At 44.2% G+C, this 60,948-nt stretch overlaps 2 protein-coding genes across 5 annotated transcripts; both read left to right on the top strand.

The window, feature by feature from the left end:
• Positions 1-10,657: 10,657 nt before the first annotated feature.
• On the top strand, positions 10,658-45,372 carry LOC115152232 (dual specificity tyrosine-phosphorylation-regulated kinase 4). Of its 4 annotated transcripts, XM_029696872.1 has the most exons (14): positions 10,658-10,779; positions 11,487-11,559; positions 35,686-35,760; positions 37,680-37,829; positions 38,259-38,573; positions 39,208-39,344; positions 39,948-40,088; positions 41,601-41,739; positions 41,917-41,998; positions 42,146-42,318; positions 42,453-42,513; positions 42,843-42,972; positions 43,102-43,283; positions 43,415-45,372. In XM_029696872.1, the coding sequence occupies exons 1-14, from the start codon at positions 10,748-10,750 to the stop codon at positions 43,681-43,683; spliced, it is 1,959 nt and encodes a 652-aa protein (XP_029552732.1). In that variant the 5' UTR covers positions 10,658-10,747; the 3' UTR covers positions 43,684-45,372. The 4 variants fall into 4 exon arrangements, with proteins under 4 accessions (XP_029552732.1, XP_029552733.1, XP_029552734.1 ...); XM_029696873.1 differs by lacking the exon at positions 35,686-35,760; XM_029696874.1 differs by lacking the exons at positions 10,658-10,779; positions 11,487-11,559 and adding an exon at positions 28,685-29,269.
• Positions 45,373-53,707: 8,335 nt separating this feature from the next.
• Positions 53,708-58,382, top strand: LOC115152231 (NADH dehydrogenase [ubiquinone] 1 alpha subcomplex subunit 9, mitochondrial). The gene is made up of 11 exons (XM_029696871.1): positions 53,708-53,791; positions 55,267-55,437; positions 55,660-55,757; positions 55,908-55,999; positions 56,288-56,429; positions 56,614-56,716; positions 57,050-57,120; positions 57,192-57,268; positions 57,625-57,720; positions 57,931-57,997; positions 58,094-58,382. Exons 1-11 carry the CDS (start codon positions 53,737-53,739, stop codon positions 58,262-58,264), a joined length of 1,143 nt encoding a protein of 380 aa, XP_029552731.1. The 5' UTR covers positions 53,708-53,736; the 3' UTR covers positions 58,265-58,382.
• The last annotated feature ends 2,566 nt before the right edge of the window (positions 58,383-60,948 follow it).

Genomic DNA, 60,948 nt, shown 5'->3' with positions numbered 1-60,948 from the left:
TCCTAAGCCAGCCCCACGCATCAGGCCTTCAGTGCGCAGTCCCCATCCAGAGCTTCCGACGACAGTGCCTCGTCCAGAGCTTCCGACGACAGTGCCTCGTCCAGAGCTTCCGACGACAGTGCCTCGTCCAGAGCTTCCGACGACAGTGCCTCGTCCAGAGCTTCCGACGACAGTGCCTCGTCCAGAGCTTCCGGCCACAGTGCCTTGTCCAGAGCTTCCGGCCACAGTGCCTCGTCCAGAGCTTCCGGCGACAGTGCCTCGTCCAGAGCGTCCGACGACAGTGCCCCGTCCAGAGTGTCCGGCGACAGTGCCCCGTCCAGAGCTTCCGGCGACAGTGCCCCGTAGAGAGACGGCCCACAGTCCGGAGCCAGCAGAGACGGCCCACAGTCCGGAGCCGAGAGAGAAGGCCCACAGTCCGGAGCCGAGAGAGACGGCCCACAGTCCGGAGCCGAGAGAGACGGCCCACAGTCCGGAGCCGGGAGAGACGGCCCACAGTCCGGAGCCGCGAGAGACGGCCCACAGTCCGGAGCCGAGAGAGACGGCCCACAGTCCGGAGCCGAGAGAGACGGCCCACAGTCCGGAGCCGAGAGAGACGCCCTACAGTCCGGAATCGGTGCAGCCAGAGTCGCCCTTCAGCCTGAGGTCTCCAGCGACACGCATCAGCCTGAGGTCTCCAGCAACACACATCAGCCCGAGGTCTTCAGCGATGCTCCATAGCCCAGAGACTTCGGGAAGTGTAACATTTAATACTTATTTAGCGGGGGTGGACAGGTTAGGTGGGGGAGCCTGAGCCACCTCCATAGTAGGTGGGTTGGGGAGGGGGGGTTGTAAGCACAAGAACCGTCGGTGACGGTGGCCACCCTCCCTTCCCTCCCTTTAGTTTGGTATTATTTTTGTTTTGGGGTTATTTTTGTGTTTTTTGTGTGAGGTGCATCTGGGGTCTGCACCTTTGGGGGGGGGGGGGGGGTACTGTCACGTCCTGACCAGTAAATGGGTTATTTGTTATTGTAGTTTGGTCAGGACGTGGCAGGGGATGTTTGTTTTATGTGGTTCGGGGTTTGTTGGGATATGTACTTATGTAAGAGGGGTGTTTGTTTTATGTGTTCCGGGGTTTTTGGGTATTGTTCTGGTTTTGTATTTCTATGATTTTCAAGGTTGTGTATTTCTTTGTTGGCCTGGTATGGCTCTCAATCAGGAACAGCTGTACATCGTTGTTGCTGATTGGGAGTCATACTTAGGTAGCCCTTTTGTCACCTGTGGTTTGTGGGAAGTTGTTTTTGCACTGCTGTGTTTAGCCTGCAGTACTGTGGGTTTGTTCGTTTTCTTGTTTTGTTATTTAAGTGTTCAATAAAAATTCAGAAAGGTGGGGCAAAGGTGCAGGCAGGCTCAGGGCAGGCAGAATGGTCCACACCGGGGAAACAGGAACAATCGAGAGACAGGAGCAGAGGGAAAATCTGCTGGTAGGCTTGACAAAACAAAACGAACTGGCAACAGACAAACAGAGAACACAGGTATAAATACATAGGGGATAATGGGGAAGATGGGCGGCACCTAGAGGGGGGTGGAGACAATCACAAAGACAGGTGAAACAGATCAGGGTGTGACAGACAGATGAGCTGGGGGACTTGTTGACCGGGATCATTGATAGCCAGTAACCCCTGGAAGGTATCCCAGTTGATGACCATTTGGACAGTTCTGATTGGGGACCATTCCAATCCTCATTTAGTAGGACACATTCATTCAACATATGCCATCCCCGGACAGCAGGGAATATGTGATGTTGTCAGTCATCTCTTGCACTCCCATAATAAAAATGATGTAATGAACGCAACTCTTGAAGACATAATGCTCTCTAATGCAGCAATGTAATAATTTTCTAGAGGCAGATGATCACCATAGCTTGGAATGGACTAAGCTTGGAGGGGTCAGCACGCGAACATGTCACTAACCTGGGCCAGAGGACAAAAACAGAGGCTGAGCATGCATGAGAAACTGGCCATGGCATTTAATGAGCGCAAACTAATGTATTTAAAAGAGGAGCATGATATGAATAGCTGACGCTTCAAGGAGCTGGATCCTAACGCGGACGCTTATAAGAAATCCCGCTATGCCCTTCAACAAACCATCAAACAGGCAAAGCGTCAATACAAGACTAAGATTGAATCATACTATACTGGCTCCGAAGCTTGTCGGATGTGGCAGGGCTTGCAAACTATTAAACACTACAAAGGGAAGCACAGCCGCGATCTGCCCAGTGACACGAGCCTACCAGACGAGCTAAATAACTTCTATGCTTGCTTCGAGGCAAGCAACACTGAAGCATACATGAGAGGATCAGCTGTTCCGGATGACTGTGTGATCACGCTCTCAGTAGCCGATGTGAGTAAGACCTTTAAACAGTTCAACATTCACAAGGCCGCAGGGCCAGGCGGATTATCAGGACGTGTACTCTGAGCATGCGCTGACCAACTGGCAAGTGTCTTCACTGACATTGTCAACCTGTCCCTGACCGAGTCTGTAATACCAACATGTTTCAAGCAGACCACCATAGTCCCTGTGCCCAAGTACACCAAGGTAACCTGCCTAAATGGCAACCGACCCCTAGAACTCATGTCTGTAGCCACGAAGTGCTTTGAAAGGCTAGTCATGGCTCACATCAACACCATTATCCCAGAAACCCTAGACCCACTCCAATTTGCATTCCGCCCCAACAGATCCACATATGATGCAATCTCTATTGACTCCACACTGCCCTTTCACACCTGGGCAAAAGGAACACCTATGTGAGAATGCTATTCATTGACTACAGCTCAGCGTTCAACACCATAGTGCCCTCAAAGCTCATCACTAAGCTAAGGACCCTGGGACTAAACACCTCCCTCTGCAACTGGATCCTGGACTTCCATACGGGCCACCCCAAGGTGGTAACAACACATCTGCCACGCTGATCCTCAACACAGGGCGCCCTCAGGCGTGCGTGTTCAGTCCCTTCCTGTACTTGCTGTTCACCCATGACTGCATGGCAAAGCACGACTCCAACACCATCATTAAGTTTGCCGACGACACAACAGCCTGATCACCGACAACAATGAGACAACCTATAGGTAGGTCAGAGACCTGGCAGTGTGGTGCCATGATAACAACCTCTCCCTCAACATGATCAAAACAAAGGAGATGATTGTGGACTACAGGAAAAGGGGGGCTTTGCATGCCCACATTCACATTGACAGGGCTGTAGTGGAGCAGGTTGAGAGCTTCAAGTTCCTTGATATCCACATCACCAACAAAACTATCATGGAAACAAGGACACACCAAGACAGTCGTGAAGAGGGCACGACAACGCCTATTCCCCCCTCAGGAAACTGAAAAGATTTGGCATGGGTCCTCAGATCCTCAAAAAGTTCTTAAGCTGCACCATCGAGAGCATCCTGACTGGTTGCATCCCCGCCTGGTATGGCAACTGCTCGGCCTCCGACCACAAGGCACTACAGAGAGTAGTGCGTACGGCCCAGTACATCACTGGGGCCAAGCTTCCTGCCATCCAGGACCTCTATACCAGGCGGTGCCAGAGGAAGGCCCACAAATTTCCAAAGACTCCAGCCACCCTAGTCATAGACTGTTCTCTCTGCTACTGCATGGCAAGCAGTACCGGAGCTCCAAGTCTAGGTCCAAAAGGCTTCTTAACAGCTTCTACCCCCAATCCATAAGACTCCTGAACATCTAATCAAATGGCTACACAGACTATTTGCATTGCCCCCCCTCACCCCCATTTTTACAGTGCTGCAACTCTCTGTTTATTATCCATGCACAGTCACTTTACCTCTACCTACATGTACATATTACCTCAATTACCTCGACTAAACGGTGCCTCCGCACATTGACTCTGTACCGGCCCCTGTATATAGCCTCGCTCATTCATAATTTTTTATTTAAAAAAATATATTTTTTACTTCAGTTTATTTTAGTAAATACTTTCTTAACACTTTTTTTTCTTCACTGCATTGTTGGTTAAGGGCTTGTAAATAAGCATTTCACTGAATACACCTGTTGTATTTGGCGCATGTGACAAATGAAATTTGATTTGAAGATGCAAATCCTCCATGTTGAATAGGCTATGACGGAGGAGGAGTGAAACATGAAGCAGCAGCAGTGCTAATGTTCTTCATGTTGAGTTGGCTATGACGGAGGAGGAGTGAAACATGAAGCAGCAGCAGTACCAATGTTCTTCATGTTGAGTTGGCTATGATGGAGGAGGAGAGAAACACGAAGCAGCAGTAGTGCTAATGTTCTTCATGTTGAGTTGGCTATGACGGAGGAGGAGTGAAACATGAAGCAGCAGCAGTACCAATGTTCTTCATGTTGAGTTGGCTATGATGGAGGAGGAGAGAAACACGAAGCAGCAGTAGTGCTAATGTTCTTCATGTTGAGTTGGCTATGACGGAGGAGGAGAGAAACACGAAGCAGCAGTAGTGCTAATGTTCTTCATGTTGAGTTGGCTATGATGGAGGAGGAGAGAAACACGAAGCAGCAGTAGTGCTAATGTTCTTCATGTTGAGTTGGCTATGACGGAGGAGGAGAGAAACACGAAGCAGCAGCAGTGCCAATGTTCTTCATGTTGAGTTGGCTATGACGGAGGAGGAGAGAAACACGAAGCAGCAGTAGTGCTAATGTTCTTCATGTTGAGTTGGCTATGATGGAGGAGGAGAGAAACACGAAGCAGCAGTAGTGCTAATGTTCTTCATGTTGAGTTGGCTATGACGGAGGAGGAGAGAAACACGAAGCAGCAGCAGTGCTAATGTTCTTCATGTTGAGTTGGCTATGACGGAGGAGGAGAGAAAGACGAAGCAGCAGTAGTGCTAATGTTCTTCATGTTGAGTTGGCTATGACGGAGGAGGAGAGAAACACGAAGCAGCAGTAGTGCTAATGTTCTTCATGTTGAGTTGGCTATGACGGAGGAGGAGAGAAAGACGAAGCAGCAGTAGTGCTAATGTTCTTCATGTTGAGTTGGCTATGACGGAGGAGGAGAGAAACACGAAGCAGCAGCAGTACCAATGTTCTTCATGTTGAGTTGGCTATGACGGAGGAGGAGAGAAAGACGAAGCAGCAGCAGTACCAATGTTCTTCATGTTGAGTTGGCTATGACGGAGGAGGAGAGAAACACGAAGCAGCAGTAGTGCTAATGTTCTTCTCAAACCAGCACCAGTTTGGGGTCCTGACATTTCCATTTGTGAATTAAAAACCTTTTTGTTACCAATCCATGGCTACAGTTTGCTTCAATCACTTTTTAGTTAAAACATTCTATTTAACTAGGCAAGAACAAATTCTTAATTACAATGACAGCCTACCAGGGAACAGTGGGTTAACTGCCTTGTTCAGGGGTAGAACGACAGATTTTTACCTTGTCATCTCGGGGATTCGATCCAACAAACTGTCGGTTAACTGGCCAAACGCTCTAACCACTAGGCTACCTGCCGCCCTACTGTCTGCTACCCCACTTGGGCTATCTTTGTTGTGAGACGTGCTGCGTAGCGAAAGCATCTCTGCAGTCTTGTACGTTTCTGTCATTGTCTGCCTCAGTGTAGCACTGCTGTTGCAATTATGAGAATGCAACATTTTGGTTGAAAGCGCTATGTGTTTCTGAGACACTGGAAATACTCTTCCACACACAAACACACACAAACATCTTATCTATACAGTCAATGACTCCAGGGAAGTTCCCATATTCATAGAACTCTTCCTCGTAGTTGTCTTGAGCAGCAGCATCAGGGAACTTGATGTAACTGTCTTTCAGTTCACACATAGCATTGCAGACTTTGTGGACTATTGTGGTCCCATGTGGCTCAGTTGGTAGAGCGTGGTGTTTGCAACGCTCAGGGTTGTGGGTTTGATTCCCACGGGGGACCAGTGTGGAGAAAAAAAATGTATGAAATGTATGCATTTACTACTACTGTAAGTTGCTCTGGATAAGAATGACTAAAATGTAAATGTTGGTTCACTTACAGCACAAAAATCTAGATGCCAAAAACCTCAAGGTGATCAGTACTTGTAGGGAAGGAGAGATGGACCTCCCATGAAGAGAGTCAGCTAAAAGCCTTGGCTCAAGCAAACAAGTAATGTCAGTTGCAATTTCTTTGTACATACAGAAATTGATTTAATCAAAATCCTTCTGTGGGTTACTCCTGTCTATAACCACCCTTCTGTCTGGCCTTGGTGGTGCTCTTTGATCATCATTGAAATAGTCCAGGTAATCCATTTTCCTCCATTGCCAAGGTCAACCTGGGGGCCAACATCGATTAATCTGAAGTTAAGCCTGCCTCTGGCCAGGTTTCATTTAAGCCTTCACTTAGATCTAGATTAACTCTAATCGTCCTTCTGGAAATCAGACTTTTTAAATCTAGACTGGGGCAAGCCTGAGACTATTTTAAACCATGTCTGAGAAATGCAATTTCAGTTAGACCAGTTTAAAAGTGCAATTTAGCCTAGGATTAGGCAAAATCTGTTTCCACAAAACCACCCATCAGAGCGTGACCAGATTTTTGATGAGGAGGATTAGAGCAATGAGGAGTTCACTGCAAAGAAAGTGGGAAAGGGGAAATGGGGAAGAAAACCAAAACAGCTCAGCCTCTAAGAAAGCAGATGAAAAGAGGCCTAAAAACACTGAAGAATAAAGAAAGGGATATTTCAAAATCTTCAAAAATGTTTTTAGTAAAACAGTGTATTAGTACCTATAGATGTGTTTGGCTGTGGCTTCTGTGCATTTTCCAAAGCCTCAAACTTGCAGTGCTTTCATGCACAGAAGAAGGACTAGAGATGTCAGTGGTAAGGTTTCATAAATGAGCTCTTCAGTGATTCATTTTACAATTGAGTTATCTATCTATTTTTAGCTTTACACGTACCTTATTTAGTGACAAAAATAACAAAAGTCACTTTCAGTGAATGGAAGTCTTATTTTTCTCAGTTGACATTTGTAACTCTTGTCATGGCAGTCAAACGTACAGCATGTGTTGTTGTAGCCTAGGCTTACTATACTCTCAATATACAGTATCTATGGAAACCTGAACTGTGTTCTGATGTCCCTTTGGCTTAGAGGGATAAACTTGTTTAACGGCCCTGTTTGTGAGCCAGTTGTTTGTGTCTGTAGTAGAACTCTACAAGCATTGGGCACCTTAGAGGGGCTCTGTTTGGAGTTATAGGGACTAAAGCATGTTTTGATTTCACAATCCATAGACAAGACCCATATTAAAGATGCATGCTGTGTCCATTACAGGTATTTAACTGATTTTCTTACACGTCTCTCCATCCTGGATGACAACTTTTCAGCCACAAATCGCACATAGACTGAACTTAATAACTATCTCAGATAGCCTAGCCCCTATTATTGGGATGTATAGCCACTACTGTATTATTGTCATACTTAATTTATTGTAGTGACTGCATGATAAGCATGACAGGTGTTTCACTGAATTGAATCAGGAATTATCTTGATGGGGTATACTGCATCTGGTGGCAACTGCAAGGATATTGATTTCTTCAGTGGAATTGTTCAAGTAGCTTATTGGACTGTTGGTTGATGATGAGTAAACACATCAGTGACTATCAGATCATTTCCTAATAACAACAGACGTGAAGATGTATGAAGAAAAAAGTCACAGCAGGCATAGCCTACCATTGTAGATATGATCTTGTAGGCTACAGTTACTGTACATGCAGAGTGACATGGGTCATTCTTTATAATACGTTTATGACCTTGGGGCCTCGGGGAAGGACACTACCTGGTCCAAACCCAATACAGTTGAAGTCGGAAGTTTACATACACCTTAGCCAAATACATTTAAACTCAGTTTTTCACAATTGTAGTAAAAAGTCCTTGTCTTAGGTCAGTTAGGATCACCACTTTATTTTAAGAATGTGAAATGTCAGAATAATAGTAGAGAGAATTATTTATTTCATCTTTTATTTCTTTAATCACATTCCCAGTGGGTCAGAAGTTTACATACACTCAATTAGTATTTGGTAGCATTGCCTTTAAATAGTTTAACTTGGGTCAAACGTTTTGGGTAGCCTTCCACAAGCGTCCCACAATAAGTTGGGTGAATTTTGGCCCGTTCCTCCTGACAGAGCTGGTGTAACTGAGTCAGGTTTGTAGGCCTCCTTGCTCGCACACGCTTTTTCAGTTCTGCGCATATATTTTCTATGGGATTGAGGTCAGGGCTTTGTGATGGCCACTCCAATACCTTGACTTTGTTGTCCTTAAGCCATTTTGCCACAACTTTGGAAGTATGCTTGGGGTCATTGCCCATTTGGAAGACCCATTTGCGTCCAAGCTTTAACTTCCTGACTGATGTCTTGAGATGTTGCTTCAATATATCCACATAATTTTCCTTCCTCATGAGGCCATCTATTTTGTGAAGTGCACCAGTCCCTCCTGCAGCAAAGCACCCCCACAACATGATGTTGCCACCCCCGTGGGTCACGGTTGGGATGGTGTTCTTCGGCTTGCAGGCTTCCCCCTTTTTCCTCCAAACATAACGATGGTCATTATGACCAAACAGTTCTATTTTTGTTTCGTTAGACTAGAATACATTTCTCCAAAAAGTACAATCTTTGTCCCCATGTGCAGTTGCAAACCGTAGTCTGGCTTTTTTATGGCGGTTTTGGAGCAGTGGATTCTTCCTGGTTGAGCGGCATTTCAGGTTATGTTGATATGTGAAGGTGAACGGAAAGGCTGGAGCAACGAACCGCCCTTGCTGTCTCTGCCTTGTCGGTTCCCCTCTTCCCACTGGGATTCTCTGCCTCTAACCCTTTTACAGGGGCTGAGTCACTGACTTACTGGTGTTCTTCCATGCCGTCCATGGGAGGGGTGCGTCACTTGAGTAGGTTGAGCCACTGACGTGGCCTTCCTGTCTGGGTTGGCGCCCCCCCCTTGGGTTGTGCCGTGGCGGACATCTTTGTGGGCTATACTCGGCCTTGTCTTCGGACGGTAAGTTGGTGGTTGTAGATATCCCTCTAGTGGTGTGGGGGCTGTGCTTTGGCAAAGTGGGTGGGGTTATATCCTGCCTGTTTGGCCCTGTCCGGGGGTATCATCGGATGGGGCCACAGTGTCTTCTGATCCCTCCTGTCTCAGCCTCCAGTATTTATGCTGCAGTAGTTTATGTGTCGGGGGGCTAGGGTCAGTCTGTTACATCTGGAGTATTCTCTTGTCTTATCCAGTGTCCTGTGTGAATGTAAATATGCTCTCTCTAATTCTCTCTTTCTTTCTTTCTTTCTCTCGGAGGACCTGAGCCCTAGGACTACCTGGCATGATGACTCCTTGCTGTCCCCAGTCCACCTGGCCATGCTGCTGCTCCAGTTTCAACTGTTCTGCCTGCGGCTACGGAACCCTGACCTGTTCACCGGACGTGCTTGTTGCACCCTCGACAATTACTATGATTATTATTATTTGACCATGCTGGTCATTTACGAACATTTTAACATCTTGACCATGTTCTGTTATAATATCCACCCGGCACAGCCAGAAGAGGACTGGCCACCCCTCATAGCCTGGTTCCTCTCTAGGTTTCTTCCTAGGTTTTTGGCCTTTCTCAGGAGTTTTTCCTAGGGAGTTTTTCCCAGCCACCGTGCTTCTTTCACATGCATTGCTTGCTGTTTGGGGTTTTAGGCTGGGTTTCTGTACAGCACTTTGAGATTTCAGCTGATGTACGAAGGGCTATATAAATAAATTTGATTTGATTTGATTTGATAGGACTCGTTGTACTGTGGATATAGATACTTTTGTACCTGTTTCCTCCAGCATCTTCACAAGGTCCTTTGCTGTTGTTCTGGGATTGATTTGCACTTTTTGCACCAAACTACGTTCATCTCTAGGAGACAGAACGCATCTCCTTCCTGAGCGGTATGACGGCTGCGTGGTCCCATGGTGTTTATACTTGTGTACTATTGTTTGTACAGATGAACGTGGTACCTTCAGGTGTTTGGAAATTGCCCCCAAGGATGAACCAGACTTTTTTCTGAGGTCTTGGCTGATTTCTTTTGATTTTCCCATGATGTCAAGCAAAGAGGCACTGAGTTTGAAGGTAGGCCTTGAAATACATCCACAGGTACACCTCCAATTGACTCAAATGATGTCAATTAGCCAGTCAGAAGCTTCTAAAGCCATGATATCATTTTCTGGAAATTTCCAAGCTGATTAAAGGCACAGTCAATTCAGTCTATGTAAACTTCTGACCCACTGGAATTGTGATACAGTGAATTATAAGTGAAATAATTGTCTGTAAACAATTGTTGGAAATGTACTTGTGTCATGCACAAAGTAGATGTCATAACCAACTTGCCAAAACTATAGTTTGTTAACAAGAAATGTGTGGAGTGGTTGAAAAACGAGTTTTAATGACTCCAACCTAAGTGTATGTAAACTTCCGACTTGAACTGTAACACCAAAATGATTCATGACATCGACCGGAATTAGAACAAATAGACGCTAGGGAACTAATGTCACTGTGACGCCATCAGATCCGTCGTGTTTGGAGTAATGAGACATCCCCCTGGTTACGGAGAGAGCGCCATAGAACGCAACGGTTGAAGCGAGGGAGGCACGCCCCCTCTCCACAGTTCAGCTCCATTGACGCAGCGGGACCCGTCCTCACGTTATCATCATTGTTTAGGAAGTACTCGGGAGGTCAACCATGACCGTCACAGCACAGTAATATGTTAGATTTTTACCATAAGAGTAGATAGACTATGATAAACCATGAGTGCGACTAATAGATCCACGGAGAAGAGGTTAGTAGGCTAGTTGTAGCAGATGGGGACAAAATGTTTTTACATGTTATGTGATTGACTATAATTACATGTCAGATTTTTACATGACACATTTGTAACAGCGATGTGAAATTGCAATAATATCCAAATAGTCTAGCCTTGGCCTACTGTATTGTAGCAGTGGTGGCAGGTGTTGGAAAAATATGATTATAGCCAAAACAATACGTGTAATAGAAGTTGTGGACAAGAATGAGCCCATTTAGAAAGGAATGGAGAAAGGTGGGTAATGTTTTTATTTTGAAGCAGGTCTTTACCAGTGGGGGTCAGTAGTTTGCCATTGGTTTACAACAGATCCAGGCTCCCTGCTCGTAGGAGCTGTAGAGATTAGGCTATTATATACCTCAGCCTACACAAACCAAGAAAAGGGAAACCTTTCTAAAATTAAAATAAAACGAATTGGAAAACCTTTAGTTTCTCTGAGGTAAACGAGGCTGTTAAAACACCTAACATAAATATGTTATATCACAGGACATTATGTATTTCTGCCCTCACCCCCAATGGACATTTATCATTGTTACCATTGTAAATATGTATATATTATTATTTGTATTATTGTTTCATCCACTTCTCTTTAACCTGCACTGTTGGAGCTCGGAGTTTAAGATTTTCACGTTACTCTGCTATTACATCTGTGACTAATAAACTCTAATCTAATTAGTTTTTTACAGGAATGCAATGACGAAGAAGCTGGAAAATCTGATAAAGGAGAGGAATAATGTCTCCCTACCACTGATAAAAAAGGTAGGACATAAACACTGTCAGAAATGCACAGGGGAGTTTTCCAGATATTTGGCCTGTGAGTCTGCCATTACTCTTTTCAACACAGTAGGTCCTTATGTCTGCTCAAAGGACCCTAAAGCAATGGTGTTATTTCCAAAGCTTCCATTAGCTACGTTTACTTAGACTGAGCCACTGTAAAAAAAAAAACGTGGCTTGATTTTGATAGAGAAATGAGAAGGAGCTAATAGGGCTTATCTGTTCTTATTCACCCCCTTTCCATGAGCAGCTCTTTAGATCAGGAGGTTAGGAGAGGGAGGGAGGCGCAGTGGTGTGTGCAGCAGTCAATTTGGCCCACGCTCATTTAGTAGCCATTAAACAAGTGTTTAGGCTCATTGTGTGGGCTCAGCGGGCTGATTTATTCATGAACACATTCTTCCCTTGTGCCTGCGGAGTCTTGGCCCCTTGGGCTGGAAGACAAGGTGCTCGACCGTTGTGAACTCCACACTCATTGAGCATGTACTATTAGAAATGCCTACTGCCCACCAGCTGATTCTCACCTCTGCCCTCTCTACAACCTGTTTACTGTCGACAGAAAGCAGAGTAAACCTGACCCGTGTCACAAACCCGGTTAATTACATGGTCATAGAACTCTTACAAAAAAAAAATCACATTGATCTAAAGGAAAATGTGAGGTGTACCCTGCGTGCATCCATACACCTGTACGACTAAACTGAGACTTGTTATAAAGTAAGGAACATTGGGATCATTCAACTCTGGGCCACATTATTGGTGCAGCATAGCGTTCTACAGTGTTCCAATAGAGGGCTCTCTTGGCTTTCTTAGTGTGGAGAGCCCCAGCAGCGCAGGTAGGACCCTGACCTGACTCCCCTACTGACCCATTCACCTGGGCCTCAGGGAGATTCATGCGGGCCATACATCGCATCTCAACACCAGGCCAAGTTCCACTCTGGTTCCACTCTCTGCTGATTAAGTTTTTGTACAGGCCACCACTGCAATGGGAATTGACAGTCACGTGCAGGCAGGAATGACTCATTCTCTTTGAAGTGAGACAGAACAGAAAGTGTCTTCCATGCTACCTGGGACTGGGTCTATTAATAACTACCTCAACAGGATGTCAGTGTGAAACGAGGCTAAAAACAAGGAATTGAAGAACGAAGGAGAAAAATGGCTTAAGACAAGGTAGCTTATGAAGTATGAAGGGGCTCTTTTTAGATGAAGAAAAATGGTTAGAAGTGGTTAAGAATTCCTTGTTGGTCGTTTCAATCAGCCCAGAAATTACATGTAGTCAGATTGTGATAATGTGGAAAAACATTGCATATGTTCTCGGAAATGACATGAGCACCCACAAACAAATATAAATCACCCAGTCCAAAGGCACAACAGAAATATGGAAACTTCAATATGCTACTACAGTCAAGTCCTTTAACATTGTCAATCATGAATATTCATTTTAGTCATGTAAATCTAATTGTAGCACGGTGGCAGTGATACCGTTCCCTGACCTTTTTACCAGGGTAGTGCTTTGAACTTAACATTACAGCCTCAGGCTAGGATGTTTTATTAGTTGGCATTGACACTGTCAGCGTTTGTCTGAAGAACGTTTAACTTCATACTGAGAGAGACACAGTTTTTTTTTAATAAGAACCTCTTGTACATAATGAGAAATGTTCAAAAAGAACTGTTGCAAAGAAAACAGTTGTATCTTTTGAGCTTTTTAGCAGAGGCTGGTTGACTTTCAGGCTCTTTTATCGACTGGTGATGTTGTTGTTGCTGGTCTCTGTCGGCAGCCTTGGAAACCCGCTGCGGCATCACAAGACACAGGGGCATGAAGTGCCTCACTGCAGGATTTGAAATGTCAATGGTATTTTGCTGCAAAGACATACTTTCCACTGAATTATTCGATACACAGAGAAGTGCTATTACATGAAAAGACACTTTCAACACCCCAACTGCTTCATACTTAGTTTTTTTTAGTGGGTACCTTTCTACCCTGTTCTGTTTTGCAGTGGTAAAACATTTAGTGAGGGGGACCGGGTGCACATTCATAAGACTGGCTCCAGTGGATTGTGTGGCCTGGGCCATGTTGTGTGTTCCAGCACTAACGCTCAGCTCCTACTCCTAGTTAGCCCAACTCAGCCCTCCACCCCCCTGGGGACGGGCCTCCGTATGCACTGCACTACCGCCTGTCCCTGATATGGTTTCTCATCGCAGCTTTGTCCTCGGCTGACACTGGATGCTCTGAATTAAAGCAGGTCATTTAGAGAGACCTCACCTCCAGTGGATTACAGGGCTGTTTCTGGGTCAGAAAGCAGGGGGTTCACACTGTCACTTTACTCGCATGGCAGGAGCCCAGAGGGTGGAGATATAGTCAGCCGTTCTGGGTGTTGGCCTAACTTGAGGCTAAAAGGAGTTACACTCATGAATTACTTGATATCCATAAGTGAGAAACCTATACATTCCCTATCCCCACACAGGTCAGAATCACACACGTATGTATACCCACCCACCACTCATCCAAACCACTTTTTTCTCATTCAACCCACTCTCTTGCTAAAAAATGTCCTGACTATTTTCTTTCCACTTCATTTGTGGCTTAGTCAGTGTTAAGATGGAGGTGAAATGTGTCAGTTAAAGGGTCGCTGAGGCTTGTATGCTGGGTCACAGTGCCCAGCGAGCACAAAGGCTGTCAGGCTTTTTGTCACAGCTTGTCACATGGTCGAGGCCACAAACGTGTGGAGCTCCGCTGCCACCACAATGAAGCCAGTGAGCCAAGAGGTGTCCCCTCTGCAAGGGGCGACTGTTATCTGTCCCATTGTTCCACAGGGCTGTTGTCCTGGACGCTGTTTCCATGGCATGGTCACTGTGGCATCGCTGAAAGAGGACAGCTGGGTGGCTGCCCAAGTCTAATGAACATTCATATGATTTGCAGTGAATGCTGGGTAAACAGCAACCCAGGAGGGTTGTTAATTAGTGACTGGCTTTGTCGCATTAAACTCTGTTGTTCCTCAACACTGAGTCATGGTAGAGTATGCATGGTTGGATGGTAGTGCCAAAACACAACCCAGCTCCTCGATGGGGACCGGACCATCATTGTGTAATGTGTGAAGACCTGCCTGCTCAGAACGATATTAAGAATGTTGTATTTCACCTCCCTCTATTTTAGTGATTTCTGAAGAATGAAGTGAGATCTGAGATATCTGAGTTGATATCAAGAACATTATCAGACACTTTATAGCAACAACAAAAAAGCACTCCGGCAAACATAATGAGACAGAAAATAAAATAATGATTCCAAGGGCAATGTTAAAATAGCAGTGTGTTAGTCAGAAAAGGCCTTTGAGGCCATAGTGTGTCAGTATAGAGTACCACAGCATGAGTCATAACCATAAAACCTAGCAGTCAAACAAGGAAATGGTTCCAATAGTTTTTTCCACCATTTTTCCAATAGGGGATTTTAGAAACACTTAAAATAAGGGCTTTGTTTTGTGTAGGCTTACCCTGGCGTGATGTTTGAATGGCGCCTTACCCCATCTCATAAAGATAGTCATGGGGTCTTTGTTTTTAATTTTTTTAATTAAACCTTTATTTAACTAGGCAAGTCAGTTAAGAACAAATTCTTATTCACAATGACAGCCTACACCGGCCAAACCTGGGACAATTGTGCGCCACCCTATGGGACTCCCAATCACGGCCAGTTGTCAGTTGTGATACAGCCTGGAATCAAACCAGGGTGTCAAGCACTGAGATGCAGTGCCTTAGAACGCTGCGCCACTCGGGAGCCCGGGAGCTCTGTGAAGGTATCTCTGTCAAAGACCCGGCTATCGATGTGATTTGATTACACGCTTTGGAACAGCCCTTGTATTTGGCGGCTTTAGGGCCTTGAGAAAACAAGTGTACATTCCCATAGTACATTGACACATGATGTCATCGGGTTAATTCCCCCATTTGCGGTAATTGTTCTGTAATTGTTCTAATTTGAAGGGAGCTTTTCGTTCGTGTCTCACTGGTTTTGGAATACACCTTTTGTGTCCAGTCTGTGACAAAAGGGGTTAAGGGGATCACCTTACGACGTTTGTTGTGGAAGGTGACAGGGTTGTGTGAGTTCTTACATGTGAAAGACGGGCTGTCGGTGACATCATGGCGCTCGTCTTACCTGGGTGACACAGTGCTCCTCTAATTGTCACCTCTCCTGGACCATGGAGAGCGGCCAAGAATGATACAGGCTGGCAGAGGAGGCTATGATGACCACTAGTCATTTACTATACACTTGGAGCAGTAACTCATCCAATTTTTTTTTTAAACTTTTATTTAACTAGGCAAGTCAGTTAAGAACAAATTCTTATTTACAATGACGGCCTACCAAAAGGCAAAAGGCCTCCTGCGGGGGCGGAGGCTGGGATTAAAAAAATAAAAAAAATAAAAAAATATAGGACAAAACACACATCACGGCAAGAGAGACACCACAACACTACATAAAGAGAGACCTAAGACGACAACATAGCATGGCAGCAACACATGACAACACAGCATGCTAGCAACACAACATGACAACAATATGGTAGCAACACAACATGACAACAACATGGTAGCAACACAACATGGCAGCAGTACAACATGGATCGCAGCACAAAACAGGGTACAAACATCGTTGGGCACAGACAAAGCACAAAGGGCAAGAAGGTAGAGACAACAATACATCACGCAAAGCAGCCACAACTGTCAGTAAGAGTGTCCATAATTGAGTCTTTGAATGAAGAGATGGAGATAAAACTGTCCAGTTTGAGTGTTTTCTGCAGTCATTCCAGTCGTTAGCTGCAGCAAACTGAAAAGAGGAGCGACCCAGGGGTGTGTGTGCTTTGGGGACCTTTAACAGAATGTGACTGGCAGAACTGGTGTTGTATGTGGAGGATGAGGGCTGCAGTAGATATCTCAGATAGGAGGGAGTTAGGCCTAAGAGGGTTTTATAAATAAGCATCAACCAGTGGGTCTTGCAACGGGTATACATTTACATTTACATTTAAGTAATTTAGCAGACGCTCTTATCCAGAGCGACTTACAAATTGGTGCATTCACCTTATGATATCCAGTGGAACAACCACTTTACAATAGTGCATCTAAATCTTTTAAGGGGGGGGGGTTAGAAGGATGACTTTATCCTATCCCAGCTATTCCTTAAAGAGGTGGGGTTTCAGGTGTCTCCGGAAGGTGGTGATTGACTCCGCTGTCCTGGCGTCGTGAGGGAGCTTGTTCCACCATTGGGGTGCCAGAGCAGCGAACAGTTTGGACTGGGCTGAGCGGGAACCGTGCTTCCTCAGAGGTAGGGGGGCCAGCAGGCCAGAGGTGGATGAACGCAGTGCCCTTGTTTGGGTGTAGGGCCTGATCAGAGCCTGAAGGTATGGAGGTGCCGTTCCCCTCACAGCTCCGTAGGCAAGCACCATGGTATACAGAGATGACCAGATTACAGAAGAGTATAGAGTGCAGCGATGTGTCCTATAAGGAGCAGTGGTGGCAAATCTGATGGCCGAATGGTAAAGAACACCTAGACGCTCGACAGCACCCTTACCTGCCGATCTATAAATTACGTCTCAGTAATCTAGCATGGGTAGGATGGTCATCCGAATCAGGGTTAGTTTGGCAGCTGGGGTGAAAGAGGAGCGATTACGATAGAGGAAACCAAGTCTAGATTTAACCTTAGCCTGCAGCTTTGATATGTGCTGAGAGAAGGACAGTGTACCGTCTAGCCATACTCCCAAGTACTGTATGAGGTGACTACCTCAAGCTCTAAACCATCAGAGGTAGTAACCACACCTGTGGAGAGAGGGGCATTCTTCTTACCAAACCATATGACCTTTGTTTTGGAGGTGTTAAGAACAAGGTTAATGGCAGAGAAAGCTTGTTGTCATCTGCATATAAATGGATGAGAGAGCTTCCTACTGCTTGAGCTATGTTGTTGATGTAAATTGAGAAGAGCGTGCGGCCTAGGATCGAGCATTGGGGTACACCCTTGGTGCCAGGCAGTGGCTGAGACAGCCGATGTTCTGACTTTATACACTGCACTCTTTGAGAGAGGTACACAGTGTACCGTGTAGCCATACTCCCAAGTACTTGTATGAGGTGACTACCTCAAGTTCTAAACCCTCAGAGGTAGTTAGCAAACCAGGCCAAAGACCCCTCAGAGACACCACTACTCCTTAGCCGGGCCACAAGAATGGAATGGTCTACCGTATCAAAAACTTTGGCCAAGTCAATAAAAATAGCAGCACAACATTGCTTAGAATCAAGGGCAATGGTGACATCATTTAGGACCTTTTAAGGTTGCAGTCACACATCCATAACCTGAGCGAAAACCAGATTGCATACCCGAGAGAATACTATAGACATCAAGAAAGCCAGTCAGTTGATTATTGACAAGTTTTTACAGCACTTTTGATAAACAGGGCAATTGTCAACAGATTCCTTATTGTCATTTTGCACATCGGACACACACAATTTCAATGTACAATAATGAACTATCTTGGTCCCTTAATATCTGTGGCACCAAAGCCCTTCAGGGCATCCATCAGAGGACTTGGTCAAGGGCCATATAGAGGGACACTAGGCCATCATCACTCACTGCTCCATCCTCAGTTTCCTGGCTCAGCTAGGTGCTCTGTCTGGGGCAGCCAGGTCACCACCAGTGGCAAGGCTCACATGATACAGTAGGTTTTATTTAGAACTATCCAGCAATGCTGCTAGTGTCTTCAACCTCCCCACCTCACTCCGCCCTGCCACCCCTCACCCCAGCCGTAGACCTCAGTCTGAGCCATTTACCTGGAGACAGGGAGCCAGTACTCCAGGGGTCCATCTTACCTGCTTTCCCCTGCCACCTCTCACTCTCTCTGGGGCAACCGGAGCTGGACATGGGGCCATGGGCTGGCTCACATGCCCAGGAGGAAGAGCAGACCCTGGGTGAGGACGGGGATGATGATGAGGTAAGACCTCCAGGGAGCTACTGACCTACTGCGGTATGTACTGCTCACGCTGCTTCGAGCAGTGTGACATTTGGCATCGAGAAGGCAACAGCATTGCAATCTGCTCCAGTTTAGGATAATACTTTACAGTAGCTGATCGGCAGGAAATAGTGCCCCTGAGCTCATTAAATAGGTTTTGTTAGAAAAAAATCCATTCCCGATGTATATTTTTACTCTGCACATCATGGCACTATTGATCCATTTTGCTTATTTGAAGGATAAGAAATTGAAAGAACATACAGTACTGTACCTACAGTACACTTGATCTTTGCCTTGTAAAATGACTGTGTGTGTGTGCGCATGTTTTGGTGGACAAAACAAGCAGTGTTGAGATTGCAGGGTTTCTTTAATGCAATACAGAACTAACAAAATACATTCTCTCTCATTAGGCTTACAGTGTAGCCTATTGCACTCCTTTTCCTATTGCACAGTCTAGTACTTACTGTAGGCCTCCTATCGTGACCACACCCGTCCACCTACCATAATCCCATCACATTAACATCCTTACCTGCATTTCCTTAATTGCGCTCAGCTGGAGGTCATTTTACCCGCACGGGGAATTGTATTCAGGTATATTTTTAGAGTGCAGTTTAGCAGGGGCATGGCAAAGACAAGCTGAATTAATGGACTAAATCTGACTAAATCAGATTTGGCCAGCACAATGTTGCTGATATTGATTGGTTCTCATTGCACTGCTGAAACTTCTCTGCTGAGGGCGAGGGTATGGAAATGATTTCGGTACCCTATCTGTCTGCTATATTCTTGATACTGTGGATTGTTTGCATTGCCCAGGGTCATCAACAGCAAGTTGGCAGGATGCAGAGTATAGTCATGATGATGACTGTAAATGACGTGGATGCTGCATTAGGAGTTACCCATTATATTTACAGTGCGATGATGAGAATGACTCTCTCCTGTTCAGGGTCAGACCATAGATAGTTTGACACACTGCTCAGTGTGATCATGTAGGGTAAGGTGGTGGCTCGTGGTAGGTTGGGGATTTGGTTTCGAGGGATTCTGCCAGGGGACGAAGGAAATAAAACAAGACAATTCTGTAATTCTAAAGTACACTCATTCCCTAAACCAGGCCAGAGAAGGTGCTCCCTATATAGTAGAATGTGTGCCATGTTGTCTATAGTTGGCATCTATCCACTCCGAGGTTCTGATCTTTCTGTCTGGGGTTAAACCAGAAATGACAACAACACCAGGCCTCGTTAGTGTGATTAGAGGTTTTCCAGACTCCATGTATTTATTGTATGAAATATAAATAGAATATGAATCCAGTATTAGCGGGAAAGTGTCAGTACTGTGGGGATATCATTTATGTGAGTTCTGTCAGTCCAGATGGCTGGCCCTGATACCACACATTATTGACGCTACAGTGAGTGACTAGGCCGCTGGTCCACTCTGCCCACCGCCATTCTGGAGCACTTAAACACCTGCAATAAGATATTATAGGCCTAAACAGCCAGAGAGAGTAATAGTATTGATTATAATATTCTCTTAAAGTTCATATTTTGATGGCTTTGTTTTTGAGATTACTTCAATTGTATTTACTAAAAAATATATATATATTTATGTGTAATCAAAAGCCCAAAGCTGCTTATGTCTCTGTTAGGTCACATACAGTATATTTATCATTTAATGCTTATCCTTTAGTACATTAGCCTACCTACCCTCCAATTTGGTCTGTCCGGGTGAAACTTGTGTTTTTGCTTGGAGGCCAGCTTTGGCTTTCCCTGCCAAGACTGTGAAAGGCCCTTCACATGGTTAATGGGATTTGGCCTGAGCCTGATTATTCTGCAGCTCTATGTCCACAGCTTCTCTGACATGGGACACTGTGACCACAGGGCCACATTGGTTTTATGGACATAAATAAGTAGAGAGGTTCTGGTGATTGAAATGACTTTGTAACATGCTGTCAGCTACTCATCTTGATAACATCGTGCCAGCTGGGTACTCTACTAAAGGTGTCAGGAGGACTCTACATAAGTTGTTATTAGATAGGCATAGTATACAACCTTGTATTGATAAATACTTGATGATAAAAATAATGGATAACATTTACATGTACACTTTTCAGTAGGTCTCAAAGTGTTTTACATGTTGATTTCATTGAGTTCCTCGACCTCATTTCTGATGTGCCTCATACAAATTCATAGTGGTGTGTATCTGGTTACTAATACTCACACTGGCGCCATAAACAATTCTGTAAAGGGGCAACCTTATCATCACCTGTAAACGTGACCCACATCTCTCCCCCCGAGCCGTGTTGTCGCCAGGTCATTACCCAGACTCCTCCTCTGCCAAGCGTCAGGAGACTGACTGCGGTTTGTTACCTGGCGGTGGCTCGCTCACTTCGCCTCAATCGCCTGGCACCTGACTCCTATTAGGGAGCCACGACAGGCTGCAGGTCAGGGTTTCTGGCTCTGAGTCTGAGGTTTGGCCAGCTAGGCCCTGCCTGCCTGCTGTTCACCATATAAATAGAATACTTTCAAAGCTGTTCACTCCCTCCCCTCCCATGAGTCTCCTCCCTGCTTGGCTAACATCCTGACTGTGAGCTCCCGTCTATAAACCCCAGCTATCTGGGGGCCCTGCGAATCCAGCAGTCTGTTCAGGTGTTCCTGTTTGGTAAAGCTGTGTGAGGCTGCGTGAGGAGGAAACAAAGACAATGGCAGCCTCGGATGACACTTCTGCACGGCTCCAGAATGCCTGATGGCGTTAGTAGGGAATAGCAGCTGTTTCATGCAACAATAGCTGTAGTTTGATTGACATAGTCACACACGTACGTTTCCACCATGAAAGACACATTACTCATTGCAAGTACAGTATGTACTGAGTACGCAGAGACAAAATGGATCAAGATAAGTCTTCTAAGGTGGGCTCCTTTGCGAGGCAAGCTGTCATGAATGTCAGCTGAGAAACCCACTGACACGACATTATGCTGAAACAACTGCAAACTAAAGTGAGGCCTGGACTATAGCCTTAGAAGTGATGTGGTAAAATATAACTCAGATATTCTGAGTGTGATGTCACAAGTTCACAGAGTTTCTTACCTGTAGGCCTATCGACCATCTTCTGTAACATTAAGGTTAGTTTAGGCCTAGTGCCTTTAGGCCTAGTGCCTTTAAAAAGCACCGCCAGTCATCCTTCTGTAACATTAAGGTTAGTTTAGGCCTAGTGCCTTTAGGCCTAGTGCCTTTAAAAAGCACCGCCAGTCATCCTTCTGTAACATTAAGGTTAGTTTAGGCCTAGTGCCTTTAAAAAGCACCGCCAGTCATCCTTCTGTAACATTAAGGTTAGTTTAGGCCTAGTGCCTTTAGGCCTAGTGCCTTTAAAAAGCACCGCCAGTCATCCTTCTGTAACATTAAGGTTAGTTTAGGCCTAGTGCCTTTAAAAAGCACCGCCAGTCATCCTTCTGTAACATTAAGGTTAGTTTAGGCCTAGTGCCTTTAAAAAGCACCGCCAGTCATCCTTCTGTAACATTAAGGTTAGTTTAGGCCTATTGCCTTTAGGCCTAGTGCCTTTAAAAAGCACCGCCAGTCATCCTCTGGGATCTGTCCTGGTGTGGACTATGGAGCCTCCAGCTGCTGCAGTGGAGGCTGGCAGCGTGGCAGGCACCAGGATAAGATTTCATCACTGCGCTGTTTGTCAGCAAGGCGGCGGCATCCCGTGGGGCTTGCAGCAGAGTAGGTGGTGGAGGGTGAAATATGACAGCTCTAGTGGCTCTGTCTCCAGGAGACCGCAGCGGGGAGAGGCGTCAGCCGGGCCACCTGGGAACCCTATTAGTGCTCTGCCTGTGCCCCTGTCTGGCTCCACAGCCCCATGAAGAGCCCACCTGCGAGGGAGATGGATCTGTCACCTGTATTCCTCTTCCCCAAGAGGCCCCTCTCACAGGAAGCCAGCGCCAGGCCCCTGCTGTGGCAACTCCGGTTCAGGATGGGTCCCTCATCGAACCCCCTCCACACATAAGCCTCCTCCTTCCTCACCAAGCACAGCAGCAGCAGCAGCCTCCTTTCCCTGTCTGCGAGCCTGCCTGCCTGCCTGCCTGCCTGCCTGCCTGCCTGCCTGCCCATCTGTCTCCTGGACCAGAGAGAATCCCAGGCTCTGCGTGGGCTGATACAGATGATACAGGGAACCACTCTGCTCAGTCCAGCTTCTGTTCCACCTGTTCCACAATGTGAATTACCAGAGGAAGCCTTATTAAGGAGTGCTAGAAAAAAATCGACATTACCAGCGTTGCGAAGACAAGGAAAAAGGTTTTGTAAAACGAGTCTTAAGGAACAGCATCCTCCCTCTGCTCTGGGGTGATCTGGCCCTAATCTCTAAAAGAACCCCCTCCAGTTGGGTGTGGTGGGGCTGAGGTGTGGCAGCATGGAGGAGCTTCATTATGGGGGGAGACGGGACCTCGCCTGCCTGCTGTGGCTTTAACTTCCTCCAGGGCTGCTGGGGCAGCCAGGGCTGCGGGAACAGGAGGGTCCAGCCTGAGGTACATGAGGTAATTCATGGCACAGAGGGAGTTACATTGGTGGGTAAACTTTAGATGGTAAACTGAGGCTCTCTTTTCCTCAATCCCTTCATCTTTATAACTCAATCTGTTTTGATATGGTGCTATTTTCAGTCGAGTCACTAGTGATCATTTGCTTAGCAACGAAAGTTAATTTAACTGTGCTGAATGATACGTTATGTTATACATTTGGCAAATTTGCGGTGACGATGACTTTGCACAGTGACTTGATCTGCTTCAGCTAGCTATGCTTCGCTAAACCAGACTTAGTCACCTGGGTGGTAGTAGACACACTGCATAATGACTGTGTCTGTCTCCCCTATGGACTCTGGCAGATCTAAAAGTGGCTTATTTACTTGGTGTTTGATAATTAACAACATTAACATCCTTTCTGTTACAGACTGAGACATTAACAGAGTCATCTGTTGTTCAGTGTATTTACCTCCCCCATCTTTCATTTTTAAACACGTTTGTATTTACATTGTTGAGCAATACATGGCACTTTTAGTTTGATTACTAGACAATTGTAACGCTTCAGCTCAAACCATTGCAAATTAACTGTAGTTAATTTGAGTTATTTTATCGACTCCATATTTCTACTTATTGTCAGGCAATGTAGATAGGGATTTTGAACTGTGCAAAGGAAGAGATTTTAGGAAGGGGCTGAGATGATGAGGTGGACAAGGGAGGGGGGGAAACGTATTGGTGGTCAGAAGTGCTTGAACAGCGGTGTTTGATTACAGGAGATAACGACCACAGTGCTGAAATAGGAGAAGACACTGCAGCATCGCTCTAGCTTATCTCATCATTATCTGCCAGTGTGGATTTTTTGTGCTGTGATTCAAGTATTGTTTTATTATTTGGCTGACACAGGGAGCTGTGCAAGGATCCTGGTCAAAGGATTATTGTCTGATGTGTAAGCTAGTTATAACCAATATAAAACTGTCTCATCATAACCAATATGTGAGATTTTGTACTTTTCAGTCCTATTGATCAGACTCCTGTGCTATTTTTATACTGATAGGAGATACAAGTTTAGTTTTAGATGTGTAGGAGGCATATTTTGACAGAACAGTGGTAATTTCTCTGGAGGACAAGATTTCTGGCACCATGCCAGCATACTCAGAGGCACGTCAGTCTTACTGCCTTAGGAATGGAGACAGCATACATTGGGATATGAATAGATGTACAGTGGGGGGGGAAAGTATTTGATCCCCTGCTGATTTTGTATGTTTGCCCACTTACAAAGAAATGATTAGTCTATAATTTTAATGGTAGGTTTATATGAACAGTGAGAGACAGAATAACAACTAAAAAATCCAGAAAAACGCATGTCCAAAATGTTACAAAATAATTTGCATTTTAATGAGGGAAATACATATTTGACCCCTCTGCAAAACATGACTTAGTACTTGGTGGCAAAACCCTTGTTGGCAATCACAGAGGTCAGACGTTTCTTGTAGTTGGCCACCAGGTTTGCACCATCTCAGGAGGGATTTTGTCCCACTCCTCTTTGCAGATCTTCTCCAAGTCATTAAGGTTTCGAGGCTGACGTTTGGCAACTCGAACCTTCAGCTCCCTCCACAGATTTTCTATGGGATTAAGGTCTGGAGTCTGGCTAGGCCACTCCAGGACCTTAATGTGCTTCTTCTTGAGCCACTCATTTGTTGCCTTGGCCGTGTGTTTTAGGTCATTGTCATGCTGGAATACCCATCCACGACCCATTTTCAATGCCCTGGCTGAGGGAAGGAGGTTCTCACCCAAAGATTTGACAGTACATGGCCCCGTCAAATGATGCGGTGAAGTTGTCCTGTCCCCTTAGCAGAAAAACATGTTTCCACCTCCATGTTTGACGGTGGAGATGGTGTTCTTGGGGTCATAGGCAGCATTCCTCCTCCTCCAAACACAGCGAGTTGAGTTGATGCCAAAGAGCTCCATTTTGGTCTCATCTGACCACAACACTTTCACCAGTTGTCCTCTGAATCATTCAGATGTTCATTGGCAAACTATAGACGGGCATGTATATGTATTCTTGAGCAGGGGGACCTTGCAGTCGCTGCAGTTTTCCAGTCCTTCACGGCGTAGTGTGTTACCAATTGTTTTCTTGGTGACTATGGTCCCAGCTGCCTTGAGATCATTGACAAGATCCTCCCATGTAGTTCTGGGCTGATTCCTCACCGTTCTCATGATCATTGCAACTCCACGAGGGGAGATCTTGCATGGAGCCCCAGGCCGAGGGATATTGACAGTTCTTTTGTGTTTCTTCCATTTGCGAATAATAGTACCAAATGTTGTCACCTTGTCACCAAGCTGCTTGGCGATGGTCTTGTAGCCCATTCCAGCCTTGTGTAGGTCTACAATCTTGTCCCTGACATCCTTGGAGAGCTCTTTGGTCTTGGCCATGGTGGAGAGTTTGGAATCTGATAGATTGATTGCTTCTGTGGACAGGTGTCTTTTATACAGGTAACAAGCTACGGTTAGGAGCACTCCCTTTAAGAGTGTGCTCCTAATCTCAGCTTGTTACCTGTATAAAAGACACCTGGAAGCCAGAAATCTTTCTGATTGAGAGGGGGTCAAATACTTATTTCCCTCATTAAAATGCAAATCAATTTATACCATTTTTGACATGCGTTTTTCTCAATATTTTTGTTGTTATTCTGTCTCTCACTGTTCAAATAAACCTACCATTAAAATTATAGACTGATCATTTCTTTGTCAGTGGGCAAACATACAAAATCAGCAGAACATCAAATACTTTTTTCCCCCACTGTACATATACAGTGCATTTGGAAAGTATTCAGACCCCTTCCCTTTTTCCACATTTTGTTACGTTACAGCCTTATTAAAACATTTATGAATTGTTTTTCCCTCATCAATCTACACACAATACCCCATAATGACAAAATGAAAACAGGTTTTTAGACATATTTGAAAATGTATTAAAAATAAAAAACAGATACCTTATTTACATAAGAATTCAGACCTTTTGCTATGAGACTCGAAATTGAGCTCAGGTCCATCCTGTTTCCATTGATCACCCTTGAGCTGTTTCTACAACTTGATTGGAGTCCACCTGTAATACATTCAATTGATTGATTGGACATGATTTGGAAAGGCACACACCTGTCTATATAAGGACCTACAGTTGACAGTTGACATTGCATGTCAGAGCAAAAATGTAGCCATGAGGTGGAAGGAATTGTCCATAGAGCTCCAAGACAGGATTTGGGGAAGGGTACTGTGATTGACATTTTTCTGTGTTCAAGCAATTGACTGACTGAACGAATCCTCACTATCAGTACCTGCAATTTGGCAGTACGCCCAAACCTTGTTTTGAGAAAGGGATATCTCAGTTTCAAGGTCCCAGCTTAAAGAGAATAAGCCTTGTGAGGTATTGGTCTGTCACATGCATGACCAAGTATTGGTCGGTCACATGAATGAAGCAAACGTTTATGACTTTAATGATTGTCTGTATATAAGAGAACTAACAGGACTGCCCCAGGTAGAGCTCCTGATCGACATGTGTACTTAGTGCATTGAGTTGGTTGGAACCTCTCCAGCGCGCTGATAATAAACAAGGATTCATTTAAGATTAACTTTGAGTGTCCCTGTGTAAAATTTCCACGACAGTACCAAAGGAATTCTGCAGCTGGAGGAAACATGGCTCCATCTCTACGGTGAAGCATGGTGGTGGCAGCATCCCGCTGTGGGGATGTTTTTCAGCGGCAGGGACTGGGATCGAGGGAAAGATGAACAGAGCAAAGTACAACCTGCTCCAGAGCGCTCAGAACCTCAGACTGGGGCAAAAGTTCACCTTCCGACAGGACAAAAATCCTAAGCAAACAGCCAAGACAACACAGGAGTGGCTTCGGGACAAGTCTCTGAATGCCCTTGAGTGGCCCAGCCAGATTCTAGACTTGAACCCGATCGAACATCTCTGGAGAGACCTGAAAATATCTGTGCAGCAATCCTCCCCATCCAACCTAACAAAGCTTGAGAGGATCTGCAGTGAAGAATGGGAAAAACTCCCCAAATACAGGTGTGCCAAGCTTATAGTGTCATACCCAAGAAGACTCTAGGCTGTAATCGCTGCTTCAACAAAGTACTGAGTAAAGGGTCTGAATACTTATGTAAATGTGATATTTCCGTGTTTTATTTAGAAGAATAAAAAATGTCTTAACCTGTTTTTGCCTTGTCATTATGGGGTATTGTGTGTAGATTGATAAGGGGGAAAAAATGTCATCCATTTTAGAATAAGGCTGTAACGTAACAAAATGTGGAAAATTCAAGGGGTCGGAATACTTTCCGAAGGCACTGTATGTTTTGAAAAGGATAGTGAAAAAGCAACCACCGACGACAACATCCCTTGATCAATCTGCATTATTTTAAGTCCACCAGTCTTCACTTAAACCTTATTTTATGGGACCAGAATTTATCATCCTTGGCTCAATCAAATGTTCTCCACTGTAAATGAAGCCTGCGTATGCCGGTTCTGGAAGTTTTCCTTCAGAAAGGACTTGAGAGCTGCCCAGTTCCAATAGGTTTGACTAAGGGTACAGGGGTAGTAGACTGAAGGAGCACTCTCCGTCATGGATATATCATCCTCCTATAGTCCTGTCTGATTACTGGAAAGCCCTTGTTGCATAATCATATTCAACTGAATCATCTGCAGCTTTACTCCAGGCTTCCTCATTTTGTAAGGGGATGGTTTTTGTTTTCATCCGCCTCACCCTGTCTGTGATTAGTCATTCGGTCTTCGTCCCATGTTACAATGGAAAATCATCTTACACTTACATCATTGATGTTCGGGTGTGAAGGACGCCTGTTGTCTCCCACTACGCCATTGAAACACGCCGTTTCTCGGGTCAGCATGAGTTGAGGTGATTTTACTGTTCACATTTTACATTTACATTTTTGTCATTTAGCAGACTCTCTTATCCAGAGCGACTGCATACATTTCATACATTTTTTTCCCCGTACTGGTCCCCCGTGGGAATCAAACCCACAACCTTGGCATTGCAAACACCATGCTCTACCAACTGAGCCACACGGGACCAACTAGTCTTTATGTGCTGGTACATAATAATCCTCTATTGCAGCATAGGACTACTCATATTGATGATTTGTATAACCTATTATAAAAGTTGTATAACCTATTATAAATCAAGCTGTGCATTACGAGAAGGCAGGTATTATATTATATAGGCTACCTTTACGTGTTGCATCAGTCTTTATTTTGTGTGTGTGCGTGCGTGCGTGTGACAGAGAGAGAGAGAGGTAAAATCCAGCACGCCTTTACCATTGTTTGTGTCTGCCAGTGCAAACCTACAATTTCAACGTTTAACACATGAGGTCGAAAGGGGACAAAACTTCACAGGGGGGAATTAATGTTTAACATATTTACAAAAAAATTGTAACTACCCCCTGAGAGGTCTTATGCCTCAATACAGAGTCTTTATTTGTCATATAGGCATAGTCCAACATATAGATTGTGCAGCAAAGGTTCTGTGGATGGTAAATAGGTTATTTTTAGGGACAGCAGCATGTCTCAACACATCACACGACCATTTCCTGCAACGTGAGGAGCTCAGTACTGCGACTCAGTTATAGGCTACCCACAGGGATACAGTGTGCGTTTTAGCCACAGTGCCTCAGCAGTAGGCTACAGTATATTGGCTACTGTATAGTAATGTGCTCAATGGCGCACACTCACCGAGCACTATTGGATTTCAGGAGTGTCGGTGGAATGTAGGGGAGGATAGGTGGCCAAAAACAAATCTATATCGGGAAGACCCAGCTGTCAGATGCAGAAACGTGAACAGGTGGCCTCTCCAGAGACTTACGCGTGAAGGTGAATAGACTAACAGCTTACCTCTTTCTCTAATCTTCTGTTGACGACAGCAATACTGACCCTACGGTCAAAATGATGTCTATCGCGGTTTGAGATTCAGGACCCGATCAATTCGTGTTGATTCAAGTGACAGTCGCTCCTCGGTTGGACTTTCGTTGCTGACGTTTTTTTCTCCAAGTGTCAGAGAACCTGAAAGTGACGTCTGGACTTTCGAAGATGTGCTGGCACCTTGCATTTACCTGGATTTCACAGTAGTTACTTTCACGTGTAGGCTACATTGAGATTGGGATTTACTAAGGACCCAGGTGCCAAAGCAGCATGTTTCCCGAAATTAATAATAAGGTGAGGTCAATCATCCATTTTGGGTATATCCATGAATCCATTATTTATTTCTCTCTTTAGGCTACAGATTTTGACAATAATGATTTTTTTTCCAGCATTTATTTTTGTCTACTTGACTTTTATTTTATATTTTGCTTGAACATCAGAAAGTTATGTATTTTTATGTCTGAAGTCTGAAATAATAATTGTTGTTGTTTAAATTGTATGGAGATTCACTTTTGTATTCCACTTACCCACTTATTTCACAAATACAGACTATTATGATATGTATTATGAAGTAGGCCTAAACATTTTGTCCCATTTAGTAGGCTAATTTGCCTATAGGTTGTTGTGATTATCTGAGACAGTAAACATGATCCATGGCTATTTCAGTCTACACTTTATTTTATGAGTCATGGTGTTGAGATAATCTCTATAGCTTCACCATAAATAGGATCAAACATGATCAAGGACAGAAAACCAGCAACTCATTCATCCACTGTTTACAAAGTATATTAGACTTGTAATCATGTGTCATTAATTATTTGCAACATCATTGTCACATTGATATCCTAACCAGCCAACTGTACCTCAGTTAAAGTGCAACATTTTATTTGATCTGAATAGCAAAAGTTTCTCGCTCTTATTCAGCTCTTCTTGGTGGGGTTGATGCTCTCCTTTTCATGAGCAAAAAGGCTTTATTTTGACTATAGCTACTGTAAATCTTAAAACAATTATACTTATAAACTATTGAACTCCAAGACAGTTGTTGTTTGCAATTGTCAATTCAATATTTTCTTTACATGCTTTACTGTAACTGGTGTCATATGAGTCTCAGAAAATACATACTTTTGTATATATATTGTATGTGGACACCCCTTCAAATGATTGGATTTGGCTATTTCAGCCACATCCGTTGCTGACAAGTGTATAAAATCGAGCGCACAGCCATGCAATCTCCATAGACAAACATTGACAGTAGAATAGCCTTACTGTAGAAGTAGAAGTGCCTTCCTCACCATCTTAAATAAGCATGCCCCATTCAAAACATTTAGAACCAGGAACAGATATAGCCCTTGGTTCACTCCAGACCTGACTGCCCTTGACCAGCACAAAGACATCCTGTGGCATACTGCACTAGCATCAAATAGCCCCCGTGATATGCAACTTTTCAGGGAAGTTAGGAACCAATATACACAGGCAGTTAGGAAAGCTAAGGCTAGCTTTTTCAAACAGAAATTTGCATCCTGTAGCACAAACTCAAAAAAGTTCTGGGACACTGTAAAGTCCATGGAGAATAAGAGCACCTCCTCCCAGCTGCCCACTGCACTGTGGCTAGGGAACACTGTCACTACCGATAAATCCACGATAACTGAGAATTTCAATAAACATATTTCTACGGCTGGCCATGCTTTCCACCTGGCTACCCCTACCCAGGTCAACTGCCCTGCACCCCTCCACAGCAACTCGCCCAAACCTCCCCCATTTCTCCTTCACCCAAATCCAGATAGCTGATGTTCTGAAAGAGCTGCAAAATCTGAACCCCTACAAATCAGCTGGGCTAGACAATCTGGACACTCTTTTTCTAAAATGATCTGCCGAAATTTTTGCAACCCCTATTACTAGCCTGTTCAACCTCTCTTTCGTATCATCTAAGATCCCCATAGATTGGAAAGCTGCCACAGTCATCCCCCTCTTCAAAGTGGGAGACACTCTAGACCCAAACTGCTACAGACCTATATCTATCCTACCCTGCCTTTCTAAGGTCTTCGAAAGCCAAGTTAACAAACAGATCACCGACCATTTCGAATCCCACCGTACCTTCTCCACTATGCAATCTGGTTTCTGAGCTGGTCATGCGTGCACCTCAGCCACACTCATGATCCTAAACGATATCATAACTGCCATCGATAAGAGACAATACTGTGCAGCCGTATTCATCAACCTGGCCAAGGCTTTCGACTCTGTCAATCACCACATTCTTATCGGCAGACTCAACAGCCTTGGTTTCTCAAATGACTGATGTCGCTCTTGCTGCTGGTGATTTTCTGATCCACCTCTACGCAGATGACACCATTCTGTATACTTCTTGCCCTTCTTTGGACACTGTGTTAACTAACCTCCAGACGAGCTCCAATGCCATACAACTCTCCTTCCGTGGCCTCCAACTGCTCTTAAATGCAAGTAAAACTAAATGCATGCTCTTCAACCGATCGCTGCCCGCACATGCCCGCCTGTCCAGCATCACTTCACTGGATGGTTCTGACTTAGAATATGTGGACAACTACAAATACCTAGGTGTCTGGTTAGACTGTAAACTCTCCTTCCAAACCCACATTAAGCATCTCCAATCCAAAATTAAATCTAGAATCGGCTTCCTATTTTGAAACAAAGCATCCTTCACTCATGCTGCCAAACATACCCTCGTAAAACTGACTATCCTACCGATCCTCGACTTCGGCGATGTCATTTACAAAATAGCCTCCAACACTCTACTCAACAAATTGGATGCAGTCTATCACAGTGCCATCCGTTTTGTCACCAAAGCCCCATTTACTACCCACCACTACGACCTGTACAGTCTCGTTGGCTGGCCCTCGCTTCATACTTGTCGCCAAACCCACTAGCTCCAGATCATCTACAAGTCTTTGCTAGGTAAAGCCCCGCCTTATCTCAGTTCACTGGTCACCATAGCAGCACCCACCCGCAGCACGCGCTCCAGCAGGTATATTTCACAGGTCACCCCCAAAGCCAATTCCCCATACTGTATTTATTTATTTTGCTCCTTTGTACCCCAGTAACTCTACTTGTACATTCATCTTCTGCACATCTATCACTCCAGTGTTTAATTGCTATATCGTAATTACCTCGCCACTATGGCTTATTTATTGCCTTACCTTCCTTAACTTACCTCATTTGCACACACTGTATATAGACTTTTTTTCTACTGTATTATTGACTGTACTGTATGTTTGTTTATTCCATGTGTAACTCTGTGTTGTTGTATTTGTTGAACTGCTTTGCTTTATCTTGGCCAGGTCGCAGTTGTAAATGAGAACTTGTTCTCAGCTAGCCTACCTGGTTAAATAAAGGTGAAATTAAAAAAATAAACTGAAGAACTCAGTGACTTTCAACATGGCGCAGTCATAGGATGCCACCTTTCCAACAAGTCAGTTCGCCCTGCTAAAGCTGCCCCGGTCAACTGTAAGTACTGTTATTGTGAAGTGGAAACATCTAGGAGCAACAACGGCTCAGCCGCAAAGTGGTAGGCCACACGAGCTCACAGAACGGGACCTTTGAGTGCTGTAGTGCGTAGCGCATAAAAATCATGTGTCCTCGGTTGCAACACTCACTACGGAGTTTCAAACTGCCTCTGGAAGCACAATAACTGTTTGCCTGGAGCTTATGAAATGGGTTTCCATGGCCGAGCAGCCACACACAAGCCTAAGATTGCCATGTGCAATGCCAAGTGTCGGCTGGAGTGATGTAAAGCTCGCCGCCATTGGACTCTGCAGCAGTGAAAACGTGTTCTCTGGAGAGATTAATCCCGCTTCACCATCTGGCAGTCCGACGGACAAATCTGGGTTTGGCGGATGCCAGGAGAACACTACCTTCCCCAATGCATAGTGCCAACTGTAAAGTTAGGTGGAAGAGTAATAATGGTCTGGGGCTGTTTTTCATGGTTTTCTAGGCCCCATGATTTTGGAATGAGATGTTCAACGAGCAGGTGTCCACATACTTTCGGTCATGTAGTGTATTTGGAATACTGTGATCCCTTTCAAGGACCTTTCCAGTATCCAGTGAGATGTGCACTGCAACTAGTGAATGGGATAGCTTTGTTGTTGCTCTGGGCAACATTTTTTTGTTGTTGCTCAGACCAACTGACCCACCTAGACCAGTGGAGGCTCCCCAGCGGTGGAAGGGGAGGACCATCCTCCTCAGTGAATTTATAAAATGTTTAATTGTAAAACATTTAAAAAGTTATCCTTTTTTATAATTGATTAAAACACACTATTTTGCAAAGGTCTACGGTAGCCTCAACAGCACTCTTTAGGGTAGCACCATGGTGTAGCCGGAGGACAGCTAGCTTCCGTCCTCCTCTGGTTACATTGACTTCACTACAAAACCTAGGAGGCTCATGGTTCTCACCCCCTTTCATAGATTTACACAGTAATTATGACAACATCTATAAGATGTCCTCCAGCCTATCAGAGTTCTTGCAGCATGAACTGACATGTTGTCCTCTCAATCAAAGGATCAGAGAATGAATCTAGTACTGAAAGCATAAACTACAGCTAGCTAGCACTGCAATGTATAACATGAGGCGAGTAGTTGACTCAAAGAGAGAGAAAGACAATAGTTTAACAGTTTTGAACAAATTAATTTCTTCCAAACTGGAGGAAAAGCAAGAGAGAAATGGAGAGTGCGTAATTTTTTTTCAATTTCACTTACTTAGCTAGCAAATGTAGCTAGCTAGTTTAGCCCACTGAAACACCCTTCTCAAAGTAACAGAGGGATGCTATTTTAGCTAGCTGGCTATGACTTTCCAACACAACACTGGAACTCTTCCAAATCAAGGTAAGCTTTTGGTATCACTAATATATTATGTGCACCTACGTTGTAAAATTTCATTCATAGGCTAGGTTGTAGCAACCTCATGATGGGTATAGGGAAAATTAGAGTATCATATAGTAGCCTAAACCCAGAGAAAAAGTTACTTCAGTTATCAGATACTGGACTGTTTGTAATACGACAGTAGGCCTATATAAGACAAATCATTGCACACAGACGTATTGCCTGCTTGGAATGCTCCTTTGCTTATGTAGCCTACACATCCATCTCGAAAAGTGCCCCTCCTTCATGTAGTATGTGACTTGTTCGTATAGTATATGTCTGCGGAGTGCCCATTTCAAATGGAGGAGCTGTTTTGTTAGATTGTATCTGCTGACAGTAGGCGGCAGATAACCTAGCGGTTAGAGTGTTGGGTCAGTAACCAAAAGGTTGCTAGTTCGAATCCTCTACCCAACAAGGGGAAAAATCTGTCTATGTGCCCTTGGGCAAGTCACTTACAATAATTGCTCCAGGGTCACCATTGATAATGGCAGACCCTGACTGTGATCCCACTCTCTGAGGTTGTCTCAGCTGCAGGGGGAGTTGGGATATGCAACAACAACAAAAAACATTTACAATACACACTTGTACATGTGTGAAATAGCATAAATAAAAGCACCTGCCAAAAAATAATAATTATTACTACAGTAAAGTTTAGTGCCCTACCACCTCCCAGGGGGCAGCCAAGGTTGTGCAGTCAAGGTTGTGTTATGTGTACATCCTGCATTAATATTTGAATATGTGTTTGCTGCCTTGAACTCAGATTCCAAACAGCCAATGGTGTGGGCACTGTTGTCCTACTACTCTAAATCCACCCAAAATACCATGCCATATCCTTTTATACATGGCCCTGGGTATGTATGCATGGGAATCAAAATACTGTCATATTCTCGCAAAGGAACCCAACTGGGTCAGTAAGAATATTGAGCGTATGGATGGAAGAGATATCTGTTTAGTGAACTCGTGAAAAAGTATAGTGTTACTGTAGGTCTAGGTCAAGTTCAATCATAAATCTGCTCTGCTACCAAAGTACCCAGCCAACCGTTGCCCATGCCCTCTCAGGCTCTCTGAGTTTAGTTTAGGTTTTAGTCCGCCCATACGGTGTCTCTCAGTCTCTCAACACACTATTAGTTGACATGCTCCCCTCTGGTTAATGTGGCAGTTGCACCAGAACTAATAGAATCGCAGAGGCTCATATATAGCCTGGCACCAGACTGAATTGTGCTTTGTGAAATGAAGTCAACGATCAGTAGCCCTCTGCTCTCCTCTCCATTACCATCATCATCACCACATCCATATACCCTTCATGGAACATCAGAGCCTATCCTCCAGTAAAGGAATGCAGGTTGTGGAAAAACGGAGTGATAAAGAGACCATTGTTACTGTGGTAGCGACTTGCATAAAATACTCTAATTTCAGGGAGTGTGCATCATCTTTGCTTCCCTGGTAATAATCCTACTTCACTGCCCACTGGCTGTTTATATCTGTGGGACCCACCGCTGTGCCGGGACTGAAAGTCCCACCAGCAACAACCAGGCTGTTTATTCTCATTCACAGAGATGCTTTGAAGTTAATCAGTTTTGGTTACAAAAAAATATGTCATTTATAATTCAAAAAAAATTGTAATTTATAATTCAGATAAATGACCTCAATGACTTGTTATGAGTCATATTGAATCTATTTAACAAAACTGAATCTGATTTTAGAGAGATTCCCTTGGCAATGCTGTATCCATCGCCGCCCCCTCACTGACTTAAAGAGGTATATAGAAGCGAGTTTTGTGTGTAAATGTAATGTTAAGTCAAGTCTCCCATATTCCTCCACAGTCTTCAAAACCAGAGGCCTTCCCCCACTCACACAGACTCCAGACCCAACAGGCAACCAACAGGCCCTATTTACAGGTGAGACTTTACTCACAGGCGACCCCTGACCTGCGGAGCATTTGAGCCCCTGCAGACCCACTCTTTCAATCCTGTATCTTTCTGTCTGTGCGATGCCCTCCCCTTTCACTCCACCAGAACTCATTACCCTAGCTAGGTCATGCTACTGGAGGGCACTGGAGTACACGGAATATATGGAGCAACTATCTCGTAACCACTCCCAAGGGGTAAAATCATGGTGCTGCTCACTGTCAGACCTGGATGTGTTTAAGAACACAGAGTAGTAGTCTAGTCAGCTTGAATCCAGTTGTGCATAAGCATGATACTGTATTTGCATCCATGTGCTTCTTATGGCAGGTGCTTGGACCTATATTTAGCCTTTGTCTCTATGCGTCATGACCAAGTTGGCAGCTACTGCAGCAGCCTGTGCCTCTATGTGTCATGACCAAGTTGGCAGCTACTGCAGCAGCCTGTGTCTCTCTGCGTCATGACCAAGTTGGCAGCTACTGCAGCAGCCTGTGCCTCTATGTGTCATGACCAAGTTGGCAGCTTCTGCAGCAGCCTGTGTCTCTGTGCGTCATGACCAAGTTGGCAGCTACTGCAGGAGCCTGTGTCTCTATCCGTCATGACCAAGTTGGCAGCTACTGCAGGAGCCTGTGTCTCTATGCGTCATGACCAAGTTGGCAGCTTCTGCAGCAGCCTGTGTCTCTATGCGCCATGACCAAGTTGGCAGCTACTGCAGCAGCCTGTGTCTCTATGCGTCATGACCAACATGCGTCATGACCAAGTTGGCAGCTACTGCAGCAGCCTGTGTCTCTATCCGTTATGACCAAGTTGGCAGCTAATGCAGGAGCCTGTGTCTCTATCCGTCATGACCAAGTTGGCAGCTACTGTAGGAGCCTGTGTCTCTATCCGTCATGACCAAGTTGGCAGCTACTGCAGCAGCCTGTGTCTCTATGCGCCATGACCAAGTTGGCAGCTACTGCAGCAGCCTGTGTCTCTATGCGCCATGACCAAGTTGGCAGCTACTGCAGCAGCCTGTGTCTCTATGCGTCATGACCAAGTTGGCAGCTACTGCAGCAGCCTGTGTCTCTATGCGTCATGACCAAGTTGGCAGCTACTGCAGCAGCCTGTGCACGTGCGATTAAATATCACCGCTATGTATAGATTAGGGTGCACTTTTCAACCTGTTGTTTTGGGCTGCTGTGCTTGCTGTAACCAAAGCAAAGGGATATATAACTACCGGTTCCAATTTACAATAACTGTCTATAATAACATCAATGTATTTACATTATTTATACAGGCTGATACAGTCATTACCGTGTAGGAAGTCATTAAATATGTTACTGGCATGCATCATTTTTATGATTTTCTGAATAAACTCATGATCCCTGCCCTTGTTGCAGTCTAGGTTAGAGGTCTCCTTTCCCCATCATTAGCTTGGCTATGCCTGCAAGGCAGCCAGTGACACATGTAAACCTGCTCCTACAGCAAGCAGGATGTCAGCTAGAGAAAGGCCTGCTCCAGTTCAGCTCCCACACAGCAGCAGATAGTGCTGACGCGGTCTGTCAGGGCCCAGTCTCCGATGTTTTGTCCCCGACTCACTCTCACCCTGCTCAGTAATTCCACCCTACACCCTGGGGGTCCTGGTTACCTGAGCCACCACATTTAGAATGGCCAGAGCAGATCTCTCCCTCTATCCCTCCCTTTATTTTTGCTCCAACTCCCTCTCCCTTCTCCAAACCTTGGCCATAGAGTATGTGATCACATAGTCTCTTCCCACAGCCGCTGTAATTCTGACACCACTGGGGTTAGAGCGCCATGAGTCTGGCAAGCAAGACTAGTTACGACGATACAATTGGTTTTTACACTTTTACTGTTTTCATCTGCATGTTTTTAAAAAAACGTCCTTTATTTGAACCCTTTTCTCTCTCCTGTAGAAGTTTAACTCGGAGGGGACCTTGCCCCATCTGGAGCCCCCGGTGATACAGGTGGTTGTCAGCAATGCCAAACTCCACCACCAGCAGTCCGATAGCATCCTGCCCCACATCGCCAACAAGGGGGTGCAGAGCAACTACCAGACACACCAGGTGAGGCTACATTTCACACTGTGTCACACTATACTGTTGTCCTCCAACAGTAGATCACTTGACTCCAGTTGTCAATTGTAAATGCACATGTAAATAATAAGTCCTTGATAGTTTATACACCTTCAGATGAGCCCCAGGAGGAACAGCTCATAACAAATGAGCAAATGGAATGGCATCAAACACATGGAAACCTTGTGTTTGATGTATTTGATACCATTCCACTGATTCCGCTCCAGCCGTTACCACGAGATCGTTCTCCCCAATTAAGGTGCCACCAGCCTCCTGTGCTCTGAGCTGTATCTGACATGTGTCGCTCCCAGCAATGTAAAAGGAAGTGAGACCTGTTTCGTCAGGGTTAGGCTAAGTGATAGTGCCAAAGTGTTGTGAGAACAGATCAGCTGACCTCTTCTGTCCTTTTGTGATTGGCAGGATGAGAGATCAAAGCCCTCCTCCCAGTTCCCCATGCGGTTCGGCTCCTCCGTGGAGAACCTGTCTGACTCCATCACCACCAAGGGCCTCAGCAACAAGCTGGAGGATAAGAAGCTTTATGAGGGACAGAGGCTGCCCATGTCTCCCACAGAGGCACTGAGGCACTTCCAGGGGCGTCTGACAGAGTTTGAGCAGGAGGAGATCATGGACTACTCAGAGATCTGGTTCCTGGGTCTGGAGACCAAGAAGATTGAGGGCTCTCACGGGATTCCTCAGAACGCAGGCTACGACGACGAGCACGGCAGCTACAACAAGGTAAAGTTTCATCAAGGATTTGAACACACGTTTCTCATAAGCATGTGTTTAATTTCTATGATTGTGCTTTGCTTTTTGTGTACTGATGTGAATATTGATGTGTATATTGATGTGTACAGTATATTGATGTGTTTGATGTCTATTGATGTATATACAGGGCCCATATGTGAAAGAGACCTTGGTCTCAGCATGACTCCCTGTCAAAATAAAGGTTAAATAAAAAATGTATAAATATTATTGTGGCTCCTTAAGGTGAGAAGTAGGAGGGTTTTTGTTTATTTGCAAGACATTATGCTGTGAGCTCTCTCTCAACTTTAAGGTAAACTTCTTTGAAATGACGTTAAGGCACAAGAACAGCAGTCCAATGCAGTCCAATGCAGTCTAATGCAGTCCAATGCAGTCCAATGCACTGTGAGGATTGTTTAGACTCATGACCAGAGCTAGTGTTTGGCACTGGAAGTAGTAGGGGAAATGTTCCTTATGTAGTCATTACAAACAACCATCATTAAAGGATGTCATTGTACTGTATCACCAGCTACTAATTAAGTACATGCAATATGAAGCTCATACCATACACACAGCACACAGCACACCAAAAACGTCCGATTGAATGTTCTGTCTGTCCCGTATCCAGGTTTTACACGACCACATTGGCTTCCGCTTTGAGGTGTTGGAGGTAATCGGGAAGGGATCCTTTGGACAGGTGCTGAAATGTCTGGACCACAAGACCCAAGAACTGGTTGCCATCAAGGTCATTCGCAACAAGAAAAGGTAGAAACAAAACATTTAGCTTTTGAATGTGCATCCAGTGCTCAAAGACTCTGAAACTGATCTTCTTGTGTGAGGTCATTAAACATGGACCTCTTCGTGACCTTTTCATGGGGAGGTCCAAAGGAGTCTCCTCGGTATTGCTTTACTAGTCCTCTCTCAGGTGATCCAAAGCTCTGTGTGTCAATGGAAGTCCCCCTTCTCCTCTTTGACTTTGACTGATGCAGATGTCGTCAGTGCTTACTGCCCTTCAATAATGCAGAAAACAAAATAGGCGCCTAACGCCTCAGGGCTGCCTTGGTCTCGCCACTGTGGCCTTGTCTCGAACAAAGCCCTCTCTCAAAAATCCTGTTTCTCCTGGGAGAGGAGAGGAGCTTTTCCCTTCTTTACAGCTGTCGTAATTTCTCACATCAAAGGACATTAAAACTGGAATTGAAAAATATTACCGTAGCTAAAAGATTTTCCATGGTCACTGCAAAACTAAAGCTTGTCAGTCAAAAATCTGTCACTGTGATTCATATTATATTATTTTTGTTAGGCTTTCATACTGTTTTGAATGGTTAAATCCAGAATGGAGATATGACCTGACTAACTCTTGGACTTCAGGTTTCATCACCAGGCCCTAGTGGAACTCAAGATCCTGGATGCTGTGAGGAGGAAAGACAGGGAAAACTGCCACAATGTCATCCATATGAAGGAATACTTCTACTTCCGCAACCATCTCTGCATCTCCTTCGAGCTTCTAGGGTGTGTAGTGTGTATAACACTATTATAAGACAACTGGAATTAGGCTGTGATTAAAGCAATCACACACACCAGGGTTGGGGTCAATTCCAATGGAAGGCAGTCAATTCAGAAAATAAACTTGAAATGCAATTCAACATTTTAATAAAGGAGCATCTCTTTGCAGTGACTTATCAATAGTCTGAGAAGTAGAAGATATTTATTTCAAATGTTTTCCATTTTTGAATTTGAAATGAAAATCACTTCTTGAATTGACCCCAGCCCTGACACGCACACATGCGCAAATACAATCAAAATAGTCCCGGTAGTAGATAAATGAAATCCTGAATAATGAATGTGTTACTCAAAGGTATTCGAGGTTGGGCACCTCTCCCGAGGCACAACAACCAGACTTAAGCCGTGAACTCCCCTATCACATACACAGCTCGCTTATCACTAGTCATTCCATGTGCTACACTACTTGAGCAAAGTGAGCTTCCCACCTAGAACAATCTGCCTCAAACAACCTAGCCTTAGGTTCCCTCGGAGACAAGATAGTCTTCTGGGTCATTCCACCAATTGAGTACCTTTTGAGTAGTGTAATTATTTAAAAAGGAATAGTTTAACCATTTAAAAACAAGAGTTCAGTTCACGTCAACAGGGTTTGACCTTAAAATGAGAGAGGTTTTTATTTGACCTTAAAATTAATCACTAAATCACGTGAAATAAATAGTAATCTTCAGAAATTACATTGGCAAAGCAACAAAATAACGAGGGCTTTACTTTGATGGTGAAAACTTGGAGAAATGTTGGGGTTAAGTGGGTGGGTTAAAATCTTCCTAGAAGGCACAGAGGGACATGTCAAAATGCAGAATTTTGCCACTTTAGTAAGCCTTTATTCATATAAAAAAACAGATGTATTGAATTTTTCCATGTGGTCTATATTTAAGGGCACTTCATTTAATATATCAGGCTTTAATATTTGTGCACCATTTCAACCTAAAATATCTAAGGGACTAATTTAGTGGAACAACCCTTCTATACCAGTCTGGCTGACCTTTAGTAGACGTCGTAGACTGCCATCTTGCCCTGTCTTCCGTTTCCGTCACCCAATCCCTTAGTTAATGCCCTATCTCTATCCTCTGCCTGCTCGGGGTGTGAAGGCTCCGGTTACACTGACCAGAGAAGTTTGTGCTTCACATAAGTACTGAAATATACCAGGAATATCTCTCTTCTTAAGTCTCTCTTCTTAAAACTAAGACATTCTAGAATGTTCAGTAATCTGATATAGCATGTTCACTTGCGTTTCTATATCTGATTACTAAACTGCACGGTCCTGCTAGATTCGACAGCGCCATGGCATGAAAAAAAAAACACTGTGAAGTGCTGCCCTCTAGAGGACTAATAAACTAACGTTTGAGACCGAGTGCAAGTCTGGGAAAAAGAGAAAGAAGCGAGACTGAGACTAGTGGCACAAAGCTGTGTTTATCATTCTACTAGTTCTTTAAATGATTGTGTCTTTGTGTCTTCTTATAGAGTCAACCTTTATGAGCTGATCAAGAAGAACAATTTCCAGGGCTTCAGTCTGGCCTTGATTCGTCGTTTCACCCACTCCCTGCTCAAGTGCCTGCAGATGCTGCATAAGGAGAAGATCATTCACTGTGACCTCAAACCGGTACGTTTCCTCAGACATACTGTATCGGCTCTGCATAGAGGAATAACACAAATAATATTTGGCTGATAAGTCAGACATGCTAATGCACAGTACCAGTGCTCTATAAAGAAAATGAAATGGGCTGCACTTTGATTGGTTACTTGGAAAATGAACATTGCTTCTCTTTTTTCACAAAAGGAAAACATCCTTCTGTCTCAGAAAGGACAAGGAAATATCAAGGTGGTGGACTTTGGGTCCAGCTGTTATGAGCAGCAGAGAGGTGAGTGTCTCACCTGATTTAAATACCTGTTACACTTGGTATAAGTCTGATATTTAAAGCTCCAAAGCCACCGCACTCATATACAGTAGCCAAATTTGAACATGAACACTGTTCTCTCCCTCTTCTTCTCCTTGCCTGCCATTGTAGTCTACACCTACATCCAGAGTCGTTTCTACCGCTCCCCAGAGGTGATCCTGGGCCACCCCTACAGTATGGCCATCGACATGTGGAGCCTGGGCTGCATCATGGCTGAGCTCTACACCGGCTTCCCGCTCTTCCCTGGGGAGAGCGAGGTGGAGCAGATCGCCTGCATCATGGAGGTACACAACCAACCACCTGCAGACATACAGCCTCAGACCTCAGCGCTAGCCAATTGGACTATCTGGTGTTGGATGTTTTTAGCAATCCATTTATCCATCACCATTCAAGGGCATTCTGTTATTTTATTTCTTAGGTATTCGGAATGCCTCCCAATGATTTTGTGCAGACAGCATCCAGGAAAAGATTGTTTTTCGGTAAGAACTTTCTGTTGGTTTGTACAGTAAAAATGTTTATTTCGCTCGGATATATAAGGTAGGCTGCGTTTAGATAGGCGGCCTAATTCTGATATTTTTTCCACATCACATCAGATCTTTTCAAATCTGATTGGTAAAAAACCCAATTAGTGAGAAAAAAAATCTGAATTGAGCTGCCTGTCTAAACGCAGCCGTATGAACGTATACAATGCAAGCAATAAAACATTTTAAAGGATTATGTCTAGGATTAATCAGATGAATCTCTGGGTTGTGTTTGAAGCATGAGGTTTGGTAAGTCTCTAACTGGCGTGTTTGATGACTTGTTGCAGACTCCAAAGGAAACCCCAGAAACATCACAAACAGCAAAGGGAAGAAGAGGCGACCCAATTCCAAAGACCTGGCCAGTGTGTTGAAAACCAATGATCCTCTGTACCTGGACTTCCTTCGACGCTGCCTCATGTATGTCATCACCAACACACTAGAAATCTAGCATTCAGCACAGGCTTATTAAGCTATGGTGACACCGATTTCTGGTCGTTTGCTCCATCTTCTCCACCCACACTCACTGTGTATTTCTGTGCTATCTAGGTGGGATCCAACCAAGCGTATGACACCAGATGAGGCGATGCAACATGAGTGGATCCAGGAGGCCCGTCTCAACAAGCTCAGGCCCAAAACACGACCCATGATGAGGAAGCCCAGTGAAAGCATGAGCAGCACAGAAAACAACTACAAGGCCACTTACCGCAAAATAGTCACGAACAGGACAGGTAAGACCAGGCCTCTCGCTTGCTTTTTTTTTCTCTAAAATCAATCTTCACAATGTGTCAGATCAATTTATGGATTAAACCACATCATTTTGTATGTGTGAAACACCATGTCCTCCCATTTTACATTGCAGCTGAGAAGATCGGGTCCGATAGCAACAACAAGCTGAAGAGGGACCTCTCCGCCAAGGCAGGGGGCAAGATGGTGACCGCTGAGCGACTACGTCCCATTGGAGCGTCAGCAGAGGAGCAGTTGTGTGAGGGCGTGGCCAAGGTCAACAGGGACACCAATCACGAGGCGAGCGAGGAGAGGCCCGTGCACATCATCATCAAACCTCAGCTAGATGTGGGCACCGACGGAGAGTGCCAGGAGTCGTCCCAGTGTCTGCCCCCTATCATGTAGCAGCACTAGGCGTTATGGACTTTAACATCATCAAAGAGGCACAGTGGATAATGAATACTGTGGTCATGTCTAGAGGATCTCCCGTTTTGTAATATTCCTGTGGTCTATGACACACATTCAATACGTTTAATAAAGTCACCTCAGCTCAGGGTTTCCCAAACTCAGGACCCTAACAGGAACACGTTTTGGTTTTCAGATGATCAAAGCTTGATGATTAGCTGATTCATTGAATCAGCTGTGTAGTGCTAGGGGGAAAAACCAAAGCGTGCACCCCATGGGGTCCCGAGGACCAAGTTTGGGAAATCCTGCATTGTCTACTGGTCATGGAGGAGAGCAAATATTGATAGTTTGGCAAGCTACCAATCCTGACTGAAACAAAGGTTATTGTTGAATATAAAAGAGGCTCAGAGACAGGATCAGTTGAAGTTACAAATGCGGAATACCCTGGACGCACGACAGCGTTACGCTTTTGTTATGTGACCCCTTTGTATCCAAGACCACAATCCTCAGTCCCACCTAGTGGTACCTTTTGTACATTTACTTCTTACAATGTATTATTTCTATTTTAGGTTCATCTTTTACCACTGTACTTTCTGTGTAGATATTCCAAACCAAAGCCGCGGTGTTGTGCAATATTTTGCATGGCTTAAACAAAACAAAAACATCTTCCTTTAAAGGGTTTTATGTTCAACAAAATGGCTATTCGTTTCTGAAGGAGCGTGTGCAATAAAGGCTGAGACATTTTTGTCACTACTGATCTTTCAGCTCAGTTGTGCCCTGGAAGAAAAAATGTGCTATTCAAACCTTTATGACCGGCATCTTTATTAGATTGAATAATAAGATTGGCACGATATTACATTATTATCATGGTGATTATGAGGATGATTATGAGGATTGTTTATGTACATTTATCCAGGCATAGAGGGTACGTTTGTAATGGCATGTTTTCCCTGTACATACCTGCTGTGATGGTTGATATATGTAATGCAGAAAATAATGTATGGAGTATGTTACAGCTTATTGTAAAGTGTAGACAAGGTTTTACTTGTATTATCTATGTATGGAAAAAAAACATTTTGTACTCGATTATGTTTGTGTTTGGAATTGTTTTTACTATTAGACAGAGACAATCCTATTAATAGTTTGTGCCTTGCAGTATTAGAATCCTTGCACTTTACCTCTGTATTTATCTCGCCCACCAGCCGGCTGCTCTCTCTGTTGAGATGCCAGCAATTCGAGCCTGGGGACCAGGTTACCTCTGTATGTACCTGGGATAAAGACTAAGATTCTACATGTAAAAGTAATCAGATGAGAATGATGTGATTATTGATATTGCTTGCCAGGAAATATTCAGCTAGGGAGTAGCATAATTTTGTGTTATCCCATGGCAGTCTATAAGTCAATGTAATGGCAAAGAATAGAACATATAAAAAATAATTGTATTGGTGACATATCTTTGTAGCTGTAAGGCCAGAGTACAGTGTTTTGTAAAATGTATGCTGTGATTTCACTTGCATCTGATAAATGAACTAGCTACACAAGCATACAGGGAGTCACCATAATCTGTCTGTATCTCAATAGTATATACACAAATAAAGATTGAAGAGTAACAGGATTGAACAAGAATATAAGTGGAAAGTGAGTAATTTCTATTTTTATTGGGAAATAAAATAGTTGCTTCAACTTGTATGCCTCAGTCTTTGATCTTAATTATTCACACACAAATAACAACCAAACTGCAGGTCTTGTATAATTAGAAGACTATGCCATGTAAACCCAGTCCATTACATATAATCATATGCTAGTTGAATTGCAGAGAAATAATAGCGTAATTGTTGACTAAAGCGCCCGTGCCTCGTGCGCGAGCGTTTCAAAATAAATGTACTCGTACACTGAACAAAAATATAAACATAACATGAAATTACTCACTTTCCACTCATATTCTTGTTCAATCCTGTTACTCTTCAATCTTTATTTGTGTGACTAAGTGTCACAGTCCCATGTTGCATGAGCTGAAATAAAACATCCCAGAAATGTTCCATACGCATAAAAAGCTTATTTCTCTCAAATGTGCATAAATGTGTTTTTTTATTTATTTTATTTCTGTACTTCACCTTTATTTAACCAGGTAGGCTAGTTGAGAACAAGTTCTCATTTGCAACTGCGACCTGGCCAAGATAAAGCAAAGCAGTTCGACACATACAACAACACAGAGTTACACATGGAGTAAAACAAACATACAATCAATAATATAGTAGAAAAATCTATATACAGCATGTGCAAATGAGGTAAGGCAATAAATAGGCCATGGTGGCGAAGTAATTACAATATAGCTGTCACGTTCGTCGTATGGTGTGGACCAAAACGCAGCAGGAATGTAAGTGCTCATCTTCTTTATTTATAAAGAAACGTGATACAAAACACTTAAACAAAACAACAACGAAAAAACAGTCTCGTAAGGACAAAATGACTATACAGAGAAACAACTACCCACAAATCCCATGACAAAAACACCTCTATTAAATAGGACCTTCAATTAGAGGCAACGAGGAACAGCTGTCTCCAATTGAAGGTCAACCCAATAAACTATGCATAGAAATAGAACAAATAGAACGAACATAGAAATACACTAACAAGAACATAAACCAAAACACCCCGAAACACCCTAAACAAACACCCCCTGCCACGCCCTGACCAAACTATAATAACAAACAACCCCTTTTACTGGTCAGGACGTGACAATAGCAATTAAACACTGGAATAGTAGGGTGTGCAGAAGATGCATGTGCAAGTAGAGATACTGGGGTGCAAAGGAGCAAGATAAATAAATAAATACAGTATGGGGATGAGGTAGTGGGGGAGGTAAGAGTCTCCAGCTTCAGAGATTTTTGCAGTTCGTTCCAGTCATTGGCAGCAGAGAACTGGAAGGAGAGGTGGCCAAAGGAAGAATTGGCTTTGGGGGTGACCAGTGAGATATACCTGCTGGAGCGCGTGCTACGGGTGGGTGCTGCTATGGTGACCAGTGAGCTGAGATAAGGCGGGGCTTTACCTAGCAGAGACTTGTAGATGACCTGGAGCCAGTGGGTTTGGCGACGAGTATGAAACGAGGGCCAGCCAACGAGAGCATACAGGTGGCAGTGGTGGGTAGAATATGGGGCTTTGGTGACAAAATGGATGGCACTGTGATTGGCACTGCATCCAATTTGTTGAGTAGTGTCGGAGGCTATTTTGTAAATTACATCGCCGAAGTCGAGGATCGGTAGGATAGTCAGTTTTACGAGGGTATGTTTGGCAGCATGAGTATTCTAGATTTAATTTTGGATTGGAGATGTTTAATGTGAGTCTGGAAGGAGAGTTTACAGTCTAACCAGACACCTAGGTATTTGTAGTTGTCCACATATTCTAAGTCAGAACCGTCCAGAGTAGTGATGCTGGATGGGCGGGCAGGTGCAAGCAGCGAACGGTTAAAGAACATGCATTTAGTTTTACTTGCATTTAAGAGCAGTTGGAGGCCACGGAAGGAGAGTTGTATGGCATTGAAGCTCATATGGAGGTTAGTTAACACAGTGTCCAAAGAAGGGCCAGAGGTATACAGAATGGTGTCATCTGCGTAGAGGTGGATCAAAGAATCACCAGCAGCGAGAGCGACATCATTGATGTATACAGAGAAGAGAGTCGGCCCGAGAATTTAACCCTGTGGCACCCCCATAGAGACTGCCAGAGGTCCGGACAACAGGCCCTCCGATTTGACATACTGAACTCTATCTGAGAAGTAGTTGGTGAACCAAGCGAGGCAATCATTTGAGAAACCAAGGCTGTTGAGTCTGCCAATAAGAATGTTGTGATTGACAGTGTCGAAAGCCTTAGCCAGGTCGATGAATACGGCTGCACAGTAAGGTCTCTTATCGATGGCGGTAATGATATCGTTTAGGACCTTGAGCGTGGCTGAGGTGCACCCATGACCAGCTCTGAAACCAGATTGCATAGCGGAGAAGGTACGGTGAGATTCGAAGTGGTGGGTAATCTGTTTGTTAACTTGGCTTTCAAAGACCTTACAAAGGCAGGGTAGAATAGTCTGTAGGTCTGTAGCAGTCTGGGTCTAGAGTGTCTCACCCTTTGAAAAGGGGGATGACCGCGGCAGCTTTCCAATCTATGGGAATCTCAGACGATACGAAAAAGAGGTTGAACAGGCTAGTAATAGGGGTTGCAACAATTTCGGCAGATCATTTTAGAAAGAGAGGGTCCAGACTGTCTAGCCCGGCTGATTTGTAGGGGTCCAGATTTTGTAGCTCTTTCAGAACATCACCTATCTGGATTTGGGTGAAGGAGAAATGGGGGAGGTTTGGGCGAGTTGCTATGGGGAGCGCAGGGCTGTTGACTGGGGTAGGGGTAGCCAGGTGGAAAGCATGGCCAGCCGTAGAAAAATGCTTATTGCAATTCTCAATTATTGTGGACTTATCGGTAGTGACAGTGTTTCCTAGCCTCAGTGCAGTGGGCAGCTGGGAGGAGATGCTTTTATTCTCAATGGACTTTACAGTGTCCCAGAACTTTTTTGAGTTTATACTACAGGATGCAAATTTCTAGCTAGCCTTAGTTTCCTAACTGCCTGGGTATATTGGTTCCAAACTTCACCAAAAAGTAGCATATCACGGGGGCTATTCGATGCTAATGCAGAATGCCATCGGATGTTTTTGTGCTGGTTAAGGGCAGACAGGTCTGGAGTGAACCAAGGGCTATATCTATTCCTGGTTCTAATTTTCTTTGAATGGAGCATGCTTATTTAAGATGGTGAGGAAGGCACTTTTAAAGAATAACCAGGCATCCTCTAATGACGGGATGAGGTCAAGGGTTTACAGGGTTTACATCCCTATTAGTGAGCATTTCTCCGTTGAATCCATCCACCTGACAGGTGTGGCATATCAAGAAGCTGATCAAACAGCATGATCATTACACAGGTGCACCTTGTGCTGGGGGACAATAAAGGCCACTCTAAAATGTGCAGTATTGTCACACAAAACAATGCCACAGATGTCTCAAGTCTTGAGGGAGCGTGCAATTGGCATGCGGACTGAGGCCCATTGTGAGGCCCATTTCGAGGCCCATTTCTTTTAAGGTATCTGTGACCAACAAATGCATATCTGTATTCCCAGTCATGTGAAATCCATATATTAGAGCCTAACAAATTTATTTCAATTGACTGATTTCGTCATATATAAACTGTAACTCAGAAAAATCTTTGAACTTGTTGCATTATGCGTTTATGCGTTTAACGAGCGTCTGTGTAGCCAGGCACCAGAACTTGTTCTATTTCAGATGCTTGACGAGCTGCAAGTCCCGCCTCTCCCATCTACTCATTGGTTGTTTACGGGCATATACCCACGTGGGTGATTGAAAGATGAACACGTTTTGACATTGAGAAAGCTTACGATACCATATGGAGGGAAGGGTTGTTGGTCAAGTTGAGTACATTAGACATTGGGGGATGTCTGTATAACTGTATCATGGACTTCCTGTTCGATCAGGTCATGCGGTTGAGGATGGGGTCAGAATTGTCAATGTGGTTTGAAGTGGACAATGGTACTCCTCAGGGAAGTGTGGTTAGTCAAGTGTTGTACACCTTGATGATAGATGACATTTTTAAGGAGGTGGGATAGGGAGTGGGTATGGCCTTGTATGCTGATGATGGGGCTGTATGGAAGAGAGGTGGGAATGTGAAATATGTGATGAGGAAGATGCAAGAATCTGTGGGAGTTGTGGAAGATTTGTCTCTAACATGGGGGTTTAGGATGTCTGTGGCCAAGTCCTGCTTTATGGTGTTTTCAAGGAGGAAAGTTAAAGATGTTAGGCAGCAAATATACAGCCAGGATATAGGCAGGGTGTCTGAGTTTAAGTATTTAGGTATGTGGTTTGATGAGAGGCTTACGTGGAAGAGACATGTTGAGTATATTGAAATTAAGTGTAGGAAGGTGCTGAACCCCATGAGGGCAGTGGCAGGATATGATTGGAGGTCAGATAGACAAACACTGTTGTATATGTATCAGGCATTGATCAGGTCATCTTTGGATTATGGGTGCTTTGTATATGGATCCACAGCCAAAACGGTACTACAGCGCCTGGATAGGATACAGTCAAGGGCCCTGAGATTGTGTGTGGGTGCCTTCAGGACGACACCTGCTGAGGCATTGCAGGTGGATAGTGGGGAACTGCCACTGAGGACAAGGAAAGACAAACTTGCATTAGTGTACTGGGCGAGGTTGAAAGGGAGTTCAGAAGGACATCCTGTGGTAAGGGCAGCTGGGGAATGCTGGGAGCGAGGAGTGGGTAAGCAGAGGGCGTATGGGTGGACAATTGGGCAGAAAGTGGTAGAATATGGAACTGGGGAGAGAGAGAGAGAGAGAGATAGGGCCGACAATTGCATTAGGGAACGTTCCTCCGTGTCTGTTTCCCAAAACCAAGTGTAGATGTGGATATGATTGAGGGCAGTAGAGAACGAGGTGAGGAGGTGAGACGGGGTGTGGAGAGATATATAGATAATCGATTTAATTTGTTTTTAAGGATATATACAGATTGTTCAAAGGATCCGGTCAGTGGTAGGGTGGGTCCAGGGGTGTATATCCCAGATTTCAATGTTAGAGTAGGTAAGAGGTGGAAGCAGGTCTGTGTGATGAGTGTTTACTGGAGGAAACGGTGGAGCATATGTTGATATTTTGTGAACTGCATGACATAGATAGGGAGAGATTGTATGAAAGGGTTCGACAGACTGGATGGGGTTGGGGTTTGGGTAGTGTAGTGGGGGGGGGGAGGAGAGAGAAGTGGTGTCTAGGGCTCTATTTCCCTTTCTTAAAGGAACAGGACTAATGAAGAGAATTTAATGTAGGTAGGCAGTGACTGGCCTCACACTCCAGTACAATAGATGGCGGTGTATTTCCCTTAAAAGGTGGATGTGATCCGCCAACCCAATCTCAAACAAGAAGAAGATGAATGTGGTCCACACTTTAGTCCAGTTGGTGGCTGTAATGCACTTTAAAGTTGGTTGCCAACCTCCATATAAAATCAACAGAAGAAGAACGAACGAGGCGAGAATAATCAAAGAAAACTAAAAACTATCTAGGTTTCCCCTTTTATCTATGGATTAATTGTCGGAGTAGAGAACACACGATTTCGTTTTAATCAAAATGGGTCAAAATCCTTCAAAGAGCCAGCAAAAAAAAGACCATATCCATTTCAGGTAAAATAACCCAATGTTTATCTCCCAGGACAAATTAGCTAACAGCAGCATGCTAGCTAAATGTCCATGAAAGTTTCATATGTGTTTTGACCTCCCCAAATTAATATAGTTCCCAGTTGGTTTTGGTATTTTAACCTGGGTGTCATGAATTTAACCTGGTATTTTAACCTGGGTGTCACCCATGAGACAGCCAATAGGGAGGAGGTCAGAGAACTGGCAGTGTGGTGCCAGAAAAACAACCTCTCCCTCAATGTGAAAATTGGAAAATTCTAAACAAGAGTGCCAAGTCTAGGACCAAAAGGCTCCTTAACAGCTTCTATCCCCAAGCCATAAGACTGCTGAACAATTAATCAAATGGCCACCCGGACTATTTACATTGACCCCCCCAATTAGCTTTTACACTGCTGCTACTCACTGTTTATTATCTATGCATAGTCACTTCACCCCTACCTACATGTACAAATTACCTCTAACCTGTACCCCTGCACATTGACTCGGTACTGGTACCCCCTGTATATAGCCTCGTTATTGTTATGTTATTGTGTTACTTTTTATTATTTTTTTTACTTTAGTTTATTTGGTAAATATTTTCTTCTTGAACTGCGCTGTTGGTTAAGGGCTTATATGTAAGTAAGCATTTCACGGTAAGGTCTACACTTGTTGTATTCGGCGCAAGTGACAAATAGAGTTTGATTTGATTTAAAGTATTTTTACTTAAGTACTTTACACTACTGCAACATGGAACTCTATTCAACATCAAGTAAGTCATGCAAGCAGTAAGTCAGATAAAAATACACCTTATGGAACAGCGGAGACTGTGCAGCGATACACACATACACAGACGCACATACACATTCACATGGATTTTGTGTTGTAGAGTAGTGGCCTGCCTGAGCGCACACACTTAAAGGAAAATTCTACCCCAAAACTATATTTTGGTATTTGTTTCATTAGTCTATTGTTGACATAGTCCCAGAATGTTTTGATTGTTAGCCATCAAGATATGTAACTTTCAAAATACAGAAATATAACGTTTAAATTGTTGGCAGCAGCTAATGAGAATTCATAATAGATACAACAGGCAATGCGTCCCAAAGGGCACCCTATTCACTATAACTTTCCCCTCTATAATGCGCGATTTTTGACCTGAGCCTGGTCAGCTGGAAAGACGGCTTTTCATAAAGACGTCATGGTAAGTAATGGAATGCAAGTTTCTGTCTGTGTGGGGTCAGTGACTTGAGGGGGAGATAGAACCAGTGGAGGAAACAACAGGCTAGTAGCTGTCCAAGAGCCTCAGGCCACACCTGTTTGACCTCGCTGTGATACTGTTAGCATTCTTATGTTACTTTTCTTAGTATGTCCTGTTTATGTCTTTTTTAAATTAAGAAACACCATTTATTTCAGTCTCTAGTTGAGGAAAATAAATCGTTTTGTTCTGGTCACAAGATAATACTAATAAATGTGATTTGATTTGATAAATGCGGTAAACAGCGCCACACTTAGGCAGAAAACGGAATGTTCTATTCTCAGCCAGGACCATCTTTCAATGAAACACAATTAAATTATATCTCTATTTGAGCAAATGTAGGTAGTTTTGTCGTGATCACAACAAAATTCCAATAATTCCGGTAAAGAACCCCAACAGTCAGACAGACAAATCTGAATGTTCTATCATAAAGTGAGAACAATTAGTTTCCCTGACTCATATGGCTTCTGCTTAGAAATACTATATGAGTAAATTAATAGATTACATTTACTGCTATAAAACTGTCTCCATTATAATGGCATAATTTACACAGAGTCACCGCGGACTTTATTGGGGAAAGGCGTTCCATGGTCTGTTTTGTCAACGAGCTCAATGTATTCCAAAGACTTGTGGTAACCAGATGATCCCAATAATTTAGGTAGCCTAGTAAGCGATGCCCCTTCTGGTATGTCCTTTTGCGAACTGTCTGGGACTCGTTGTTGTTTCCCTGTTTACTAATCAACATATATTTTACTTATTAAATCAAAGACGAATTTAACTGCAACATACTGGTCTCAAATATATTAGCAAAACTAGGCTACACAGAACCATGGTGAACCCACTGTAAAATGAGAGGCTTTTCATCATTAAAACGTATACCAGTCCTTAGACTTAGATTGTGTGTATTAGGTATTTGTTGTGGAATTTTTAGATAATACTTGTTAGATATTGCTGCACTGTCGGAACTAGAAGTACAAGCATTTCGCTACACCCGCAATAACATCTGCTAAACACGTATATGTGACCAATACAATTTGATTTGATTTGACGTGAACGTGCCTAGCTCTGCCCACTGGGGCGTGGCTTACAGAGCGCTCTCTAAAAGAAGCGCTCGTATCGATTCCACCGGATCAAGTTATATCATCATCACACCGGTTTGGTCACCATAATAACACTGCACTGCAAGCGCAAAAATATATTATAAGATCAGTAAGAATGCCTGATGATCAATCTTTTTTATTGAATGTATTAATATTACACCATATTTGACGATAGGTTGATTTCCATAGCATTAGGAATTGGAATACTAGTAATTTAATAGGATCACTATGATAATTTCCATCTTCAGCCCCTGGCTGGCTGGTAACGTTTCAAAAACAGTGATTACATTATAGCAAATTACCGACAGTTACATTGTCAACACGTTAATTATACAATGCTCAAACAAACATAAAACAAGGTACCTATACAAACAAGATGCATACCTACATGCAGAAATCCATTAACTCCACGCAAAACGCAGATTAGAATTTTTCGGTTGATTTGTTTTTGACCGGTCTGTCATACCGTAGCAAGAAACATGGCGGCTGCTGTGCTCGTTAGCCGTCCTGCGAGTGTCCTTCCCAGGTTTTCTAGTGAGTAACACCAAAACATGCAATTTTAGATGATAGAAATGCACTGATAGCTGCACTGTTGCGAGAAAGTGGGAACAATCATGTTTAGCCTGAACACAATTGTTTTTAAGCGACATTGCAACCTTCTGTGACCCTGTTTGTGCTATGACCTAGCTAAGTTAGCGAGCCGGTTAGCTAGCTAACTCTTGCCGACGAATACGACTAACTAGGTAGCGATCTAGTTTCTAGCACCATGTCATATGCAAACCAGTAAAAAGCTAGTCATGAGGCAGTCATGACCAATTTATAAAGTTATTTGCATCACTTTCACTGATATTAACACCACGGCCAAACAGCTAGTTATCTCCCAATTTCCCCATTTAGTTAGCCAGTTAGCTAACGTTACCTAGCTAGTTCGTCTAGACAGACCGTGGTTGTCAATATGCATGCCAGGTTATGTCTGCTGTTTACTGTGGTACCTATTTAGTGGATCTTCGTTGTATCCCAGTGACCAATACTAAGGTTAGTTAAAAGTAGCTTTGGGACACAACATCGGGAGTCTGTGTATTGGTTGGGCTCCCTGAGTTGTGTATCATATTCCTGTTGAGTTAGACAGCGGGCTGCCATTAAACCACGCACTTCACGCAAGACTTCCTACCACAAAATCTACCACTGTCTACACAGCAGGAATATGGTTCATTTTGGACAAAAGTTGGATTCAGAATTTTATTTGATAGCAAGGGTCACATTTCACTTAACATCTGGTAAATAGAGTTCCTAGAGATTATACATAAGCCTTTGTTGACAGGATTTTTTTGGGGGGTGTAGCCGGCTATATTCTGGTAGGGTTGTTTTCTGTCGCCACCCACCAGAAGGATTCACAACTCAGGGAGTCCAACAAATAATACAGACTCCTGATGTTGTGTCCCAAAAGTGGTTAAAAGATCTGTTTGTGGCCTCCTGAGAAGCGCAGCAGTCTAAGGCACTACATCGCAGTGCTTGAGGCTACAAATCCTGGTTCAATCCCAGGCTGTGTCACAGCCCAGTGTCGTCCGGGTTAGGGGAGGGATTGGCCGGCCGGGATTTCATTGTCCCATCGCGCTCTAGTGACTCCCTATGGCGGGCCGGGTGCCTGCACGCTGACTGCGGTCGCCAGCTGGACGGTGTTTCCTCTGACACATTGGTATGGCTGGCTTCCGGGTTAAGCGAGCAGTATGTCAAGAAGCAGTGCGGCTTGGCAGGGTCGTGTTTCGGAGGACGCATGGCTCTCGACCTTCGCCTCTTCCGAGTCCGTAGGGGAGTTGCAGCAATGGGACAAGACTAACTACCAATTGGATATCACGAAATTGGGGAGGAAAAAAAGGCGTAAAAAAAATGTAATAAAGATCTGTTTGATCTCATGCAACATCGCTAACTAGGCCTATGTTTTTGGTTGGTTGACAATTTCTGATTTGGGCAATTTGACTACAGCGTCCTCTGCACTGCTCCCCCTGCAGGTTCCTGCTCCCCTGTGGTGCTGTCAGCCATCCCTTTGACAGTCCAGCAGAGGAAGGTCCACCATGCTGTCATCCCCAGAGGGAAAGGGGGGCGCTCCTCCTCCAGTGGGGTAGCAGCCACAGTCTTCGGAGCCACTGGCTTCCTGGGCAGATATGTTGTCAACCGCCTGGGTAAGTTTCACCATCATCTGTCCCAAAGGCTTCACATGATTACCTTTCAAATGACATAGCAGCTCCTTGGTCTTCTTTTACTTATGTTTCTATGTGATTGTGAGGGATGCCTTCATTTGTTTGGTAATGTGCTAATCCTTTTTGGATACACTGTAGTGACTGCATACAAGGGTTTCCTATGGAGCAGTTATGTGTTTGTTGACCTGTCTGGTGGTTTTGCAGGTCGTATGGGTTCTCAGATTGTGGTTCCTCACCGGTGTGACCAGTATGACCTCATGTACCTCAGGCCCATGGGGGATCTCGGCCAGATCATCTTTATGGTGAGAGAAATACTATTTATCAGGTGTGACGTCTCAAACCATTTCATTTTGAAGTCCCTTCATCTCGTCATCTGTTAGCTAAGTGTTGTTTTTTCTCATGCCAAGTTATGCCACGCCTCATATGTTCCCCTCCATCTTACTTTATTTCAGGAGTGGGATGCCAGGAACAAGGATTCTATCAGAGAAGCGTTGGCGCACTCCAATGTGGTTATCAACTTGGTGGGACGAGAGTGGGAGACGAAGTATGGCCCAACTGACTAAACACAGAACATATTTTAGAGAAATGCATTGTTCCTAAAAAGAACCCACTGGTGGTTAACTTTCACATAAAGAGTTGCTCCATCACTCCATCAATATATGAATCTCCCTACTTTTAACTACACCAGTGAGGCTTGACTTACTCCTTATTGGAGCAAAGGATCTCAACAGTGCTTCCACCATTGGGTACACTTATTTTACAGCTTTCTGGAAAATGTTTGATGTACTTGGCTGTACTCAGTGTTCTGTTCTCCCTCTTTCTGTGTATAAAGGAACTATCCCTTTGAGGACACCTATGTGAGCATCCCTCAGCAGATTGCCAAGGCCACCAGGGAGGCAGGCATCACAAAGCTGATCCACGTATCTCACCTCAACGCTGACATCCGCAGCCCCTCCAAATACCTTAGGAACAAGGTACTGATCAATGCAGGGCACGGTTGAACTCTTTCAGGGTCAACATATTTCATTTTAGGTTCAAAAATAATTTATTTGCCTGATATGCGTAACAATTATGAAAATTCAGATGGGTGAAAATCGGTAGCGCTTCACATTTGGTTTAATATGTCAAGATGAAGTCATGTGTGATGTTACCTTGCAGGCAGTAGGTGAGATGGCTGTGAGAGAAGAATTCCCTGATGCCATCATCATGAAGCCCGCTGAGATGTTTGGAAGGGAAGACAGATTCTTCAACCATTTTGCCAGTGAGTTAACAGAGCATAGAGTTAATTTCAGTGTAAACAGTTAAAGTGAAATGATGTTTTATTTGTGACTTGTCAGAATGCTAAGCAGACAGTGTCAATATTTGTGAGATCATGTTAGCATAATTACACAGCCTTCATTGACTGTAGAGGACTGACAACTGTGGAGAGAGCTGTTTGTTGCATGGTTGAACACTTGAATTTGCAGTGTGGCAAAAATAAAGATTTGTTTAAGATGATCTAACAGCTCCAATTGGTCTTGATGAAATGCTATTATCGTTTAAAACAGGATGAGTTCTCGGTCATTGTTTTGAATTTGTCCCCCCCCTTGCACAGACATGCGTTGGTTTGGGAGTGCCGTGCCTCTCATCTCCATGGGAAAGAAGACCGTGAAGCAGCCTGTTCATGTGAGTGTGCCTGTCCTCATGATGTCAGCCCTGTGTACTCAACAGACTCACTCTGCTTCTGCTCTTCTCAGGTGGTGGATGTGGCAAAGGCTATCATCAACGCCATCAAAGACCCCGATGCTAATGGCAAGACATATGCACTAGTCGGGTAAGGACTTGATATGGGCTTGACTTTTGTCTGTTTTGTTAGGGATGTGTCAATTGCATTAATCAGTTCAGGAAATGAAGTAACATTCAATCCATTAACTAGAAACTGTTCATTTTCAATGAATATAAGGTAAACCTAGTATTGTTCATCTCATTGATGAGTTGCTCTTTGTGTGCCATTGGTTTGTATCTTGTTCTCATCCAGGGTATGGGACTTTTCTTGAATCTAAAATAAAATAGATTGAAATTGCCATTGCACATTCTCACACATGCAGTACATTATTTTTAAAAGGTCAGTAGCAACCAACCTGTTTGTCAGCCATTTGGTTAGATTTGTTTTGTTTTTCCATCACACAGACCTAACCGTTATCTCCTTCATGATCTGGTGGAGTATGTATATGCTGTGGCACACAGGCCCTTTGTGCCCTACCCACTCCCACGCCCTCTCTATCAGTGAGTATGCACCCACTGCTGGTTCTGCATGGTAACCTCAATTAGTCTCAGAAGAAAATGTACTGTATAGGCTGTCTGATAAAGAGTTGTGCCAAGCTGTTAATTAGTTTAGTTGATGTGGCAAGGAACAAGGAAGCTTGGTTGGTTTGTTTAAATATAATCCTTTCAGATATTGTGATAAAAATGTCTTACCTTTGTCTCTGGTTTCAGTCTTGTTGCAAGTTTCTTTGCAATGAACCCATTCGAGCCTTGGACAACTCCTGACAAAGTAGATCGGGTAAGAGAAATCAACATGAACAGCCTTGTAAAGCTTATTTTATTTTACACTGTCTAATGATGGATTTGTGTGATGACATGAATATGTTTGTTCTAGTTCCACACCACAGATATGAAGTATCCAGGGCTTCCTGGCTTGGAGGACCTGGGCATCGTCCCTGCTTCCGTAGAGCAGAAAGCCATTGAGGTCCTGCGTCGCCACCGCCGCTTCCGCTTCCTGGAGGCTGAGCTGGCCGATACCAAGCCGGCCAAGACGGTTAACTATTGAGTAGCTTGTCTATCAGCCCAGCACCACCACTATAGCCACAGGCTGATCCTCCTATACAACTGTGCTGTTTTCTTTTACAAATATTCTGTACATAAATAAACATGATAGTCTAAAACTATTTTGTCATGACTGTTTTTAGTCTTTAATGGATTCCATGGATCCAATAAAAATTACTTTCATTGTGTAGGAAAAAACACTGTCACCCCACTTTAGCTGAGCGGTAGAAAAGTTCTCTATAAGCCAATATGTATCCCATGTACAGTATATTGCATTGGGGGCTATGGAGGGAGTGTAGAACAAAGTGCTGCTGGATATGTAGGACACTCCCCTTCCAAAACTAACTGTATTTGGTTAGTAGAGACCCTACTGAGTATTTCTCACCCCATTTTAGCTGAGACAGAAAAGTTATCTTCAAGCCTATGTGTATCCAACGTAATCAAATAAACAAAATGGTCACATGCGCCAAATAGAACAGGTTTAGACTTAACCGTGAAATGCTTACTTATGAGCCCTTTCCCAAAAATGCAGAGTTAAAAAGTAAGAAAAATTTGCTGAAAAGGAAATAGTAAGACAAAACAAGGCTATATACAAGGAGTACAGTGTCAAGTCAATGTGCAGGGGTACGAGGTAATACAGTATGTACATGTAGGTAGGGGTAACAGTGACCAGGCAATTAGAATGTATTAACAGTAGCAGCAGCATGTGTATTGGAGTGTCAGTAGAGTGCAGAGAGTGTGCATAGAGCCAGTTCCCCAAAAATATTGCATTGGGGGCAGAGTGAAAAGCCAGCAGCAGGCTGGCCCCTTAAACTAAACATATTTGCTTAGTCGAGACCCTACTGAGTATTTTAAACCCAACTTTAGCTGAGACAGACTCTACAGCCCAAAATTCTCAACATACCAGCATCAACATTGTATTTTTTTCATAATTCTTTTTAAAACCATATTTTTTTGGTTTTCACATTACTTATTGCCTTTTCCTGTTGGCACAATAAAACGGCCATTGATTACAATTCAATATCTTTTGAACGAATTAACCACATTGCAAAGGTTTCTTCATTACACCCCTTCTTCAAAGGGAAGCACAGCCGAGAGCTGCCCAGTGACACGAGCCTACCAGACAAGCCAAATTACTTCTATGCTCGCTTCAAGGCACCACTGAAACATGCATGAGAGCATCGGCTGTTCCGAATGACTGTGATCACGTTCCCCACACCCGATGTGAGTAAGACCTTTAAACAGGTCAACATTCACAAGGCCGCAGGGCCAGACGGATTACCAGGACGTGTACTCCGAGCATATGCTGACCAACTGGCAAGTGTCTTCAATGACATTTTCAACTTCTCCCTGTCTGAGTCTGTAATACCAACATGTTTCAAGCAGACAACCATAGTCCCTGTGCCCAAGAACACTAAGGTAACCTTCCTAAAATGACTACCGACCCATAGCACAAACATCTGTAGCCACGAAGTGCTTTGAAAGGCTGGTCATGGCTCACATCAACACCATTATCCCAGAAACCCTAGATCCACTCCAATTTGCATTCCGCCCTAACAGATCCACAGATGATGCAATCTCTATTGCACTCCACACTGCCCTTTCCCACTTGGACAAAAGGAACACCTATGTGAGAATGCTAATCATTGACTACAGCTCAGCGCTCAACACCATAGTGCCCTCAAAGCTCATCACTAAGCTAAGGACCCTGGGACTAAACACCTCCCTCTACAACTGGATCCTGGACTTCCATACGGGCCTCCCCCAGGTGGTAAGGGTAGGCAACAACACGTCTGCCACACTGATCCTCAACACTGGGGCCCCTCATGGGTACGTGCTCAGTCCCCTCCTGTACTCCCTGTTCATTCATGACTGCACGGCCAGGCACCAACACCATTAATTTTATCGATGACACAAGGTTAGGCCTGATCACCGACAACAACGAGACAGCCTATAGGGAGGAGGTCAGAGACCTGACCGTGTGGTGCAAGGACAACAACCTCCCCCTCAACGTGATCAAGACAAAGGACATGATTGTGGACAACAGGAAAAGGAGGACCAAGCACGCCCCCATTCTCATCGACAGGGCTGTAGTGGAGCAGGTTGAGAGCTTCAGGTTCCTTGGTGTCCACATCACCAACAAACTAACATGGTCCAAGCACACCAAGACAGTCGTGAAGAGGGCACGACAAAACCTGTTCCCCCTCAGGAGCCTCAAAAGATTTGGCATCGGTCCTCAAAAGGTTCTACAGCTGCACCATTGAGAGCATCCTGACTGGTTGCATCACTGCCTGGTATGGCAACTCTTCGGCCTCCAACTTCAAGGCACTACAGAGGGTAGTGCGTATTGCCCAGTACATCCCCGGGGCCAAGCTTCCTGCCATCCAGGACCTCTATACCAGGTGGTGTCAGAAGAAGGCCCAAAAAATTGTCAAAGGCTCCAGCCACCCTAGTCATAGACTGTTCTCGCTGCTACCTCACGGCAAGCTATACCAGAGCACCAAGTCTAGCCCCCCCCCTTTTACTGCTGCTACTCTGTTATCTATGCATAGTCACTTTAATAACTCTACCTACATATTACCTCAATTACGTCGACTAACCGGTGCCCCTGTATATAGCCTCGCTATTGTTATTTTACTGTTGCTCTTTAATTATGTTACTTTTCTTTAACTTTTTTTGTTGGTATTC

The sequence above is a fragment of the Salmo trutta genome, chromosome 17 (assembly GCF_901001165.1).
Source record: "Salmo trutta chromosome 17, fSalTru1.1, whole genome shotgun sequence".
NCBI classification, from domain to species: Eukaryota; Metazoa; Chordata; class Actinopteri; order Salmoniformes; family Salmonidae; genus Salmo; species Salmo trutta.
Note: the sequence above shows the minus strand (reverse complement) of the source record. Positions and strands in the feature narration are given on the sequence as shown.

Excerpts from the sequence above, each read along its gene's own strand:
- LOC115152231 (XM_029696871.1), top strand. The coding sequence starts at position 53,737 with ATGGCGGCTGCTGTGCTCGTTAGCCGTCCTGCGAGTGTCCTTCCCAGG. Across the intron at positions 53,792-55,266 it reads TGTCCTTCCCAGGTTTTCTA|GTTCCTGCTCCCCTGTGGTG; the intron begins GTGAGTAACACC and ends CTCCCCCTGCAG. Across the intron at positions 57,721-57,930 it reads CTCCCACGCCCTCTCTATCA|TCTTGTTGCAAGTTTCTTTG; the intron begins GTGAGTATGCAC and ends CTCTGGTTTCAG.
- LOC115152232 (XM_029696872.1), top strand. The coding sequence starts at position 10,748 with ATGAGTGCGACTAATAGATCCACGGAGAAGAG. Across the intron at positions 39,345-39,947 it reads GTCATTCGCAACAAGAAAAG|GTTTCATCACCAGGCCCTAG; the intron begins GTAGAAACAAAA and ends CTTGGACTTCAG. Across the intron at positions 42,514-42,842 it reads CAGGAAAAGATTGTTTTTCG|ACTCCAAAGGAAACCCCAGA; the intron begins GTAAGAACTTTC and ends GACTTGTTGCAG.